The sequence below is a fragment of the Aquarana catesbeiana genome, linkage group LG03 (assembly GCF_042186555.1).
Source record: "Aquarana catesbeiana isolate 2022-GZ linkage group LG03, ASM4218655v1, whole genome shotgun sequence".
NCBI classification, from domain to species: Eukaryota; Metazoa; Chordata; class Amphibia; order Anura; family Ranidae; genus Aquarana; species Aquarana catesbeiana.
This window is the reverse complement of record NC_133326.1, coordinates 211,812,579-211,884,667: the sequence shown is the minus strand read 5'-3', so window position 1 is coordinate 211,884,667 and position 72,089 is coordinate 211,812,579. Positions and strand designations below refer to the sequence as shown.

Here is a 72,089-nt window from a genome sequence, read left to right as displayed (position 1 = left end):
TTGAGATACAGGCTCTAATCCACTCTGGGGCTGTAGGCCTGTTCATTGATGCTGCCTTTGTATCGAAGCACTCGATTCCGCTGCAGCTGCGTGACACTCCACTTGCCATTGAGGCTCTTGACGGGAGACCTCTACAGCCTGCCTATGTGACTCATGAGACTGTTCCGTTGTCCATGGCCGTAGGGGCCCTTCACCATGAGATAATCCAATTCCAAGTTATTTCTTCACCTAAGTTTCCACTGGTTATTGGTTATCCATGGTTACGGAGGCATAACCCTTCTTTTGATTGGCTCCGTGCTGAGGTTCTTTCCTGGTTGCCACAGTGCAGTGAGAGATGCTTCCAGAAGGTAGCCAAGGTCCTGTGCACCTCTTCACTCTCCTCCCTGCCGGAGGAGTACCACGATTTTAGCGATGTCTTTGACAAAGGTCAAGCTGGTACTTTGCCTCCACACCGGTTGTATGATTGCGCAATTGACCTTCAACCTGGTGCCATACCCCCTCGTGGCCGGGTTTACCCTTTGTCGGTGTTGGAGGATAAGGCCATGAAGGAGTGTGTTGCAGACGCACCTTCTTGAGGTTTCATCCGCAAATCCTCGTCTCCTGCTGGTGCTGGTTTCTTTTTTGTGAAGAAGAAGAGCGGTGAACTGAGACCTTGTATCGATTATAGGGGTCTCAATCGTTTCACGATTAAGAATGCCTATCCCATTCCATTGATTACGGAGTTATTTGACCACCTCAAGGGAGCAACAGTTTTCCCGAAGCTTGATATGAGAGGGGCATACAATCTCATCAGGATTAAGGAGGGCGACGAGTGGAAAACTGCGTTTAATACCAGATCAGGACATTATGAGTATCTTGTAATGCCTTTTGGCCTTTGTATCGCTTCAGCAGTTTTCCAGGAGTTCACTATGTCCTTGGAGATTTGTTGCAGTTATGTGTGGTGGTTTATCTCAACGATATCCTCATATTTTCCAAGTCCCTGGAGAGCCACCACACTGTCATAAACCAGATGTGACTAGAACTGTGTGACTGCGACAGAGTGAACCAGACATAAATAGGTGAAAGTGAGTTTATTAAGGTAAATGCATATACATGTGAACACACCACCAATACAGAGTGAACAAACTAAACAACCAAACAGTGATAATAAACCAACCAGCATATGTAGCAAAAGGGAGTACCAGAATCATAGTCAAGCCAGGCCAGGGTCATAAACAGGAGATCAGTAGATGGGGGTCCAGGAGTAAACAGACAGGGAACAAGATGGAAGGGATCAGGCTGCAGGGCAAAGATCCAGGGATACAGGGACAGATATAACAGGTTCAGTAACAGGCTGCAGGTCAGGGCACAAGGGTCCGGAGGAACGCTCTTGGGTCTCATCTTCAGACATACATGCCCCTGTCCTCCGTGATTTCCATAGTCGTTTTCCCCTCAAGCCCAGTGGTCCTCCGAGGGGGAGGGGTTGTTGAGGAGGGGGTACTGTCAGGGCTGGGCTCAGCCCTTCCTTCTCTGAGCTGGCCCCCACAGCTGTCGGCTAATTGCCAGCTCCTTTCTCTCCACAGTGACTCAGCTGTTGATGATCTGCTCGTCAGTCCTGGCTACTTAAAGCCGAAAGCAGAATTCAAGGCACTATTGTGAGCAAACTCCACCCATGGTAAGAGGTCTGACCATTTGTTATGATGGTCAGAAATATAGCAACGTAGGAATTGCTCCAAGGACTGATTGGCTTGTTCTGTGTCCCCATAAGACTGCGGGTGATACGCAGAGGAGAAAGCAAGCTGAATTCCCAACTGTGCACAAAAGGCTTGCCAGAACCGGGACACAAACTGACTACCCCGTCCAAGACAATCACTCTGGGTAGCCCATGTAAGTGAAAGATCTCCCGAGCAAAAATGGAAGCCAGTTCCTTAGAAGCGGGCAACTTCTTAAGTGGAATACAAAGGGACATTTTCGAGAACCGGTCAACCACCATAAGTATAACTGAGTTGCCCTGGGAGTTGGGTAACTCCACAATGAAATCCATAGACAGGTCGGTCCAGGGCCTCTCTCCATTAGGAAAGGGTTGTAGGAGGCCCACTGGAAGGTGTTTTGGAGTCTTACTCTGAGCACACACAGAACAGGCAGCTACGAAGGTGATTACATCACCACGTAGACTAGGCCACCAGAATTGTTGGGAAATGGTCCAAAAGAGTTGATTCTTTCCAGGGTGGCGAGCAGCCTTGGGAGAATGATAAGTCTGGAACACAGCAGTACGGAAACTCTCTGGGACAAAGCAGCGGTCACAAGGTTTCTCAGGAGCATGGACCTGAGCAGCAAGAATTTTGTCACCCAAAGGCGAAGTGAGACTGGTGCGAACCGTAGCCAGAATACGATCAGGAGGAATCACAGGCACCTGAACCGACTCCATCTTGGAAGTGGAGGAAAATTGTCGTGACAAAGCGTCAGCCCTTACATTGTTAGTACCGGGTAAGAATGAGACAATGTAATTGAAACTAGACAAGAAAAGAGCTCATTGTGCCCTCCTGGGTGTCAGGGCTGGCTCAGCCCTTCCTTCTCTGAGCTGGCCGCTCAGCTGTCATCTAATTGCCAGCTCTCTTCTCTCTCCACAGTTAACCAGCTGTTGTGGATCTGCTCGTCAGTCCCGCCTACTTAAAGACTTCCAGCTCACTTCCTTCCTGCCTTCGCCTTGGTCACATCACAAGAAACCATCTCCTGTGTTCCTGTTTATAGATAATAATCAGTGCAGCGCTGGACAAGAGCAAAGTGAATAATAATAATAATAATAATATTACCAAAAATTAAATAACGACAATGAAGTGATGATGTCGGTACTATAAACAATCCATAATATTAAGAAACCATCAATGTGTAAATATTCATCTATAACAGTTCATTGTAATAGAGGAATGGTGAAAAAAGAAGAAAATCAGTCCAAACTAGTTGAAAAAAAGTCCAAAGATATATTAGTGCAAAATCAATCCAACGATGTGATCAACAGTGACATCCACCACCAGAGAGCAATAAAGGCTTACCAAAAAGCCTGCGACCGCCCTTATTCAGGGGGGTCAAAACAGGCTTAGTAGATCAACGTTGGTGTCTTGTTGAAACCACAATCGAAGTCCTGTTGATCGCTCTCCGCATTAACTTCCCCTCAGCAGCAGGTGATACCCAGGGAAGATGAGATGGTTCCAGGAAGGACCATATGGCCAGTGTCCACACAAGGAAAAACCATAAAAAGAGAGAAGGGGACTCCAGTAGTGCAGATAACCAGGAACGTTTTAATAAAAATTAAATTAAAAATACATTGCACCAGTTTATACATAAAGTGCATGTAAATTGCAAATAAAATGCATAAAAAATGACAGATGCACTGCAATACATCAAATATACGTGCACAAGATAAAGTGATGTATGCAGAGAGATGCCTATAGGCACCAGCAGTGAGACTGTCACAACCAGCGAGACAGAAAACTTCACCGCCGTTTAAATTAAAATCGCGCATGCATCAGGGGTACCCTGATGACGTCAGTTGTGACGAAACGGCCGTAGGGTCACAACGTGAACTCGCTTCGCGCATGCGCGATTTTAATTTAAACGGCGGTGAAGTTTTCTGTCTCGCTGGTTGTGACAGTCTCACTGCTGGTGCCTATAGGCATCTCTCTGCATACATCACTTTATCTTGTGCACGTATATTTGATGTATTGCAGTGCATCTGTCATTTTTTATGCATTTTATTTGCAATTTACATGCACTTTATGTATAAACTGGTGCAATGTATTTTTAATTTAATTTTTATTAAAACGTTCCTGGTTATCTGCACTACTGGAGTCCCCTTCTCTCTTTTTATGGTTTTTCCTTGTGTGGACACTGGCCATATGGTCCTTCCTGGAACCATCTCATCTTCCCTGGGTATCACCTGCTGCTGAGGGGAAGTTAATGCGGAGAGCGATCAACAGGACTTCGATTGTGGTTTCAACAAGACACCAACGTTGATCTACTAAGCCTGTTTTGACCCCCTTGAATAAGGGCGGTCGCAGGCTTTTTGGTAAGCCTTTATTGCTCTCTGGTGGTGGATGTCACTGTTGATCACATCGTTGGATTGATTTTGCACTAATATATCTTTGGACTTTTTTTCAACTAGTTTGGACTGATTTTCTTCTTTTTTCACCATTCCTCTATTACAATGAACTGTTATAGATGAATATTTACACATTGATGGTTTCTTAATATTATGGATTGTTTATAGTACCGACATCATCACTTCATTGTCGTTGTTTAATTTTTGGTATTATTATTATTATTATTATTATTCACTTTGCTCTTGTCCAGCGCTGCACTGATTATTATCTACAACTAGTCTTGCCTTATATCGGGGTTATAGTGTTCAGCAGCAGGACCCAACTCACGTTCTTTTTCACTATTGATTAATTTTGCACTGAGCGCAGGTTTTTTATTTTATTTTGTTCCTGTTTATAGACTGGCTTGCTGACATCCCTTCTGGCTGCTTATCCTGCTTGCTGTTCCTCTACTTGGATCCCTGACTTCTGGCCTGGCTGATTACCCGATCTGGGTACTGAACTCTGGCTTGGCTGACTAACCGATCCGGTTACTGGATTCTGGCTATGCTTGACTACGCTTACTCTATTTACCTTTCTATTTTTATTAATAAACAAGTGTGATTTAACTGTACTTCTGTCTCGGTCTGGTTCATGGTTTCTGACACTGGGAGAGAGGTGTTTAGCCTCAGACAAGAATGTGAGATTCTTATGGTCAGTAAGAATGAGAACCGGCACAGTGGTACCTTTGAGGAGATTCTTTCAGGGCTAAAATGATCGCAGGTGACGATTTCTTGGAAAAGTAGCCACAAGAATGCATAGCGCTCTAAGAGGTAGGACGTTGAGACAGACGGGCGCCAACTCCAGTCTCAGAAGCATCAACCTCAAGGATAAAAGGTAACGTAGGATCAGGATGTGCCAGCACAGGAGCAAAAACAAAGGCAGCCTTAAGACTCTCAAAGGCCTTAATGGACTTCAGAGACCAACTCTGTGGGTTACCGACCTTTCTGGTCATATCAATCAGGGGCTTGACCAGAGACGAGAAGTTACGAATAAACTTTCGATAATAGTTGGCAAAGCCAAGAAAACGCTGAAGATGACGTAAACCCACAGGTTGGGGCCACTGTAGGACTGCTGAAAGTTTCTCTGGGTCCATCGAAAAACCAGCAGTGGAAATTACATAACCCAGGAATTTAACCTGTTCACAATGGAACTCTCACTTCTCCAATTCACAATAGAGATTGTTCTCTCTTAGTTTCTGAAGCCCACGGCAGACATCTGTGTGGTGGCTCTCCAGGGACTTGGAAAATATGAAGATATTGTCAAGATAAACCACCACACATAACTGCAATGTCATGAGGGCCACGTACCTGATGTGAGACTGAAGTAGTGAGGAGGCCTCCATTGTAACTCGGGTCCTTAAAGCCTCTGGAGATGGAGACAGAGACTTAGTGGGGATATCAAGTGGCAGGGGTGCCAAGGGTGCAGAGCACCATGCAAGCTTTAGTCTGGGATCCGAGCCGAGGTCAAGTCCAGTTGGGCAATGAAGCATAAAAGGGTTAATCAGAAGAAGAATGGTTGAGGTACAAGCCAGGGCTAGTTCCAATCTGGCAGCTGAGTACAAAAGGGGCAAAGAAGTAGAATGGTTAAGGTACAAATCCGAGGTCAAAGGCAAGCAGCGATCAAGAGTAGTCAAACAGGTTTCCAGGTCACAACAGGTTCAGACAGATCACACACTAGCACAGGAACAAGAGGGGACTGAAGATAATCCAGCAATGTGGCAGTGTCTGGGCTGGGCTTATATAGGGAAGTTTGAGGTCACTTCCTGTGCGCCTCCTGGGGATTTTCCCGCCTTTTCCCATCAGGTTGATGTTACTTCCTGTGCGCCTCCTGGGTATTTTTACGCCTTTTTCCATCAGGTTGAGGTCACTTCCTGTGCACGTCCTGGGCATTTTCCTGCCCTTTTTCATCAAGTCTTCTGTGCAGCTGCGGGTTGGCGCCCTGAGGCTTCTTTGGCGTATGCTCAGTTGGCATGGATTTCCTCTTGCGGCAACGCGCCATTGGTGCATGCGTAGTAAGCCCTGGACTCTTACAAAACCGTTGCTCCCTTGAGGCGGTCACATAACTCCGTAATCAACGGAATTGGATAGGCATTCTTAATTGTGAAACGATTGAGACCCCTATAATTAATACAAGATCTCAGTTCACTACTCTTCTTCTTCACAAAGAAGAAACCAGCACCAGCAGGAGACGAGGATTTGCGGATGAAACCTCGAGAAAGTGCGTCTGAAACATACTCCTCCATGGCCTTATCCTATAAGACTGACAAAGGGTAAACCCGGCCATGAGGGGATATGGCACCAGGTTGAAGGTCAATTGCGCAATCATACGGCCGGTGTGGAGGCAAACTACCAGCTTGACCTTTGTCAAAGACATCACTAAAATCGCGGTACTCCTCCGGCAGGGAGGAGAGTGAAGAGGTACACAGGACCTTGGCTACCTTCTGGAAGCATGTCTCACTGCATTGTGGTGACCAGGAGAGAACCTGAGCACGGAGCCAATCAGAAGAGGGGTTGTGCCTCTGTAACCAAGGATAACCAATAACCAGCGAAAACTTAGGTGAGGAAATAACTTGGAATTGGATTATCTCATGGTGAAGATCCCCTTCGGCCATGGACAACGGAACCGTCTCATGAGTCACATGGGCAGGCTGTAGAGGTCTCCAGTCAAGAACCTCAATGGCAAGTGGAGTATCACGCAGCTGGAGTGGAATCGAGTGCTTAGATAAAAAGACAGCATCAATGAACAGGCCTGCAGCCCCAGAGTCAATTAGAGCCTGTATCTCAACGGAGGACTCAGCCCAAGAAAGGGTGACCGAAACCAGGGGCTTATGCTTCTGGATAACTGGGGATGAAACATCGCCACCTAAGGTCTGTCCATGACAGGACCTCAAGGTTCGGGCGTTCACTGGACAGGTAGGACAAGACTTCAAAAGTGACCTGCCTGGCCACAATAAAGGCACAATCTCTCCCTCCTCCTAAAGGTTCTCTCATCCGCAGAGAGACGTGTGAAACCCAAGTACATGGGTTTACCTTCACTGACCAGCTTGGTACCAGGAGGCATGGAAGGTGAGGGAGGCACGGGTGGGACTGCAAAGCTCGGAGACAAACAAACAGGAGGCTTTCGCAAGCGTTCCTTAAAAGAGAGTCTTTCTCTGAGTCTGGAGTCAATGAGGATGGCAAACATGATCAACTTCTCCAGCTCAGTGGGTATATCTCGGGCTGCTATCTCATCCTTGATGGTATCCGAGAGACCATGAGAAAAAGCAGCCACTAGGGATTATTGTTCTATGCAACCTCTGCTGCCAGAGTACGGAAATCAATGGCATAGTCAGCAACAGTTTTCATACATTGTTCGATGGACATGAGGCACTTGGCAGTAGAAGCGGAGTGTGCGGGAACGTCAAATACCCTTTTAAACGAAGCCACAAACTCAGGGTAGCTCAAGATAACAGGTTTTTGTGTCTCCCATAGAGGGTTTCCCCAGGCCAAAGCAAAGATATCACAAAACCTACTTTGCTTCTGTCCGTGGAAAACGCCTGGGGCAGCATTTCAAAGTATATCTCAACCTGGTTGACAAACCCTCTGCATTGGACTGGATCACCCCCAAATCGCTGGGGAAGCAGAGCGGAACCAGGCATCCCTCTTATAGAGGTAATACTTGGGGCGGGTGCCTGCACAGAGACTGGAGCAGCAGCAGGGTCGGCCTGCAACATAGGTTTTACCGGGGAGGTCACAGTGGGAGATTCCAGGTGAGCCATGCGACTCAGGAGCGTTTGTAACGCCATGGCAAACTGATCCATGCGGTGATCCAGTTAATCCAATCTGGAAAAAATATCACCAACAAGTGGATTGACTGCATCTTCTGAATTCATGGCCTTCGCCTACTGTCAGAAACCATAAAATCAGGCTGAGACAGAAGTACAGTTAAATCACACTTGTTTAATAATAAAAGTAAAAAGAACAAATGTAGTCAAAACTTAGCCAAAGTTCAGTAACCGGAATGGATAGTCAGCCAAGTCAGAAGTCAGGGATAAATCTAGTGGAACAGCAAGCAGGATCTGGAGCCAGAAGGAATGTCAGCAAAGCAAGTCTTGAACAGGATAGCAGGAGTTAGTTTCTGTGATGTTGACCAAGGCGAAGGCAGAGATCCTCTGGACTGGATGGCTTAAGTAGGCAGGACTGATGAGCAGGATATCATGAACAGCTGAGTAACCGTGGAGAGATAGGAGCTGGCAATTAGCCGACAGCTGAGCGGCCAGCTCAGAGAAGGAAGGGCTGAGCACAGCCCTGACAACCCTGTGAGTTTTGTTTTGAACCAGTTGACCATGGTCGCCATTTCTGAAAGTTCTCAGGATACTATAATCCAACCATTTTTCCTAGGGGATAGTGTATATGTATGTTGCGGCAAGGAATGTTATGCATGGATACCGGTTGGTACCCTTGGGTGGTGTTATTTGGTCTCATTGATTCCAGTGATGGGAATCATAGGGGATGAAAAAGGAAAGCACCAACATCTTTTGAAAGCTAGCGCATACCCCAGGCACCACCTTAAAACACATAGAGAAATGAGAGCTATTTCTTAAAAAGGATCAGGCATGGGTATGGTTTCCCTCATGGACAGGATGGGGAACAGAAATAATGAAAAGATTGAATAACTACTCCAAAATTATGGATGACATTATGGAAAAGAATTTTGTAGCCATCAAACTGTTAAGTATTGAACAAAGGGCTATTTGTAAACAACTAGATATGCACAAAGTAGCTACCAAATCCATAAGTGCTGCTCTGACTGGACTGTGAAGTAACACTATGAGTGCTGCACATGGATTCATAATACCAGTATCGAAGTTCTGAATTATTATGATATAATTGATAAACACCGAAAGAAGGTGTCAAACCTCCAAGCTGAAGCCAGAGATATTGCCAAAGATGGGTGGAACCCCTTTAAGGGACTAGGAAGTTTTGGTGGTTTTTTGGTTCCATTTTCTCTTGGTTCCGACAGGCAGGAATTTTAATGTGCCTGGTTTTTATCCTTGTTATATATATATATATATATATATATATATATATATATATATATATATATATATATTGTAACATCGGGGGTTCATTTAGCTTAAAGGTAGAGCTTACCAGTGAGCCGAGTCCACGCCAGATATGCAGTTTTAAGGGCTTGTAGGCCCACTTTTATTAAAGAAAGAAAATGTCCGATAACATAAGAGTTGCCCACACAGGGGTTTCAGCTTTCCACAGCAACAATGTAAGTTCAATCAAAAATACCAAGCCACCTGGCTCTCTTTAGCAGCACTGCTGCTCAGACTTTTGCTTCAGCCCTCTCGGCTCTATAACAGAGTTCCTGTACACATGCTTCAGCCCTCTCGGCTCTATAACAGATTTCCTGTACACATGCTTCAGCCCTCTCGGCTCTATAACAGATTTCCTGTACACCCAGTACCTCAGCACTCTTTTCCAGCCCACAGGCTTGGGCCCTCTGTCTACTCTGACAGACCTGTGCAGACATGCACACTTCTCCCTTGCTTGCCTGGACTCCTCGGGAGGGTGGAGCCCAGAACTATGGTCAGGTGTCTACAAATAGCCCAACACACACCTGACCAGTCAATCTGCTGGTGGATCTCAAAACCTGGAGAAAGCTGCAAAAGCAGTTTTCTCCAGTCCACATTTATGCTCTGAAGCCTTGCCTCAAGCAAATGTGCATACCCTATTTCCACTTTAACCCCATTTTTATAGCGACAGGGACTCTCACTATTACATATCCCCCCCCTTTGTTTCGATCCGGAGGGAGGAACACCAGCACCCGTCATGGTTGGGACACCTCTGCGCTGGCTGTCAGCCACGTAGGCCCAACCTTTTTTTCGGGTGCGCTTCCAGGTACGTCCCACCCTGGATCTTAACAGGGTCCTACATTTCCCTATACTCAGCCTATTCCCTCTGTCCTTGGGGTTCCTGAGCTCACATTTCTTTTCTGTTGGCCCCCTGCCTTTCCTGCTACTTCCTTCCAACTCAGTTTCCTGATTCTGTAGAGAACCTCCTCCAGACACTACGCCTGATGAGTAACCACCTTTTCCCTCACTGGTACCCGTTTTCCCCATCACAATAGGTCTCTTGGGTTTACCAACTCTTTTGCCTCCCCGCTTCAAGTTTCCTGGTTTCCCAAAACCTCTCTCAGCATTACTGTTCTGAGACTGTAGGGGGCCTATTTTTATGGTGTTTTTAACGGGACTTCTCCTCTTATTTCTGGTACCTGACTCAGCAGTCACTAATTGTTTACCAGGTTTACCTGTACCTTTGGACACCACATTATAATGTACCATTAACACATTACTTGATTCATCACTGACAGACATTTTCAAACCAACATTACACCTCTCAATGTTGCACATGTCACCAATGCCTTTTTTTTCAGCATTTGCTAGGGCAGAGTCTGCAGAGGGCACACATACCGGAGGGCCGCCATCACCCACAGGAACCTCACAGGATGTCACCTCCCCTGGGTTCACCCACTCTGCAGACAGCTGTCCTACCACTTGACCTTTAATACCACCTGGATTTCTATCCAAAACCCGAACAGGCGAGCTCTCGTCTGATCCGCGTACCAACCTTATTGCACTTTTTACCCATTTCCCTGTCTCAGGGACCATATCAGGTTTGTCACATAAACCTATTATTGGACTGGTGACCCCAGTCTCTTTAACCACCTCTGTCTGAGCCCCGGTCAGGATTTCTGCTGTTTTCTGGTCCATGCTCGGCCCTTCCATCTCACGTGGTTTTTCCACCGGTGCAGTATACGCGCCCTTCACCGACAACTGACCAGCACCACCCTGGACCATAACCGCAGAAATGCTTCCCATCGGGCTGTTAGGAGGTGAAACCTCAGACATTGACTCATTGGCTGAGACTTGAGAAGTTGCAATTGTCAAACCAACATCCTCCCAGCTGGAGGTAACCACAGCCTGGTGCTCACCCAGAGCGCTGCCAGGTGCTGGACTCATACCCAACTTCTCAGGTTCAGCATCAGTGAACGGCTCCAGAACATTACCAGTGACAACGTCACTTTGACACTCCATGACAACCTCAGTTTTGTGCATAAAAACCTCATCTATCAGGGAGATAAGATTTTTACTCCAACTATCCCAATCCATTGTTTGTGCGCTCCATTCACCTGTACTCCTCAGAACCGATCCATCCGCCCAAGGGGACACATAACAGATGGGCTCAGGCTCATTACACAAATCATTGTGAATCATGTCAGACTGTGGTAATACATGTTTTAACACAGAAGGTTGCAATATACCATATTCACCACCTTGCTCGGCTGGTGCTTCATAAACCTCACACACCTTTGCATTTTTCACAGGTTGTGTTAACCCACCATTTACCTGCACATTTTTAGTACTAGCAGTTTGCACTAACACATTACCATTACACGGTACAGTTCCACACTGTCCCACCAGAGTGACATCGCAGTTGTCCAGGGCAACCTCCGGCTCCAATAAATGAAGTTCCCTGGAGATGTCTAGGGACAACTGTGATGTCTTACTACCAGTTGCTATGGGCAATGGCCCATTTTTGACTACAGCTTTTGCTCTGCAAGAACCTGGGGGTTTCCCAACAGCAATACATTTTCCATAATCATCAACATTGACAGCATTTGTACCTCTTGCAGGCTGTCCTAGCCCACCGCCAACTTGAGACTGGCAGACATTAGACACATCACTATTTTCCTCTTGAGATGCACACACAGGTGCAGGTTTGACTTTAACCCCTGCCTCCCCACTGCACAGGGTACTGCACAGGGACAAGTCACCCTCAAGAACACATTCAGTGGCCCCACTAACTGGGGTCACTCCCACATCATCAGGGACAGTCTTGTAACCAGTCCTTTTATACCGGAAATCAACAGTTCCAGCCACCATTTCATTAAAGACAGTCTTACCCACCGCAGTAGTTGGGGTCACCATCTTCATTTGAGTACGTTGTCTTATGAACCAATCCTCTGCTGCACTTTTACTGGCCAACTCCCCCTGGTGGCCACGGGATGAAACTACAGCAGGCATCTCCCACTGTTTAGCACCACCTGCCGACACAACAGGAAACTCCTTCTTGTTGCTAGGGGTGACTGCAAACATATTTTCACAGGAATCTGGGCCCGCAGATAAAGACCTTTTCTCAGCAATATTATCTCCAGCTGAATTCCAGAACCCAGGACAAGAAAACATGCCACGCCCCAGCTGGCCACATTCCAGGCATGGTACTGGACGACTTTTTCCCAGAGCGCTTCTCTCCTGGCGATTCCCAGCTGGCTGGAACGCACAAGCCTCGTTGCGGGGACGCTGAGCCAAATCTCCTCTGCAGCTTCTCCTGTCCGGCACCACTTTCACTCTCGTCGCCATGGGAGATCGCGCTCTCCCAGCAGAACTTTGCTGGCTCTCTCCAACATGATGTATCGGCTTCTCCTGAAGCCACTTGCCACGATCCTGGTTAGACATACCCCATGGTACACAGACAGCCCGACTGGCTTCCTCTCTGTTGTTACGGGCAACCACTCTTGGTCTCAGCCTTTGATCAGCCTCTCTCTTTGTAAATAGCATGGGCTTCTCTCTGCTGGATCCTGACACGTTGACATTTTTCACAATAGCTACTGTTTTAACTGCAGCAGCGTTACCAGGGGCAACAACACCCCTCTTCCAGTTATGGACATCCAGCCGCTCTCCCCTTACACTGAGGGTTGGCTTTCTTTCCTCTGTAGCTTTGTCCAGCGCTGCCAGGTGCCGCTTGCACCAGTCCACAGCCGATTCAAACACTGGTGGACTTTCCATATTCGCAGTCACTCCACTGCACTTTTGCGGCCTCCAGCAAAAAATGAAGCACTGTCACTTTAGAGCAAGTTGCTTTTCACTTCATGCAAGCTTTCCTCACCTGCACAGTGCACACACAGATTGTGCTGTCTCATGCACACAAAAACAGTTCATAGCAGAGAAAAAAAAAATTTGACTTTTCATTCACAGGTACACCACCTGCAACACGCAATGCCTTTTGCCTGGCTGCACTTCCACACACAGCCAATAGTTCCTGACTTGAACTCACTGTGGAGCAAGGACCCGGATTCCACCGTCTTCTGCCCGCATCCAACAACCACTTGTAACATCGGGGGTTCATTTAGCTTAAAGGTAGAGCTTACCAGTGAGCCGAGTCCACGCCAGATATGCAGTTTTAAGGGCTTGTAGGCCCACTTTTATTAAAGAAAGAAAATGTCCGATAACATAAGAGTTGCCCACACAGGGGTTTCAGCTTTCCACAGCAACAATGTAAGTTCAATCAAAAATACCAAGCCACCTGGCTCTCTTTAGCAGCACTGCTGCTCAGACTTTTGCTTCAGCCCTCTCGGCTCTATAACAGAGTTCCTGTACACATGCTTCAGCCCTCTCGGCTCTATAACAGATTTCCTGTACACATGCTTCAGCCCTCTCGGCTCTATAACAGATTTCCTGTACACCCAGTACCTCAGCACTCTTTTCCAGCCCACAGGCTTGGGCCCTCTGTCTACTCTGACAGACCTGTGCAGACATGCACACTTCTCCCTTGCTTGCCTGGACTCCTCGGGAGGGTGGAGCCCAGAACTATGGTCAGGTGTCTACAAATAGCCCAACACACACCTGACCAGTCAATCTGCTGGTGGATCTCAAAACCTGGAGAAAGCTGCAAAAGCAGTTTTCTCCAGTCCACATTTATGCTCTGAAGCCTTGCCTCAAGCAAATGTGCATACCCTATTTCCACTTTAACCCCATTTTTATAGCGACAGGGACTCTCACTATTACAATATATATATATATATATATGTGTGTATATATATATATATATATATATATATATATATATATATGTGTGTGTGTATATATATATATATATATATATATATATATATATATATATATTTATATTTATTGTTCAAGCTTATTAATGTATCTCTAATTATACAATGCAACGAAAGTATCCCACACAGAGAATATTAAGTGATCATGGTCAAATCACTTTGTGATTTAAGAGGGGATTGAAGGATGAGAAAGTGTTAACATTAATAAAACTTTAAAATAGCTAACAGAGGAATATCTTTATTTTAGGGTCTTGTTTGTCACCATGACCACAGGATAGATAAGGTCTGGTAAGAACTGGTTTTGAAATGATGTCTTCAGACAAAGTCAGAACGTCAGCATTAAATATTTTAAATTATGTTTTTAGATAATATCAACCGTCAGCTAAAATACTAGTTTACACTATGTCTGAGATACTATATGTTTGTATAGGAATTATGCCTCATGTGATTAACTCTGTCCTCCCTCCCTCCTTTTCTTTGTGCAATATTCTTTGTCCATAATTTGTATAAAGGTAGAACCCTTAACATTAAAAGCAAGCATTCATTGAACAAATCTCTTGTGTGCATTGAATGCTTCCAGAGCTCTGAAAGAATTCTCACTGATTGTTTGGGTCTAAGCAGATTTAACCCCTTACACACCACACCTACTGTCTCAGCCTCACTAATAATAACCACAAGTTCATGCTTGAAATTAGCAATGGGATCACCATTCAACTATGTATCCAAATCAGACAACTGGGGCCTTGTCATGGTAATCCTTCATATTTGGGCGGCACAGTGGTGTAGTGGATAGCACTTTCGCCTAGCAGTAAGAAGGGTTGCTGGTTCAAATCCCAACCACGACACTACCTGCCTGGAGTTTGCATGTTCTCCCTGTGCCTGCGTGGGTTTCCTCCGGGTACTCCGGTTTCCTCCCACACTCCAAAGACATGCAGGTAGGTTAATTGGATCCTGTCTAAATTGTCCCTAGTATATATGAATGTGAGTTAGGGACCTTAGATTGTAAGCTCCTTGAGGGTAGGGACTGATGTGAATGTACAATGTATATGTAAAGCGCTGCGTAAATTGATGGCGCTATATAAGTACCTGAAATAAATAAATAAAAAATATTTACACTTTTTTTTCCTAGTTTCCCTCTTCTCATCTAAATATTTTAATTGTCCGCATTTCTGCTTCTATTCTGTGGATTTCCTTGCCTCCTAATTTTCTATGTCACCTGAAAAGGTATCATCAGTTTCTTCTTTCTATCCTGCACTCTAGAGTATGATTCTGTAGAAATGCTGGTAAACCCAATGATTCCCCTTCCATATCAAAAAAGCTTACTCTCTTATTGGTATTGGTTGGAAGGTTAGAGTTGGACTGTAAATTAGAACCCTTGAAAGATTTATAGTGCATCATCATCTCGTGTAACTATTCCTCTTTCAGCTGAATACTTTTAATTATCCTGTTTGTTCTTTATAAATTTTGATCTCTTAGTGTGTGTAACATTAAGACTTGTCGTGACTTTTCATTCATTGCCAAGAAACATTCAGTCCCTCTCATCAATTCTCTCCAATGGTTCGTATAGATCTTTTGGTCTGGGATCGAAATTGTGACACTATTAATGAATAATCTTGCTTTCAATTTAGTGAATATTCACAGTAAAAGTGGGCACAAATGTGATCTTGGCAGTGTTTCAATGCTATCCTCCTAAAATATAGAAATAATAGGAATCAACAGTAATTCATTTCATTACCCCAAACCAGGGCTTTTTTTCAGCGAGAACGGGGGGCGCAGTTCTGGTACTTCCAGCACTGAATGTATGTAATGGCCAGAGGTGCTGGGTGTGCTGGAGGGTCTATTGATGCTGGCTGCTGGGGGATCTATTGTTCCTGGAGGCAGAGGTCTATTGGCAGAGGTCTATTATTGTTGTGGGTTGGGGATCTTTTGTTGCTAGAGGGGGGACTTATGTTGCTGGTAGGGTAAGTTGTAGCTGGGGGCTTCTACTGTTGAGGGGTCTATTGTTGCTGTCTGTTGGGGGATCTATTTTTGTTGGAGGGCATTTATTTTTGTGTGGTTGTCAGGACTGGGCTCAGTCCTTCCTTCTCTGAGCTGGCCGCTTAGTTGTTGGCTAATTGCCAGCTCCCATCTCTCTCCACAGTTACCCAGCTGTTGTTGATTCTGCTCGTCAGTCCTGCCTTCTTAAAGTCGTCCAGCTCACTTGATCTCTGCCTTCGCCTTTGTCAACATCACAGAGACTTTCTCCTGCGTTCCTGTTGAAGACTTGCTTGGCTGATGTTCCTTCTGGCTCCTGATCCTGCTTGCTGTACTACTAGGTTTATCTCTGGCTCTCTGACATTTGCTTGGCTGACTACCCAATTCGGTTACTGAATTCTGGCTTGTTTTGATTACGCTTATTCTGTTTACATTATTATTATTATACAAGTGTGATTTAACTTTACTTCTGTCTTGGTCTGATTCATGGTTCCTGATAGTAGGCGAAGGCCATGAATTCAGAAGATACAGTCAATCCACTTGTTGTTAATATTTTTTCCAGATTGGATGAGCAAGATCACCGCATGGATCATTTTGCCTTAGCGTTACAAACGCAGGCTGAATTGCAGGCCATCCCTGCTGCTACACCAGTCTCTGTGCAGGCACCCACCTCTATAATGCCCCGTACACACGATCGGACATTGATCGGACATTCCGACAACAAAATCCATGGATTTTTTCCGACGGATGTTGGCTCAAACTTGTTTTGTGTACACACGGTCGCACAAAGTTGTCGGAATTTCCGATCGCCAAGAACGCGGTGACGTACACCACGTACGACGAGACTAGAAAAGGCCAGTTCAGAACCAAGCGCAGCACCCTTTGGGCTCCTTTTGCTAATCTCGTATTAGTAAAAGTTTGGTGAGAGACGATTCGCGCTTTTTCAGACTCGTGGTTTTCACTCGTTTTCTGCTGTTCAGTTTGTGCTTGTGGGTTTGTATCTGCTCTTCAGTGCGTGCAGCGAGGACGATTGACTTGTCATTGTGTTCTTGTTCGTTCGTTACTGTTTTTCAGGTCGCTCTTCACAGGCCTTGCTGTTCTTCAGTGCGTTCTGTTACTTCGTTCTGAGCAGCCGACCGTTTTCTAGCCATGTTGCGTATACGTACTCCTCGTAGAGTTCGTGCTGTGCGGGGGCTTGGTGTTGGGGTCCTGACCTTGACACAAGTCCAGTCCATGAACAGGGTGGGGAGGAGTTCATGGACCAAGAATTGGTTGCTCCAGCGTGACCAGTTCTGTCATATGCCTTTGCTCCGTGAGATCCGTGAGAATAATCCTGGTGATTTCAGGAACTTTCTCTGGATGACGGACCCTGTATTTCACCATCTGTTGGCTTTGCTGACCCCCTATATCAGCAGGCAGGATACCTGCATGAGGCAAGCCATCACTCCGGAGCAGAGGCTAGTCGCCACCCTGCGGTACTTGGCGACGGGGAGAAGCCTGCAGGACTTGAAGTTCTCGACAGTCATCTCCCCCCAGGCTCTGGGGATCATTATCCCAGAGACCTGTTCTGCCATCATCCATGTCCTGCAGAAGGAGTATATTAAGGTAAGATTTTTATCCTTTAATATCACATTTTATTGTATTTAATGTTTGATAATGTATTGTACAGTATTTCTTTCCTCATTCCCTAATTACCATGATTGGAATATGCTGTGAATGTCCCCTTTGTCCTCATGCATGCTTGATATTTTTGTAATTATTTTTGTTGTCCTTCATACATATTTGCCTTCACTTACCTCCCCAGCATGGTCTCCTGGCCCTATATTCACCTCATGTAGTCACTTAACAATGTATTTTATCAGCTCCATAGTAGTGTTTTACCCCAAACACCCCTAAAATGTTTTGAAATGTGATTTGTGCTTTAAATTCAGGCAGAGTGCCAGAGGCTTTTTTTGGGGGGTTCCCAAATCATTTGGAACCCTCCCTCCCCCCAACTGCTAAGTCAGCTGATAACAAATCTCTATCTATCCTCAATCATCTATCTGCTGACTTTACCAAACCCATACACACTAGACATGTGCATTCGTTTTCGTCCGAATGCATTTTCGCCCGAATTTCAGGTATTTTCGTTATCGTTTTAACAAACGATAACGAAAGTGCAGAATCCGAGAAACGAAAGATCCGACATAAACAAATGCTTCATTTTCGTTTTCGTTGCTACAACAGTTCGATATAGATAGGAGATTCGACATGATGATGACAATAACAATCTGTGTCCATCAAACCTGTGGTGGAATGTGGCTAACCTTAACTCTATTAGTTCAAGATTATTCTACATAGAGAGAAAAGATTTGACATAGAGAGAAAAGATTCGACGTGGGGAGAAAAGATTCGACGTAGGGGAGGTAAAGATTCGACGTAGGGAGAAAAGATAAACAAAAATAATGATGATGATGAATGTTATTGGCTGATTGTAACCAAACAGGAGGAGCAGTAAAATAGCTAGAACTAAGTACACACATACTTTGGCTTATGGTGTCTGTTGAAAGTTCTAAGAAGATTTGATGGAGCAGGTAAACTATATGGCGTCGTACAGTTTAGCAGCTCCGTCAAATCTTCTTTGAACATTCGACAGACACCATAAGCCTTCAATGACAGATTCAACCTTAATTTGGATTTTCGGACGAATGCAATTTTTAACGAAAAACAAAATAAATAAAAACGAATTTCGGGAGTAACTAAATAAATTTATTTTTCGGACGAAAACGAAATTCCGAAACGAAATATTTCAGTGTGCACACGTCTAATACACACTATACCCATCTCTTTTGTGCTCAGATGTATGGATGAATTCCCCAAAGCATGTAGTGCAAGGGCCTGCCTGTATACTTTCAAATGGTACTGGTTAAAGTTTTTGTATCCTATCATTACCTTGATAGGTAATAGCAGAATGTCCAAATGTGTACAGTGTGTATTTATATCTTTGTATTATGACACTTCTTACCTGTCCAGTGGGCTGCCAATAGTGTAACTAAGGAGGGGCTGTTCAAAGTAATACCCATTATTTAGGCATTCATCTCTCAATGAAATGGAGAGGGTTACCTGTCCAAGAGTCCCCCCCCCTATAATGTTAGAAATGGCCCATGAGAGGGGGGGGGGGAATATGATCGGTGTACCTTATATTTTGGTCTTTAAAAATTCCCATAAATAAATGTTATCTTGATGTTGGCCAAGAATGTTTGTGTCTAATCTGCTTTCCATGTTTATGTGCAAAAAGACTAATGTTTTTTTTTTTTACTCCACAGTTTCCTTCCACGCCACAGGAATGGCAGACTGTGGCCTCCCACTTTGCCCAGCGGAGGGACTTTCCTAACTGCGGAGGGGCAATTGATGGGAAACAGGTCCACATCGTCCCACCACCCAACTCGGGGTCGTAGTATTATAATTATAAGGGGTTCAATAGTCTTGTGATGTTGGCGGTGGTGTCGGCTACTTATGAATTTCTGTATGTGGACGTGGGGAAGAATGGCCGGATGTCTGATGGTGGAGTCATCGCCCAGACGGAGTTCTACAGGCGTCTCCAGAATGGCAGCTTGGACTTGCCACCTCCAGAAGACAATGTGGAAGGACTCCCATTCGTCTTCGTTGCGGATGAAGCCTTTGCACTGGGGGACCATCTTATGCGGCCATTCCCGATGAGGACCCTCACCCCGGACCAAAGGGTTTTTAATTACCGGCTGGCCAGAGCCAGAAGAGTGGTGGAGAACACCTTTGGAATCATGGCCAGCTGGTTCTGCCTATTTCTTACACCCATACATATGGCGGAGTATAAACCGAATCATATTATCCTGGCGTGCTGTGTTCTACACAACTTTTTACGGAAACATTCTGCCAACTATGCTAGCTCAGTTGGGCCTGAGGCCGGAATTCCGAATGAACCAACCCTGACGGCGCTTGAAAGTGGCCATCCTGGCTTGCCCTCCCTGAGTGCCCATGATGTCCGGCTAAGATACCTTGAATTCTTTGCGGGTAGGGGGGCTATCAATATGCCAGACAATGTGTGAAACCTTTTTCAAATAAAAAAAAATAAGCAAATCTTTGGTGACATTTACTGCTTGTGTTTGTTTTAGATGACCCTGACAGAAATGTGTTGAGTCCTGAAAATGGCGTGATTGGGTAACCTTACAAAGCACTGTTGGGTGTTATTTACTAAAGGCAAAGACACTTTGCACTACAAGTGCAGTTGAAACTGCACTTGTAGTGCAAAGTGGAATTGCCCTTAGGAAATAACCCCCATTGTCACAGAAAGCAGCAATTAGAGCACCACAAAAGTGTTGTAGCGTTGAGACAATAATCCACACATTCTTTATTAACAATCTTTTTAATACCTGCACAATCACATGTGCATTTAGAAAAGGTTTTTAGAACAAACCAACATGTTTGTTGTATAACAATTGTTGGGGTTGCATTAGAAAAAGTACAAATGTCCATTTAAGATAAAACAGGCATGTTTAAAACCAACAAGAAAGACACAAATCTTGAACTTACAAAGTTCACATTTGGTAGAACTTGAAGGCAATATCAGACATGAGTATTTACAAACTGGGTTTGATATTGCGTTCAGATAGGGTGAAGTCACCCCTGGAAAAGCCAAATTTTGAAGATGCACACAAATAGCCAAATGTCAACATGTGCTAGCTGCCATCACGGGGGATCAAGGGACGTGTTTTGGGGGAGCAACCCCTTCCTCACAGCTACTTTATTATGGAGGAAGGGGTTGCACCCCCAAAACGCCTCCATTGATCTCCTGTGATGGCAGATAGCACATGTTGACACACTGTGTGCCTCTTCAAAATTTGGCTTTTCTACTATTTGACAAAAAATGTTAAAATTGTAGCACACCAAAAAACAAAGGGATTTGGAGGGGTTTTAAACTCTCCCCAAAACATCAATGGTGTTCTTATTTTTTTGAAGAACATCATTGATGTTTTTCTTGATGTTTTCCAAGTCCCTATTACACCCCATGATCTCCCCAATCAGGATCTGTGCACTTTCCGAGGTGAAAGGATCTGGATCCACAACATCATGATCACCTAAAAAGATAGAAACCAAAAAAAAACATGTATTATAAATATGCCGGCATCCATCTCTTACCTGAGCCTGTGGTCGCAGACACTCACCTGTTGTGGTGCTAATTTCCACCACGTCTTCCTCCTCCTGCTCTTCTTGTCTTGGTTGAATTTTCCCTTCTTCCAGAGGTGGGGGGTCTCTGGTCTCCTCGGATGAGGGGTGTCCTCCGAGTCTTTTCTCCCCTGTGTAAAAAAAAATGGTATACTTAGCACACAGATATTTGAGGGAAGAACTATAAATATGAAACATTGCTTTGAAGTGGGGTACAATTGTCTATTTTGGCAGAGTTCCAAGATGTAGAATTTTTAGTGTCCTTTGTCAAGCTTCAATACTTTACCTGTTTTGTACAAGCTTCACAGATGGAGACACCCCTATAGTATACACTGGAGCACCTGTGTGGGCCCCCTAATAAAAAGGGTGTTCTTGTGTCCCACACTATTGCTCCAGCGTCCAGATGTCTAAACAGCTGCTGAGTGTCCTCTCCTTACACAGAATCTAGTTTGCATTTCATTCTAGTAACAAACCCATCTACACAACCAAATTATTTTCAGACAAGTAGGCCCTAAAAAATGTGGGCAAATGCATATGGCCAAAACAATGGTGTTTTATAGGCCGAAAGAAAAATGTTTGATACGAAGGAACAATGTGCCCATGAACATGAAAGTTGACATTTTAAACTGGATAACAGTTAAGAAAAGCACATGGAGCAGCGCGAACGTAATAAACACAAAAAGAATAGGAACACAGCACAACTACTTACTTTTTTGCAGCACTCTCCGGATCTTTCTGTACTGCTCGTGCTCTCTTAATTTGAGGTCCGACCACCGCTTCCTGAGCTGATCTTTCGTTTGACGTACCCCGAAATTCCGGTGCAGACTTTTGACCACTTTCGCCATTATCTTCATTATGTCGACCATCTCCAACATCTCCCCAAAGCACATATTTGATGCCTTATATCGTCTCCTTCTGGATCGGGACGTTTCTGCCTCCGGGCTTTCCTCCTCCTCCTCCTCGTTGGTGTAAATATCAGACACCTGCTCTGACTCCGCCATGTGCTCTTCCCCACTGCGCTGAACGAGAAGGGGCGGGGAATAGACTAGAAAGAATGTTAGGGGCGGGCGGAGTTTCGCGCATGCGCAGTGTCTATAAAGCGTAACACGCATGCGTAGTACGTACGATCTGTGAGCGGAGGAAGGAGTAACGGAGGCGCCGATCGTGATAACGAAGGTAAGATTTAACATTGGGCCTATACTGCTTCTAGATTGAGGCCTGTATTTGCACAAGTTTAGAAGACTTTAGGTTGACATTAGGGTTTGTCTTGTGTTGTGTCTTGCGGTGAAAATGGATATCTTGAAAGATGAGGACTTTATGGCAATCTTCATTGATATGTTCAGGGAGCTGCCCTGTCTGTGGCAGATAAACCACCCTGAATATAAGAACCAAACCAAGAGGAAGGCAGCGCTGGATAATTTGTTGGAATTTGTGAAGACGGTGATCACCACGGCAGACATCACCTATTTGAAGATCCTAATTGGTGGCCTGAGGAGCACTTATCTAAGGGAGCACAAGAAGGTCCAGGACTTCCAGAGATCAGGAGCTGCAGATGACATTTATGTCCCCAGGCTGTGGTACTATGACAGGCTGCATTTTCTGGCAGGTCAGACTGAACCCAGGCCAGCACTCTCCAGTCTTCCTTCCAGGCTTCCTTCCCCCCCAGCTGAGGCTTCTGAAGCCCAACCTGGGCCTTCCAGGCAGCAACATGTGGAGGAGCCCAGCTTGAGCCAGGTATAGCATTGGCTCTGGTTGTCCCATCAATGATGTTAACTAGATGTTAGTTTGGAGTACTAATGTCTGATTGTGATTGATGAAGCAAAAACTAAAACCATGTCCCTTTTTCATACACAGGGAAGTCTCAGCCAGGAGGTGGCCGGGCCAAGCAGGCTGCCTGATATCCAGGTCCCTCCCCTACACCTTCAAAGACAAAGTGTCAGGAAGATGAGTAACCTGTAGGAGGCTGCCGTAGGCCTCTTTTGAAAGCTACAGAGGCCCTGAGAAGCCCCCACAGTGTGGAGGAGGACTTTGCTGGCCTAACTGCCTGCAAAATGCTGCAGATGGAGGAGGGCCAACGACTCCTGTGTGAGTCCTTAATTTTGGAAGCTCTCAATAACATTTGTAATGATTTACATTTGTAACCTCACATATAGTCCTCCTCCTCCTCCAGGTCCTACTACTCCTCCCCCTCCTCCTCCTCCAGGTCCTACTACTCCTCCTCCTCCTCCTCCTCCAGGTCCTACTCCTCCTCCTGCCACATCTCCAACACCAGAGCCACAGCCGGGAAGGAAGCGTGGAAAGAAGACCAGAGAGTGATGACCCTGGGTCCAGTCTGGTCTGGCAAAAGATGCAGCCTCTTGTAGTACCACAGCCTGGGGACACAGATGTCATCTGCTGCTTTCCGGATCTCTGGGACTTCTGGACCAGACTGCACTCCCTTAGATATGGACTCCTCAGGCCACCAATTTTGCAGGAAAAGAATTGATGTCTGCCCTGAGTTTCCAAGGCTTCGCCAATTTCTGATGTTTCTCCAGCGTTGCCTCCCTCTTTGTTTGGTTCTGAGCCCTTAATAAAGGATATTTGTTTCAATTATACTCGCCTATGTGTGTTTTCCTTAAAAAAGGACAGTTTGTTTGTGAGGAGGCAGGTACATTTCAAAAATTCAATGTGAAATTAACAAGGGACACCAACACCAAGCAACCTTCTTGAGATTAAATAATACAAGATAACAATGGTGTTGTGGTAACTTGACACACAAAACACACACAAAAATATTATGGAGTAAAACTAAAAATAAAATAAAACAAAGATTAGCCTTGAAAAAAATAACTAAATAAATAAAACAACAAAAAAGAAATTTTATCAGATGTGACAAATCAAAATATATTGAGGGAATGACGATAAATAATAAAGAAAGAAGTTTGTGAGAAATCTGTGTGAATATGAGCAGCAAAACGACTTCATTCTTCTCACATTATAAAGAAGAAGAGAGTGCGCTGTATTAAACCATTTTTTACATTGCAGCGTGATGAAAGTGCTGTATCCATTGCGAACGCTAATTTTACCAGACTGAGCTGTTCCGTCTCGGAATTTCTTCTGAGCATGCGTGGCACTTTGTGCGTCGGAACTGGCCACACACGGTCGGAATTGACGCGATCGGATTTTGTTGTCGGAAAATTTTATAGCCTGCTCTCAAACTTTGGGTGTTGGAAAATCCGATGGAAAATGTCCGATGGAGCCCACACACGGTCGGAATGTCCGACAACATGCTCCGATTGAACATTTTCCATCGGAAAATCCCACCGTGAGTACGGGGCATAAGAGGTATGTCTGGTTCCGCTCCGCTTCCCCAGCAATTTGGGGGCGATCCAGTTCAATGCAGAGGGTTTCTCAACCAGGTTGAGGTTTACTTTGAGATGTTGCCCCAGGCGTTTCCCACAGACAGAAGCAAAGTAGGTTTCATGATATCTTTGCTTTCTGAGAGAGCCTTGGCCTGAGCAAACCCTCTATGGAAGATGCAAAAACCTGTTGTCTTGAGTTACCCTGACTTTGTGGCCTCCTTTAAAAGGGTATTTAATGTTCCCGCACGCTCCACTTCTGCTGCCAAGTGCCTCATGTCCATCAAACAGAGTACGAGAACTGTTGCCGACTACGCCATTGAATTCCGTACTCTGGCAGCAGAGGTTGCTTGGAACAATGAGGCCCTCGTGGCTGCTTTTCTCTTGGATTCCATTAAGGATGAGATAGCAGCCTGAGATATACCCACTGAGCTGGAGAGGTTGATCACATTTGCCATCCTCATTGACTCCAGACTCAAAGAAAGACTCTTTTTTAAGGAGTGCTTGTGGAAGCCTCCTGTACGTTTGCCTCCGAGCTTTGAAGTCTCACCTGTGCCTCCCTCACCTCCCATGCTTCCTGGCACCGAGTCGGTCAGTGAAGATGAACCCATGCACTTGGGCTTCACATGTCTCTCTGCGGATGAGAGAGCCTTTAGGAGGAATGAGAGATTGTGCCTTTATTGTGGCCAGGCAGGTCACTTTTTGAAGTCTTGTTCTACCCGTCCAGGGAACGCCCGAATCTTGAGGTCCTGGCATGGACAGTCCTTAGGTGGTGTTGTTTCATCCCCAGTTATCCAGAAGGATAAGCCCCTGGTTTCAGTCACCCTTTCTTGGGCTGAGTTGTCCATCGAGATACAGGCTCTAATCGACTCCGGGGGCTGCAGGCCTGTTCATTGAAGCTGCCTTTGTATCGCAGCACTCAATTCCGCTGCAAGCTGCGTGACACTCCACTTGCCATTGAGGCTCTTGATGGGAGACCTCTACAGCCTGCCCATGTGACTCATGAGACGGTTCCGTTGTCCATGGCCTTAGGGGCTCTTCACCATGACATAATCCAGTTCCAATTTCCTCACCTAGGTTTCCGCTGGTTATTGGTTATCCTTGGTTACAGAGGCACAGCCCCTCTTTTGATTGGCTCCAAGCTGAGGTTCTCTCCTGGTCGCCACAATGCAGTGAGACATGCTTCCAGAAGGTAACCAAGGTCCTGTGCACCTCTTCACTCTCCTCCCTGCCGGAGGAGTAATGCGATTTTAGTGATGTCTTTGACAAAGGTCAAGCCGGTAGTTTGCCTCCACACCGGCCTTACAATTGTGCAATTGACCTTCAAGCTGGTGCCATACCCCTTTGTGGCCGGGTTTACCGTTTGCCAGTCTTGGAGGATAAGACCATGGAGGAGTATGTTGCAGACGCACTTTCTCGAGCTTTCATCCGCAAATCCTCGTCTCCTGCTGGTGCTGGTTTCTTCTTTGTGAAGAAGAAGAGTGCTGAACTGAGACCTTGTATTGATTATAGGGGTCTCAATCGATTCACAATTAAGAATGCCTACCCGATTCCGTTGATTACAGTGTTATTTGACCGCCTCAAGGGAACAACGTTTTTCACGAAGCTTAATTTGAGAGGGGCATACAATCTTAAGCGGATTAAGGAGGGCGACAAGTGGAAAACTGCGTTTAATACCAGAACAGTCCATTATGAGTACTTCGTAATGCCTTTTGGCCTTTGTAATGCCCTGGCAGTTTTCCAGGAATTTATTAACGATGTCCTCCGAGATTTTTTGCAGTTATGTGTCAATGTCACATTATCTCAATGATATCCTCATATTTTCCAAGTCCCTGGAGAGCCACCACATAGATGTCTGTCGTGTGCTTCAGAAACTAAGAGAAAACAATCTCTATTGTAAACTGGAGAAGTGCCAGTTCCATCGGGAACAGGTTAAATTCCTGGGCTATGTTATTTCCACTGCTGGTTTTTCAATGGACCCAGAGAAACTTTCGGCAGTCCCACAGTGGCCCCGACCCATGGGTTTACGTCCTCTGCAGCGTTTCCTGGGCTTTGCCAACTATTATTGGAAGTTTATTTGTAACTTCTCGTCTCTGGTCAAGCCCCTGACTGTTATGACCAGAAAGGACGGTAACCCACAGAGTTGGTCTCCGGAGTTCATTAAGGCCTTTGAGAGTCTCAAGGCTGCCTTTGTTTCTGCTCCTGTGTTGGCACATCCTGATCCTACGTTGCCTTTTATCCTAGAAGTTGATGCTTCTGAGACTGGAGTTGGCGCCCTTCTGTCTCAACGTCCTAACTCTGAGTGCGCTATGCATCCGTGTGGCTACATTTCCAAGAAATTGTAACCTGCAGAGTGCAATTACCAGATTGGTGACAGAGAGCTGTTGGTAATCATTTTAGCCCTGAAAGAATGGAGACATCTCCTTGAAGGTACCACTGTGCTGGTTTTCATTCTTACTGACCATAAGAATCTCACATTCTTGTCTGAGGCTAAGCGCCTCTCTCCCAGAAGGGTGCGATGGGCTCTTTTCTTGTCGAGTTTTAATTATATTGTCCCATTCTTACCCGGTACTAAGAATGTAAGGGCTGACGCCTTATCACGACAATTTTCCTCCACTTCCAAGTTGGAGTTGGTTCCGGTTCCTGTGATTCCTCCTGATCGTATCCTGGCTACGGTTCGCACCAGTCTTACTTTTCCTTTGGGTGACAAAATTCTTGCTGCTCAGGTCCATGCTCCTCCTGAGAAACCTTGTGACCGCTGCTTTGTCCCAGAGAGTCTCCGCACTGCCGTGCTCCAGACTTACCATTCTCCCAAGGCAGCTGGCCACCCTGAGAAGAATCAACTCGTTTGGGCCATTTCCCAACAATTCTGGTGGCCTAGTCAACTGCCTTTGTAGCTGTCTGTTCTGTGTGTGCTCAGAGTAAGACTCCACAACACCTTCCAGTGGGCCTCCTGCAACCCATCCCCAATGGAGAGAAGCCCTGGACCCACCTGTCTATGGATTTAATTGTGGAGTTACCCAATTCCCAAGGCAACACTGTTATCCTTATGGTGGTTGACCGGTTCTCAAAGATGTGTCATTGTATTCCACTTAAGAAGCTGCCCACTTCTAAGGAACTGGCTTCCATTTTTGCTCGGGAGATCTTTCGCTTACATGGACTACCCAAGGTGATTGTCTCGGACAGGGGTAGTCAATTTGTCTCCTGGTTCTGGCGAGCCTTGTGTGCACAGTTGGGAATTCAGCTTGCTTTCTCCTCTGCATATCTCCCGCATTCTAATGGGCCGCAGAACGAGTCAATCAGTCCTTGGAGCAATTCTTACATTTCTATATTTCTGACCATCATAACAACTGGTCAGACCCATTGCCATGGGCAGAGTTTGCTCACAACAGTGCCTTGAATTCTGCTTCCTGATTGTCCCCGTTTATGGCGAATTATGGCTTCCAACCTTCCATGTTGCCTGACTCGTTTGTTCCGCAGAGTATTCCTGCGTTAGAGGAGCATCTCCGTGGTCTTTGTTCCACTTGAGCACAAGTTCAGGAGGCTTTGCAACATGCTAACGATAGGTGCAGACTCCATGCTGACCGCAGATGCCTGCCTGCACCTTCCTACCAGGTTGGGAACAGTGTCTGGCTGTCGTCTCACAACCTCCGACTTCATGTTCCTTCTTTGAAGTTCGCACCTCGTTTTATTAGGCCTTTCCGTATCCTTCGCAGGATTAACCCAGTGGCTTACGCCTTGGACCTTCCTCCTAGTATGCGCATCTCAAATGTGTTTCATGTCTCCTTATTGAAACCTTTGGTCTGCAATCGCTTTACCACCTCGGTGCACGTCCTCACCCTATACAGGTGAGAACCGTGAGGAGTATGTGTCGGGGAAATGGCCGTGTTGTGGGCAATCCTGCCAGTAACTGCCATGGTTGCGCCAGATGAATTTCCGTGTGCTTGCATGCACGCAGATGCGCGACAGCCAGGACACTGCAGTCTGTGCGCGTCGGCGCATGCGCCGGTGCACGCGCACGTGCGAGCACACCGTGACAATTGTAGGCTCACCCCCCAGTCTATTTAAACCTGCCACTCACACTTGCAGTTTGCTGGATTATCAACTGCTTCCTGTGTTCCTGTGCCTTGTATACCCTGAAGACCTCTGCTTGGCTTGACCTGTGATCCTGTCTATCTCTTCACTCTGACCTTGGCTTAGCCGACTACTCTTCGATCCTCTGCCCTCTGTGTTTGACCCGGCTTGTTCCTGTACTCCTCTCGGACTGTCTCCTGTATATGACCCCTGGCCTGGCTGCGGACCCTGTTCCTGTTTTACCCTGCTGTTCCTTACTCAAAACTTCTCTTCGCATGGCTGCCCACACTGCTACCCAGCACACTCCAGCCATCTACTGCCAACCAGCCAGCCTACAGCAGTTCCGGCAACCCGTGCACCTTTGGGCACCGCATCCCCTGTATCACTCCCAGGGGAGCGCTGCACTCAGCTGCAAGAGACGCCCTCTCAGCAAACCGGCCTCACACCAGAGACTTGACAGTATGAAGTACAATTCATTGTTGACTCCCGTAGGTTCCGTGGGCGCATACAGTACCTGGTGCATTGGAAGGGGTACGGTCCAGAGGAACGCTCTTGGGTCTCATCCTCGGACATACATGCCCCTGCCCTCCTCCGTGATTTCCATAGACGTTTTCCCCTCAAGCCCGGTGGTCCTCCGAGGGGGAGGGGTCGTTGAGGAGGGGGTACTGTCAGTGCTGGGCTCAGCTCTTCCTTCTCTGAGCTGGCCGCTCAGCTGTCGGCTAATTGCCAGCTCCCATCTCTCTTCACAGTTACCCAGCTGTTGTTGATTCTGCTGCTTGTCAGTCCTGCCTACTTAAAGTCGGTCCAGCTCACTTGATCTCTGCCTTCACCTTGCTCAACATCACAGAGACTTTCTCCTGCATTCCCGTTGAAGACTTGCTCGGCTGACTTTCCTTTTGATTCCTGATTCTGCTTGCTGTACTACTACGTTTATCTCTGGCTCTCTGACATTTGCTGGGCCGACTACCCGTTCCGGTTACTGAACTCTGGCTTGTTTTGATTACGCTTATTCTGTTTACCTTATAATTATTATTATTAAACAAGTGTGATTTAACTTTACTTCTGTCTCGGTCTGATTCATGGTTCCTGATAGTGGTAGTCTGTTGCTGGGGAGGTCTATTGTTGCTGGTGGGGGAACTATTGTTGGTTGGGCTTATATTGCTAGGGGATCAATTGTTGCTTGAAGGGATCTACTGTTGAGGGAATGGCCTAGTGTTGCTGGCTGCAGGAGAGTCTATTAATGCTGTTCGGATGCTGGGAAATAAGTTGTTGCTGTGGGGATCTATGGTTGTAGAGGTTAATTGTTGCTGGGGGAGTCTGTTGTTGCTGGAAAGGGTCTATTGCTGCTGGCAGGGGATCTACTTTACTATTTTTCTTGTTATTATTAACAAATTTCATGCAAATTACTTATCACCACAAAATGATACTTGGTTCTGTATTCTCTAATAGGGGTGGTACTCGGAGGTGTGTAAGGAGTGGAGACAAGAAGTGACTCAGAAGGGTGAGTTCTTGCACCTATTCTCTGAGAAAAAAACCCTGCCCCAAACAATCCTAATATATTATCAATGGCATGAAATACATTGAATAATGTACCGCAGGCATTATAAAGGATCCTCAATATCTAGAAAAGACACTAGAAGGCAAATAGAAGTACAAATACAAAGCAGCATCTTATTGCCATCCAACATATTAGAACTAATAAAATCACCAATGTGGTGAAACATATTATCATTAGGTATATGTCTAATGAATCTCTAAAGTAAAAATTATTGAGACAATTGAAAACCCCATAGTGGAAACCCCTCTCTGGGTAGGGATTGTTTCTCTTTGTTCAGTAGAAAGGAGGTCTATTGGATTTTTCATTGAACGTTCGAATTCCTACAGGGTTGAATTCTTAATGGAATATTACGCACGGTATAAGCCCCCCTCCCCCCCCTAAAAAACACCATCTTTTTTGTTCCCTTCCTACTCTTTTGTCTCTTTTTTAGTCCACCACCTAATCCTATTCCCATCCTCATCCTCATTTTTTTCCCTTCCGTTACCTCCTGATCTTCTTCCTTTCTTCTGGCTAGAACAATTGCAGACCCAGCTTAACAAAGGCAAAGAAGGAGGCTTTCTGTTTACTCCCTCTGACTGTTCTCTACGCCTGTCAGTTTTTCAGGCAGACCTCATCGGACCATCCATAGCTCTGTATGGAGCAGCGGATGTCAGCGGACATGTGTCCTGGTGGATTTCTGAAAATGCAGTTACCAGGTACCAATTTGTGTTTTTCGGATGCTTAATCCTTGATTTTTTATGTCCTTTTTTCAGTTTAGCCAGCCATTCTATACTCTGTAGTGTGTTTAATCATTGTGGTGAGCTTTATTTATCATTATTGCTGTTTTTACAAATATACAACCATTGGGAATATTATAGTAAACCATTGTACTTGTAGATTAATTTTAGTGTTCTCTTTATGATATTCATGCATGTCACAATGTTCCTGAGTGTTTTTTGCAATTGGGGATAATTAGGAACACCCATAATCATTAACATCAAGGTCAATATACATGCCATATACCAGAGATGTCAAGATTTAACCCATTAGTCTTCAGATACAGGACAGCGGGTAATTGTTCCAGTGCAGCTGTTTTCCTTTTTTTAAATATAGTTTATGCTGTATTCTGACTTTTTTAAAAGAATGTCTGTATAGGCCAAAAATTTTATAAAAGGTTAACAGGGAACATTACATTCTATAAACAATACAAATGTACATTGTGAACATGACATGTAGGCTACACGTACACTGCTGCTGGTAAATGGATGTTTAGGAGCAGTTGGGAGTTTTTTTAAGCTGCTCCTGAACTCTCCTCTATGTTATCTTATCAGCACATGTACACAGAGTCCTTTATAGTAGTTTCTAGGCAGCTGAGTTTAGAAGCATTTTTTGGAAAGCAAAAAAATGCATTCAGGATGATGTTCAGAGGTATTTGAAATGCCAAATGCCTGTAACAGCTTGTAAACGTGCGTAAACGCTGTAACTCGCGTTTAGTTGTGTTTCGTTTACAGGAGTTTTTAATGGAGATACATTTTTGACTGTCTGAAAAAAAAAAAAACGCTCCTAAAAGCAAACGCCGCATGTAAACGTTTTTAAACGTCGGTTACTATCTGTGAAGTTAAATCGTTCAGGAGAAGTTTCAAAATGTGTCATGTACTGTACATTAAACCTAGGATTGCACCGATACCACTTTTTTAAGACCGAGTACAAGTACCGATACTATTTTTCAAGTACTCCCCAATACCGATTACGGATACTTTTTTTTAATGTCATGTGACAGTGGCACTAATATGCAGCACTGATGACGCATGGACTGTGTCAGTAGTTTTTTATTTTTATTTTATATTTTTTACAATGTTATTTTTTTCAATTAATTTTTAAAAAATTTTTTTTACAATGCTTTCTTTTTTTTAGTGGGGGGGGGGGGAGTGGACGGTGTCAGTGTGTTTTTTTATTTTATTTTTTATTATTTTTACAATTTAACTTTTAAAATATTTATTTATTACAATTCTTTATTTTGTTTTTTTATCAGCCCTATTGGGGGACTTTGGTGAGATATCAGGGGTCTTAACAGACCCCTGACATCTCCCATTTGAGACAGGGAAAGGGACTGAGGACACAGATTCCCCAGTCCCTTTCTCTGCAGCCTCAGTTGCACTGGAGATGAATGGACAGGAGACAGAGGCTCCTCTCCATTCAAAAAAACGGAAGCATCGTAAACACAGTTTACGATGACTCTGTTCATTCGGAAAAGGAAGGAGCCGGTAAATTACCAATTTACCGGCTCCTTCCTCCGCTCTCCATCCTGACAGATTGAGGACAAAGGGGGCGGAGGAGCACAGAGGGAGACCAGAGCGGAGCACGGAGGGGGACCGGAGCAGAGCATGGAGGGGGACCGGAGGAGCCTGGAGAGCCTGGAAGAGGACACAGAGGAGGAATTGAGCAGGATACAGGGACAGTCAGGGATGATCGGTGCGGCGGTGGGGGGAGTTAAAAGCCCCCTGTATAGATTTCAATAAAGCAGCTGAAAACCGCGGCAGGGAGAGGAGAAGCGGCTGTCAGCTGCTTTATTGAAATCTATACAGGGGGGTCGGTGCTTGTAACTCCCCCCACCGATCACCCCTGACTGCCCAGGTATCGAGTCAAGCATTTGCCCAAGTACAAGTACTTGAGCAAATGCTCGGTATCGGTACCGATACCAGTACTGGTATTGTGCAACCCTAATTAAGCCTAAACCAAGAGATCATAAAGAATTAGTTAAACCACAAATATAGATACATATGAGATTGCACAATTTTGGGTACTTATGAGGTTCCACAATTTTAGGTAATTAAAACAAATTAAAGACTTTGAGCAGTCCAGTTGCAATACATTACAAACAAATGGCAGCAACCCCAACCTATACAGGTATTGTATTTGCAACAAGGAGCACATGGAAGGGCAATGCATGTCAAAAAACAATAATGAAAAATTCCCAGCTCACTTATCAACCAGTCTGCAACAAAATGAATTTTCCTGTCTAATATTTTACATTAAAGCCAAGGGGTTTAGTTTGGACATGTTTGCAAATATATGTGCAAGCTGCATGGCCACATCATGACACCCCAGTGTACTGCAGTCTCAACATTTTGAGAGTCTCCAAACTTGGAGCACATATAATAATGGATAGATTGAGAGCAGGTATGCCCGGTTTGTTGCGGGCTGGTTGGTAAGTGAGCTGGGAATTTTTCTGTTGTTTTTTGTGGTGGGACGGACACTTGTGCCAATCCCGTACGCAGGAACAGTTTACCATGTGCTGTCAGCCGTGGCAACCACGGCGGGCAACCGCACACATAGATTACAAATACGTCCAGCATTCTGCTATTACTGGACGTCCCTACCTGGATTACAAATATGTCCAGTGTTCTGCTGACGCTGGACATTCTGAACTTTTGCTTCAAATTCCTGCTTGTTACAGTAAAGTGTGCCTGGAACTGTTTACTGTTGCCCGGGGTGATCGGGGTAAGCCTGCGGGTGCCTGCGGGTGGGACTGTGCTAAGAACGTTTCTTTCGGTGAGACTTGGGTTATTAACTTTGTTGTCGCTGCCGGCAACCACCGGAGAAGTCAGCGACCGTCTGCTTTCAGTTGTTTGGGCACAGTCGGTGCTGAGCATTATACCTGGACAAGTCCTGCTAGTCGCAGCATTCCTACAAACTCCAGTCCATCCAACAAGGGGTTACAGCAGCATGTGCAGGAAGGGGTCTGCCTATCAGTTTTACAGATGCCAGCTTGTCTGGAAGCAAGGGGGCGGTGCCATGCCTTAGAGGAGAAGACACCACGAGGCAGCGGAGCAAGATGGCGGAGGGTGGTTGCATACTCTCAGCGCTGACCTGGTTGCCTGATGTGCAGGAGGGGACACTGGTCGACATCAGTGTTCGGTTGGACCATCCTGGGGGATTCATCCTCAGGGTAAATTGGTGGCATTGAGCGGTTGTGCCTGTTATGTCGAGACTTTCCTGGATACCAACGGCAGTAGTCAGTGCCTGGGTCTGGTGCGGTCATTGTGGCAAACTGCTCACCCGGCTTGCATCCAGTCAGAAGGAGCCACAGTACTACAGCGTGGACTTGCACTCAGGACTGTGATGCGTGCAGCCGCGGAAATCCTGGAAGGGTGGAGTGGGCCTGGAAAGGCAGGGTAGAGTCTGAGCCTGATGGCTCCCCTGTGAACATCAGCCACCTAGGGGAAGAGGAGCCTGTCGTGGCTTGCAGCCTGGTCGGGGACCTGGTAACTGTAAGTACTGCCCAGCAGGAACCAGAAACTGTCCCTGAAATGTCGGCCGCTACTATATTCCCTGCTATCCCAGTCCAGAAGGAGCCAGTGCTGGAGGGGGGTACGCACTCAGGTGAGCTGGACGGGGAGTGAGAGGGCAGAGCCATAGATTGGGGTTCTTCCAGACTGTTAGTGAAGTGGGGGGCAGGCCTCCTTAAATACCCAGGGTCAGCCCAGCTCGGGAGGAGTTGTTGGGTGGAAGAGCTGGAGTGAGAGAGTATGGAGGCTGTCAGGGCCTTTGACGGAGCTCCCCAGTCTGGGGAGTGGGGGGTGACCTTGGGCCTGGGCTCAGGTGCAGTCGGGATCACCTTCAGGAACGCATGAAGAGGTCTTGGACCGGAGGCACAATAGAGAGCAAAGAGAGGACAACAGAAGAGAGCACTACTAAGAGACTCCAGGGAGGAAAACTGGTTGCAGCCAAGAGGGCTGGTGAGTGAGGCATAGTCGAGAGTACTGGGGAGGCATGCCTGAGAGGACTGGGAGCATGCAGTCTGTGATGGGGGCACAACCAGAAGAGTGGACTGTGGTAAAGGGGGCAGTGTAGAGAGGCAGCTGCAGCTAGGAGGGCTGACAGGGGCTGAAGAGGGCTTACTGGGCTCAGTAGCCACGTGTAGGACAGCTAACACCAGAGACTTTTTGTTTGCTACACTATAGATTGCCAAAGACCTGACTGAGCCAGTGTCGGGCCTATCCACTTTGTGCTAGCTGTGCCTAAAGATTAGAGAGGAAGCGATGTGCTGGAGGAGAAAGACCTGAAGAATAGAGAGGAAGTGATGTACAGGAGGAGAAATGGGGAGTATATACTGGATTGTATATAGTTGTCTCAAGCATGTTCTACCAATTATATTGGGCATCCCATCTTTCCCTTACCCCATCCAAGTTCAATCCCCTTAATAAAACAACAAAAAAACAAAGCAGGTGGACTGGTCTATGTCTCTGAGTGTTTTGAGAGGTGAATGTCGGGCTGGGTAGGGTGACAGACAGTCCAAAATTTCAGCAGCCCCTACGAGGGTACCGCTGCATTAGCAACTTAGAATAATCAAAAATAAAGATAATTTTTCCTATCTGAACCTCTATGTTTTACAGCTAAGAATATAGAAAGCATGAGACCATAATAACAGTAACAGGCTTATCTAGTGAAACAGGAATAGAAAGAAGCATATTAGTCTTCTGCGTAAGAGCTCACAATCTGACATTTATTGCTGAGCTAAAGGAAATGTATTGGCTTTCTACAGAGGTGATCAGAGGGGGAGGCTGTAAAATCTAGCAGAGGCAAGGGACCATGACTGATGGCACAGCAGAGCAGTTGCATCCAAGAAAATACTCTGCAGGGAGAAATGACATTTTGGACTTACAGGGTGACAGAAGGATCTCCATTGTGGCTGGACATCCACATAGAAGTCACCCCACTGGTGTGTGGGTGCTTCCTGAATATCCCCAAGATGAGGAGGAAAAAGTGCAGCGTTTTGTGTCACAGCAAACTGTAGCAGGAGAGTTGCAAGAACATGATGACATCCTCTTTCAATCCTTGGTTATCCCCAAATACAGTTTTCCACACAGAAAGAGGTACACACGACGTAGGATGGCTCTATTAAAGCTCTTGCTCATGGCCTTCAGTTTCGTCTTTTGGATTGCAGGTCTAGCTATGCTCATAGTGGGAATATGGGCAAAAATCTCATTGGAGCAATATTTGGTTTTGTCCACCAACAGTTATCCAAACACACCACTCATTTTATTGGTGAGTGGGGCTGCTGTACTGCTTTGGGGCTTTCTTGGCTGCTTCAGTGCCGCAGTAGAGAAAAGGTGTCTTCTACGCACCTATGGGCTTTTCCAGCTGGCAGTGCTTTTGGCTGGGCTTGCTGCTGGACTCTCTGGCTTGTTCTATCGCAGGTAATCTCCTATTTTATCACTCACTCCTTTTCAATAGTATATAAAGACATGTATGCAGCTGATTTTTCATGGTTCACATCACTGTACAGCACTTTATATATATATATATATATATATATATATATATATATATATATATATTTTATTTTGCAGAAGCTTTTATTAATATGATGAATTATACTCTTACTTCACGTATGTTCATGAGAGGGAACATTTTTTTTTACACTGTCATTCAAGATGTGACTTTAAGAACAAAGTGGTAGACGTACAGGCGCACAGATTTTAAATATGAATTTCTTGAATATTTTATGATAGATAGATAGATAGATAGATAGATAGATAGATAGATAGATAGATAGATAGATAGATAGATAGATAGATAGATAGATAGATAGATCTGATCCTCGGACAAACAACAAAATACACAGTTGAAATGCACATGTAAGAGCTACTTGCCAAAGAATTGTATTGCTGTTCATTTAGTCTTGGAATTTACATGACCTGCCAGACAACAGAGTCAAGGTGATGACCTGACTACTGCAGTTAAGGAACACAGGTCATCTCCCTACCCCCAGTCTGCGATTGGACAGTGAAGGAAAAATAGGTGGTTGAACTCTCCCGATCACCCAGCAGTATGTTTGCATGGCCAACAGCCATGTTATTACACACTGCCCATGGCCATAGTGTGGCGCTGCAAAAATTCTACCAAAAATTGCATTTGGCAGGCAGTAGGCTGCCAAACTTGACCAATTCTAGTGAATGGGACCATGCCACAGCTGTCCTTCAAGCATATGTAATGCGTGCGGTTTCAGTGCAGTACTGCAGGCTTTTATAGATTAAGATGTCACCTCCTCACCTGCTGTCAAATGCCTCCGAAAAAGGATGGGGGTAAAGTATTGTGTTGCCCTAACCACTTGACCTCCGGAAGATATACCCCCTTCATGACCAGGACATTTTTTTGCGATACGAGTGAAAGAGCGTACCAGCCCCTAGTCTAACACCGATTAATGAATGAAATAAAAATTAACAAAGTATCGTTATACACTCACATAGTGTTGATATAAAAACGCATCTTTATAGGCTGTGATAGCTCTCCTGTCTTCTCGCTGGTTGATGGAGCAGCATAGCCAACCTATCCACACTCAACTGGTTTAACCCCTTCCTTTGAGACATCCAGATACTGATTTGATTGATTTTTTGATTTTTTTATATCACATATATATATATATATATTCTTTCAATCACAACAACATTTGCGGAACTTTTATTATGACTTTAACATCCATCTTGTCATCAGTTTAATTGCTCTCATTGATTTTTGGTGTTATGTTGTCGTGTCGTGCGATGCTGTACCCAAATAAAATTTATGTCCTTTTTTTTCCCCACAAAAAGAGCTTTCTTTGGTGGTATTTGATCATTTTGTGCTATAAACAAAAAAGACTGACAAAAAAAAAATATATATATATATATATATATATATATATATATATATATATATATATATTTTTTACTTTCTGCTATAAAACACATCCAATTAAAAAAGTGTAAAAAATCAAATTTCTTCATCAATTTAGGCCAATATGTATTCTGCTACATATTTTTGGTTAACAAAAACACAATAAGCGTATATTGATTGGTTTGTGCAAAAGTTATAGCGTCTACAAACTAAGGGATATATATTTCTTTTATTTATTTATTTTTTTACTAGTAATGGCAGCACTCAGTGACTTATAGTGGAACTGCGGTGGACAAATTGGACACTAACTGACACTTTTTGGGGACCAGTGACACTAATACAGTGATCAGTGCTAAAAAATATGTCACTGTACTAATGACACTGGCTGGGAAGGACTTAACATCAGGGGCAATCAAAGGGTTAAAAGTGTTCCTAGCCAGTATTTGTGTACTGTGTGAAAGGTGTTTTTACTAAGGAAAGGCATTGATCTGTGTCCCTGTTTTGCAGGAACACAGGATCAATGCCTTCCCCACTGACAGAAGGGCCTTGTTTACATAGGCAGATTGCCATTCTGCCTGTGTACTGAACAATCAGTGGGTGCTGGCGGTATGTGATCACAGCGGGAGTGGGCTGTCAGAGGCACACCCCAGACCCGGAAGTGTCAGATCATGTACTAGGTACGTGATCTGGTGCAGAGAGGTGGGCGGTTGTGAGGTGGGCTGTCGTGAGCTGGTTAATGTAAATAAAGGTGGCAGTCATCATCAGACAAGACAGCATGCAAGTTCTGGAAAAATGGAGCTATGGAAATACATTCAGCCCCACTGCCAATGACATCACCCCCAAAACCTTCATACACTGCTTGATTAATGCACCCACATTCATTTAGGACACCAAGAGACAGCACTCTGCACTTAAGTTCACAGAGTACTAAATACCAATTGTGTGTGATATCTAAGGGCTGGTTCACACAGAAACGGACAAATTCTGAAACGATTTACCTCTCTGGCAGCTGTCCGTTCCCAACTGAGGTAGGGTAGTGATTTAGCGCATCACACACAGCTCCTTTTTTTCTTGTACACACTTTATTTGAAGTGCGATGAACTGCACTGCTGTACAGTGCCATGAGATTCTGTACAGTGTGCTGCGATAAAATGCAGCATGTTTGCAGCTTATAGCAGCATGCTGCAGCACAGCTCTGTACTGCGTTGCAGTATGAATGGAACACACAGTATGCAATTGGAAAAAATACACTTTAATAAATAAAAAAACAAAACAGTAAAGTTAGCCCAATTTTTTTCATATAATGTGAAAAATGAGGTTACGCCGAGTAAATAGATATCTATCTGTCATGCTTTAAAATTGCGCAAGCTTGTGGAATGGGGACAAACTACGGCACTTAAAAATCTCCACAGGCAACGCTTTAAATTTTTTTTGCAGGTTTTCTGTTTAGAGTTACAGAGGTGGTCTTGCACTAGAAATATTCTTTCGCTCTTAAGAACGCGGCGATACCTCACATGTGTGGTTTGAACACCGTTTACATGACTCAAGTAGCAGGTGCATTTACAATGAGCTGCGCCAGTCCAAACTGCAGTTTTAGGGAGCTGCAGCCCACTTTTATTGAATAAAAGAAAGTTCACTTATACATATTATATATATATATCAGTTGCCCACGCAGGGGTTTCCACCACATAACATGAATTAATGAAAATACCAAGCCACCTAGCTTACGTGTTGGCAGCACGGCTGCTCCTCTCACCAGTCCTTTGACTGTGTCATTCAGCTCTCTCAGAACATTCAGAAGGCTCTCTAGCCTTCAGTTGCAGTGCCCTGCTGCGTGGCCCACCTCTGGCCTAGGGATTGGGGTTCTCCTGACACCCCTGATAGGAGCTGATAAATCCTGGAGACCTGCCGGCTTGTGGTTGGGTCCTCTGACCCCTTGATGAGACCTCTTTCCTGTGGCTTCTGGCTGGGGCCCCCTGACCCCGGGTGAGACCTTCTGTCTCCCACACTGGGAGCGGTTCCAAACTGGAAGCTGTCTCCAAAAATGAGAGCTTTGAGAAATTCTCAGACCTGACTATATAATGACCCTGCACACCTGTGTAGTGAGCCAGGTTGCAGGCCTCTAGCAAAACCTGGACCCAGGATTCAATGTTCTGCTTTAGAACTACAGAACCTGGAGAGATGCTAGTTCGGAACCTTGCATTAATCCTTAACCGCTTGCCGACCAACTGCCGCCATTTTACTGCGGCAGGTTGTCATGATCCCGCGAACCGTCGTAGCTATATGTCGGCTCGAGGACACAGCGGGGGTGCCGATGCTCGTGGCCGATGGTCGCAATGACTGCCGCCCATGAGCGATCTCGAGCACGAGAGACAGAACAGGAACGAGTGTGTGTAAACACACACTTCCCTGTTCTGTTCTGAGAGGAGTGACAGATTGTGTGTTCCTATTAGCTAGTCACTTCCTCCAGTCAGTCCCTTCTCCCTTCAGTTAGAAACACGTAGCAGGGAACACATTTAACCCCTTGATCGCCCCCTAGTGTTAACCCCTTCCCTGTCAGTGACATTTTTACCGTAATCCAAGGGTCTTCAAACTACGGCCCTCCAGTTTTTCAAGAACTGCAATTCCCATCATGCCTAGCCATGTCTGTGAATGTCAGAGTTTTACAATGCCTCATGGGATGTGTAGTTCCGCAACAGCTGGAGAGCCGTAGTTTGAAGATTCCTGCCGTAATCAGTGCATTTTTATAGCACTGATCGCTGTATAAATGCCAATGGTCCCAAAAATGTGTCAAAAGTGTCCGATGTGTCCGCCATAACGTCGCAGTCCTGATAAAAATCGCAGATCGCGCCATTACTAGTAAAAAAAAAAAAATAGTAATAAAAATGCCATAAATCTATCCCTTATTTTGTAGACACTATAACTTTTGCGCAAACCAGTCAATATATGCTTATTGTGATTTTTATTCCCAAAAATATGTAGAAGAATACATAGCAAAAAGTACAAAATATTGTTTTTTTTCAAAATTGTCGCTCTTTTTTTGTTTATAGCTCAAAAAATAAAAACTGCAGAGCATTTAAATACCACCAAAAGAAAGCTCTATTTGTGGGAAAAAAAGGACGTCAATTTTGTTTGGGTGCAGCGGCGCACGACCGCGCAATTGTCAGTTAAAGCGATGCAGTGCTGATTCGCAAAAAATGGCCCGGTCATTCAGCAGCCAAATCTTCCGGGGCTGAAGTGGTTAATGAGACTCCTGGGTCACTTTTTTCCTATAAACTCATAGCGACAGAGCCTCTCTCTGTCACACCCTATTACAAGGAATGTAAACATCCCTTGTAATAGAAATAAGCATGACAGGTCCTCTTTATTGAGAGATCTGGAGTCAAAAAGACCCCAGATCTCTCATTTACCCTTAAAAGCAAAAAAAGAAAAAAAAAAATGACACTTTGATTTAATAAAAAATATCCCTTTAAGCCCGAGAGGCGGAAGTGACGTCAGATGTCGCTCCGGTCCTCCAAAGGCATAGACACGAGTGGGGGCTAACTTGTCCTCACTCAACTGCCTGCCCAGGTATCAGAGGGATCGTATTGTCTCTGGGCTTACCAACAGCTCTGGTAAGCTCTGAGACGACCGGTAAGTGCCGAGAAAGGGGCACCTCTCCCACCACCTATAAAATTGTTCTTGCGGCAAATCTGCCGCTGGGACCACTTTTATCTTAAAGTCGGCCGCCTGACTCAAAGGAAGATACTGGGGTTATGGCAGCTGGCTTTAACAACAAAGTAATGACGTACATTTACATTTAGGCGGTCGGCAATTGGCTAGGGGTTCGTGGCTAGGGGTTAACTTAAATAAAAATACATTTAGGGAGTGCATTCTGATTGAAATGTGTTCCTGTATGGCAGCATAAACTCCTATCCTGCAGGTACTTTAAAAAAAAAATGTAATAATAATTATGATCATCTCTAATAATCCATATACTATATCTGTGTTATTTATAGACAAAGATTTGTCTTGCAGTTGGAATATAGGCACCATATACTCCAAATCTGTTTGGTTGTCCTCACTTCCACCATCTTATATTTACAGTCTGTCACTAGCATTCTAGAGGCTGTCAACAAACAAGACAAGCTTACTTTTTTATCATTTATTTTGCACAGCAATGATAAAGCAATGTTACTATATCGAACTGCTCACAGTTTTCCTTTCCAATTGTCATATTCCTGGTGCAAATTAATCAAAATATCTGTGCAGAGCAAGTTAATTAAGGATATGTCAATCATGTTTCTTTGTCCTTGGAGAATCAGAAGAGATATGTTCCACAGGTACAAGTAAGATAGCTAGACCATGGAAATGTTTTCATCTTTTTTTAACATTGTTAGCAGAATTGGACAGTTTAAGGTATACAAATAATTAAAGTAGAGGGAGAACAGGTGTGGGACTTTAAACAAGGCACATGGGAACAAAGGTATGAGTTGAGTAGAATTTGCATTTTAATGATAAAAAGAGTTTAAACAGAAGGTCATACAGTACATCATTGAGCATAAAAGATGGTACATAAATAGTTTTGCAAATTGATACAGTACATAATTAGGCACATAGCTCTACATATGTTGGCACTTGGCTCTCAAGTATTAGAAATTAAAAAGTATAATCAAAACTAAAGCATCACAATTAGCAGATATAAACCAATGGGTACATATTGATAGGAACGTATCAAAAGTAACAAATAAAAAACCAATGGGTGCAAATTAATGGGAACATTATATGCGTATGGGTTCATGTGGTGTACACCTAACGGTAGATAGAAGCTCTACGTCGTAACGTCGTTTCGGGGCCTTATAGCCACTCATCAGGAGCGATACCGAGGTGGTACCTATGGATTGGGGAAATAGCGGTAATGAAAAGTGAAAGAATGCAAAAAAGAAAGAAAGAAAAAGAAATGTAGGATATGAATATCATACTGTAGGTAGTAGAAATGGACTCACAGTGATGCCTGCGTGGAAGTGATGCAGCTTCGGGACAGGGCATCTACGGTTGGCGTGGCGCCCTGGGCTGCATCACTTCCACGCAGGCATCACTGTGAGTCCATTTCTACTACCTACAGTATGATATTCATATCCTACATTTCTTTTTCTTTCTTTCTTTTTTGCATTCTTTCACTTTTCATTACCGCTATTTCCCCAATCCATAGGTACCACCTCGGTATCGCTCCTGATGAGTGGCTATAAGGCCCCGAAACGACGTTACGAAGTAGAGCTTCTATCTACCGTTAGGTGTACACCACATGAACCCATACGCATATAATGTTCCCATTAATTTGCACCCATTGGTTTTTTATTTGTTACTTTTGATACGTTCCTATCAATATGTACCCATTGGTTTATATCTGCTAATTGTGATGCTTTAGTTTTGATTATACTTTTTAATTTCTAATACTTGAGAGCCAAGTGCCAACATATGTAGAGCTATGTGCCTAATTATGTACTGTATCAATTTGCAAAACTATTTATGTACCATCTTTTATGCTCAATGATGTACTGTATGACCTTCTGTTTAAACTCTTTTTATCATTAAAATGCAAATTCTACTCAACTCATACCTTTGTTCCCATGTGCCTTGTTTAAAGTCCCACACCTGTTCTCCCTCTACTTTACTATACAATTGGGATGGAGGAGGGGCGTCGAACGGCCCCTATATCCTCATGCAAAGTCCCACCCGGTTGCTTTCACTCTTTTCATACAAATAATTAAAATTAAGATTTTTTTACACTCCATTCGCTGTTAGGTTAGAAATATTCATATAGATCTTTATGGTTCCATGTAAAATACTAAGATGTCTAAGATCTTTTTGATGATGTTCTGTCCAGGGCATTTGACATTTTTAGAAAGGCTTATGAGTTATGGTAGATGTTATCACACTGCCAGATTATCAGCCAAACTGTCAGGACGCTCTTGCAAATATTATCCCTTCTGTAAATAATATTTTTTTATTAAACTTTTTATTATGGAGAATAGGAGAAGTGGGAAGACATAAATGTGGTTGGGAATATACTAGACACCCAAGTTGCCAGGAACAGAAGCAAAACCTATGAACAGCAGCTCTGGATTCCTCCTCTAACTGAAATATCAATGTGGGTTGACTAACCCTGGAATTTTCTGTATACTGGAGCTGTTTTCTATTGTCTCTTGTACATAGTACCCAGAGATAATGCTTCTAAAATAGATTGTATATGCCTGTGGCAAATCAGTGTCTTTTGGCTGGATGACTGTATAGTTATAAGTAACTGCCAACAAGTTATGCCCACTACCTATATCAAGAGTCCTCAAATTTGGAAGACTTATAGGCTACCCTCAGAAAGTCCTGTATGACTACAATAGGCATAATCAGAAACAATGCAACAGCGCATGTACTTACTGATAAATCTGCACCATTGAAGACTGAAGGGGCATACTACTCATAATCACTAGTAGATAATTACAGAGATTGGGTTGTCAAAAAATGTGAATACAAGACGTTTTTACTTCCGTAAAGAGAATGCTACGCACTAAATAGAAGATACTTGAATTAGTACCATTTACTCTGATTAGGAGTTATCCCAGTTCCTGCACAAAGATTAAGCTATCAAAGGAAACTTGGTCTTGACATCCCTTTATCTGAAGGTAAAGCTTGGTACACACGGGCCGAATATCGGCCGAATATCGGCCGGTATCATCCAGTTCAACAAAAATCGTCTAACATTTGGCCCATGTGTACAACAGCCTGTCATATTTTATCAAATAGTGGTTGTTTATCCCTTTAGACACTCACCATCATTTCGTGAAGCGTAATCCAGGTCAGCTTACACTTCAGCAAGCCTGAGATCCACCACCAGACTTTTCTACGCAGTGGCTACTGCGATTTTGGCCGCCAAAAAAATAAACTAAATCAGAGTTTGTGTGTGTCCCGGCATCTTTGATGATTATTGACCATGGTGACAGAATAAACTAATGAATAAACCCGTATCCAGAAGCACCTGACCTTAAAACAAGTCCACCAAATGTAAAGGGTTGTCCCCACTTGAAAACAACCCCAGGAAATAGAAGGTCAGGTACTAAGTAACATCTAGTGTATACTCTGTACCCTGCTTCCACCAAGGATATATTCATAACGCCCTTTTATATACGAGTGCTCCTGGCCTGCCAATCCTCCAGCTCACAGGCTATGTTCAGGTCCCCTTCCCATGCAATCTGATAAAACAATTTAGACGAGGGGGTGACAAATAATCTGTACAACTTTGAGATGCATCTAGGCTGGAGAGTCTCTTGTATACACCTATTTTAAAACATTGAGCACACAGTTAGATCAGAGCTCATCTTCTGTAATGAAAGGATTTGCTGCAAGCGAAAACTCTCAGGAGGCATCTGCTCGATTTTACTTAATATAACAGATGCCAAAATCCTGACAAGGCCCTGGCCACATGTCATATAACTTAGTTAATTCAGGTTTCACCCAAAGTTCTTGCAGGGATTTTGTCCATGGTGTACTGAGCTATCTCGCTAAGTAATTGGATATGTGAGTGCATTTGGAAATATCCTACCTTTTTTCCTGTTGTTGATCAAGCAGCAACTAAATACAACCATCCCACTTTATCAAAGCAGGTTACATGTCACTATAAGTAACTTGGATTGTAATTCATATGTCTATTACCAAGTACAAGTATATTCTTATGTTGGGAGGTTCACACACATCTCCCCTTATTGGTTGGCCACTCTGCCTACTAGCCAGTAAAGTAGAACTCTGACTCACTGTTCCATGTGGTTATTAACACTTTCAGACCAGAAGCCAGTTGACACTGCAGCCCCACACATTGACCGAAAAATCACGTTCCCTCCTCAGCCGGTGGTCAGGTCTGTTCCTACTTGTCCCAGCAATGGACTCCATAGCATTTTGAGCAAGTAAAGCTAAGCATGTCCTAAACTCCACCAGCCTTCTCGTGTCTTCACTTAACACTGTAATCTTTGATTTACACTCTCAATTTTTTGTTGATTCTGTCTCTTGAGCTCAAAGGGAAACCACCATACTTCAAGGCCTTGAAAAATGTGACCCCAGGCTAGGTCCCTAGGCAAACCAACATGGAAGCCAAGCTGCCATGTGGAGAGTATGAAGTACACTGGTTCCTGCACTACCAGGGTACCTGTCACCCGCCACTGGCACCCACTTCCACTGCTGGCTGGCTGCTACTCCTTCTCCACACCTCTACCCCACCACCTTAAAGGTTGACTGTGATGAACACTTAAAGCGGAACTTCAATCATTTTTCTAACTTTCAACTATTAAATCTTCTGCCCTTGTTGTTTTAACTTTGGATAGTAAAACATTTTTTTGCTGCCAGTAAATACCTTATACAGCCCACTTCCTGTTTCTTGTCTGGTAAAAAGACTAGGCTTATGACATCATTAGGGATGAGCCGAACACCCCCCGGTTCGGTTCGCACCAGAACCCGCGAACGGACCGAAAGTTCGCACGAACGTTAGAACCCCATTGACGTCTATGGGACTCGAACGTTCGAAATCAAAAGTGCTCATTTTAAAGGCTAATTTGCATGGTATTGTCCTAAAAAGGGTTTGGGGACCCGGGTCCTACCCCAGGGGACATGTATCAATGCAAAAAAAACTTTTAAAAACGGCCGTTTTTTCGGGAGCAGTGATTTTAATGATGCTTAAAGTAAAAAAAAAAAAGTGAAATATTCCTTTAAATATCGTACCTGGGGGGTGTCTATAGTATGCCTGTAAAGTGACGCGTGTTTCCCATGTTTAGAACAGTCCCTGCACCAAATGTCATTTTTAAAGGAAAAAATCTCATTTAAAACTGCTTGCGGGTTTAATGTCATGTCGGGTCATGGCAATATGGATGAAAATCAGTGAGACAAACGGCATGGGTACCCCCCCAGTCCATTACCAGGCCCTTTGGGTCTTGTATGGATATTAAGGGGAACCCCGCACCCAAATTAAAATAAGGAAAGGTGTGGGGCCACCAGGCCCTATATACTCTGAACAGCAGTATACAGGCGGTGCAAACAAGACAGGGACTGTAGGTTTGTTGTTAAGTAGAATCTGTTTGTAATTTTGAACATTTTTAACGTGTTTAGCTCCAGCCAAAAAATCTTTTCTAAGCTTTTTGGAAAACATAGGGAAGGGTTATCACCCCTGTGACATTTGTTTTGCTGTCTTTCCTCCTCTTCAGAAGATTTCACCTCACTTTTTTGTCCCAATGAAAAATGTTTTTTGAAAATTTGGGTTTTTTTGTGGAACAAGGATTGGAAAGCATCAGTGGAAAGGAGAAATTGTTTTCCCATATTAACTCTTACAGGAGAGAATTTCCCTTCCTAGGGGTAGATTTCATCTCACTTCCTGTTGTCTCCTTCCGTTTGCAAGTAGGAGTCGTTTGTAAGTTAGATGTTTGAAAGTAGGGTCCTGCCCTATATACTCAGCAGAAATTTGGGCCTTAGGTGTTGCTGTGGCCACAACACTGTAAGCCCTCACAGGGCCCTGCTGTGAAATATTAGATCAAGAATTGTAATTACATGCCCCTGTTGAACAGGAGCTGAAAAATTAGGCCTTAGGCACTGGTGCTGGTGCCACAACACTGCAACCCCTCACAGACACTCTAGTTGGAACGCAGGAACGAGCCCTGCTGCAAATTATTGCTTCAAAAATTGTAATTACACGCCCCTGTTAGACAGGGGCAGAAAAATTGGGCCTTAGGCACTGGTGCTGGTGCCACAACACTGCAACCCCTCACAGACACTCTAGTTGGAACGCAGGAACGAGCCCTGCTGCAAAGTATTGCATCAAAAATTGTAATTACACGCCCCTGTTAGACAGGGGCAGAAAAATTGGGCCTTAGGCACTGGTGCTGGTGCCACAACACTGCAACCCCTCACAGACACTCTAGTTGGAACGCAGGAACGAGCCCTGCTGCAAAGTATTGCATCAAAAATTGTAATTACACGCCCCTGTTAGACAGGGGCAGAAAAATTGGGCCTTAGGCACTGGTGCTGGTGCCACAACACTGCAACCCCTCACAGACACTCTAGTTGGAACGCAGGAACGAGCCCTGCTGCAAAGTATTGCATCAAAAATTGTAATTACACGCCCCTGTTAGACAGGGGCAGAAAAATTGGGCCTTAGGCACTGGTGCTGGTGCCACAACACTGCAACCCCTCACAGACACTCTAGTTGGAACGCAGGAACGAGCCCTGCTGCAAAGTATTGCATCAAAAATTGTAATTACACGCCCCTGTTAGACAGGGGCAGAAAAATTGGGCCCTAGGCACTGGTGCTGGTGCCACAACACTGCAACCCCTCACAGACACTCTAGTTGGAATGCAGGAACGAGCCCTGCTGCAAAGTATTACATCAAAAATTGTAATTACACGCCCCTGTTAAACAGGGGCTGAAAAATTGTGCCTTAGGCACTGGTGGTGGCGCCCAGAACCAAAAATGTTCTTACAAGCTATCAGCGTGATGATTGAGGAGGAAGAGGATAATTACTCAGGGATAGTCACTCAGCATCAGCATAGGCAGTCTTTGAAGGGATCTGAGATTTCAAAAAAAATTATTCGGTTACATCAGCATCAGGTGCTTGGTAGCTGGTGGTGATCCAAGACTCATTCATTTTTATGAAGGTCAGCCGATCGACCGAGTCGGTGGACAGACGCACCCTGTGATCGGTTACCACGCCTCCAGCAGCACTGAATGTGCGTTCCGAAAGAACGCTGGATGCAGGACAGGCCAGTAGCTCAATTGCATACTGTGCAAGCTCTGGCCAGTGATCCATCCTCAAGACCCAGTAACCCAGAGGATTTTCGGTGGGAAAGGTGTCCAAGTCTGATCTTGCCCCTAGGTATTCCTGCACCATGTAAAACAGACGCTGGCGATGGTTGCTGGAACCGATCATACCTTGGGGCTGCGGACCAAAAAATTGTCTGAACGCATCGGTCAGACGGCCACCTTCTCCACCGCTCCTTCTTTGACTGACCGAAGCCTCAGCAACACGTTGTCCAGAAACAGGAGTTTGTAACCTCCCAGTCTCTGGGAACGCGTTGCACAGACCTTTCTGCAAGGCCTCCCGAAGATGTTTCATCCTCTGCTCCCTCTGCGATGGCAAGATAAGGTCCGCAACCTTACCCTTGTAACGTGGATCAAGGAGGGTTGCCAGCCAGTATTGGTCCTTCTCCTTGATACCACGAATACAAGGATCCTTACGCAGGCTTTGCAGGATCAGGGAGGCCATGCAGCGTAGGTTTGCTGAGGCATTCGGTCCGGAGTCCTCTGGGTCACTAAGAACGACATGGTCCGCAGCCACCTCCTCCCAGCCACGTACAAGTCCATGTGTTTCTTGGGACTGATCCCTTAAAGACTGCTGCTGATGCTGAGTGCCAGGCTCCACCTCCATACTGACACAATCTTCCTCCTCCTCCTCTTCCTCCTCGTCCTCTTCCTGTGTGATCGGCGGGCACGCAGGAACACTGTCTGGATAAAGGGGGCCTTGAGAGCTAAGGAAGTCCTCCTCTTCCTGCCTCTGTTCTGCCTCAAGTGCCCTGTCCATTATTCCACGCAGCGTGTGCTCCAACAGGTGGACAAGGGGGACAGTGTCACTGATGCATGCACTGTCACTGCTCACCATCCTCGTGGCCTCCTCGAATGGTGACAGGACAGTGCATGCATCCCTGATCATGGCCCACTGGCGTGGGGAAAAAAAACCAAGCTCCCCTGACCCTGTCCTGGTGCCATAGTCGCACAGGTACTCATTGATGGCCCTCTGCTGCGTGTGCAGCCGCTGCAGCATGGCCAACGTTGAGTTCCACCTGGTGGGCATGTCACAGATTAGGCGGTTCTTGGGCAGGTTAAACTCCTTTTGGAGGTTCGTCAGCCGAGCACTGGCATTATATGACCGGCGCAAATGCACACAGACTTTCCTGGCCTGCCTCAGGACATCCTGTAAGCCCGGGTACCTGCCCAAGAACCGCTGCACCACCAAGTTAAGGACGTGAGCCAAACAGGGCACATGGGTCATTTGTCCCTGTCGGAGGGCAGAGAGGAGGTTGGTGCCATTGTCGCAAACCACCATTCCTGCCTTAAGTTGGCGTGGCGTCAACCACCTCTGAACCTGCCCCTGCAGAGCTGACAGAACCTCTGCCCCAGTGTGGCTCCTGTCCCCCAAGCACACCAGCTCAAGCACCGCATGGCATCTTTTGGCCTGCGTACTTGCGTAGCCCCTTGAACGCCTACGGAGCACCGCTGGTTCCGAGGAAGAGGCCATGGAGGAAGAAGAAGAGGAGGGGGTGGAGGAGAGAGGTGTGTCACAATCAGCATTTTGGAGGCGTGGTGGCGGAACAACCTCCAACACTACTGCACCTTGTCCTGCATCCTTCCCAGCTGCCAGCAGAGTCACCCAATGCGCCGTGAAACTTAGGTAACGTCCCTGTCCATGCCTGCTGGACCATGAGTCAGCGGTAATATGCACCTTACCGCTGACCGCCCTGTCCAGCGAGGCATGGACATTGCCTTCCACATGCCGGTAGAGAGCCGGAATCGCCTTCCGTGAGAAAAAGTGGCGTTTGGGTACCTGCCACTGAGGAACCGCACATTCCACAAACTCACGGAAGGGGGCAGAGTCTACCAACTGAAAAGGCAGCAGTTGAAGTGCTAGCAATTTTGCCAAGCTAGCATTCAACCGCTGGGCATGTGGATGGCTGGGAGCAAACTTCTTTCGGCGGTGCAGCAGCTGGGGCAGGGAAATTTGCCTGGTACAATCTGACGTCGGTGTACCAAAAGCAGATTGCCCACAAGTACTTGGCTGTGACACACCTAATTCTACACCTTCATTCCTCTCACTGCAGGTCTCAGAGAGGACTGAAGGTCTAGTGGGGTTGGAAATCTCAGCTGATGAGGAGCAAGGAGAGATCCTCTTTGTTCTTTGGTGTGGGTCTTTTAGATACGCTTGCCAACGAACTGCATGGCAGGTCAACATATGTCTGGTCAAGCATGTGGTACCCAAGCGGGAGATGTTTTGGCCACGCGAGATACGCTTGAGACATATGTTGCAAATAGCAGCGGTGCGATCTGATGCACTCATCTCAAAAAAGGCCCACACCAAAGAACTTTTTGAATAACGCGCAGAGACTGCAGCGCCCTGCACATGTGGAGCTTTGGGGTGTGATGCAGTCAATGTGCTGCCCTTAGGCTGGCCCCTGGAGGGCATCCTGCCTCGTTGGTGATGTGCTGCCGCCTCCTCCTCCTCCTCCTCCTCCTCCTCCTCTCTCCTATCAGGCACCCACGTTGAGTCAGTGACCTCATCATCCCCTCCCTCCTCATCACTGGAGCAAACCTGGCAGTATGCTGCAGCAGGGGGAGCATGACTGCCAGATTGCTGTCCTTCTTGGGCACCCCCTCTGTCCGTGCTCATGTTACTGCCTTCATCGAGCACAGTATCGTCATCAGAGCCTTCCAAACGCTGGGCATCCTCCTGGAGCATGTACCCAACACTGTGGTCAAACAGTTCGAGGGAATCCTCATGAGGACATGGTGGAGCTAGGGAAGGAGTCACTGATGACATTGAGCTGAGGGAAGAGGCCGCTGCTTTGCCAGACAAAGCACCCTGGGCATGGGTGAGAGAGGATGAGGAGGATGAGGACGGCTTGGTCATCCACTCGACCAAGTCTTCCGCATGTTGCGGCTCAACACGGCCAGCTGCCGAAAAAAAGGCCAAGCGTGTCCCATGGCCACGTGCTGATGAGGATGCACCGTCTCCACGACCAGCACTAGACACAGAGCCTGCTTGCCCTCTCTTATTGGCTTGTGACTGTCTGCCTCTCCTTCTTGGCCTTCCAGACATACTAATGGCCTGTAGCTGCACTAAGCTGGGATAGAACACCTGTAATTTTCTTCAAGTAGCTTTATATACTGTAACCAGACAAGCCTGCCTGTCAGTAGGAAGATAACAGGAACGGATCTAGCTGAACACTGTGAGCAGGACGCACTGTACTAAATGTAAATAGTCTAGCTGCCTGACCGTGGTACTAATAGGATCAAATAGAACACCTGTAATTTTCTTCAGGTAGCTTTATATACTGTAACCAGACAAGCCTGCCTGTCAGTAGGAAGATAACAGGAACGGATCTAGCTGTACACTGTGAGCAGGACGCACTGTACTAAATGTAAATAGTCTAGCTGCCTGACCGTGGTACTAATAGGATCAAATAGAACACCTGTAATTTTCTTCAGGTAGCTTTATATACTGTAACCAGACAAGCCTGCCTGTCAGTAGGAAGATAACAGGAACGGATCTAGCTGAACACTGTGAGCAGGACGCACTGTACTAAATGTAAATAGTCTAGCTGCCTGACCGTGGTACTAATAGGATCAAATAGAACACCTGTAATTTTCTTCAGGTAGCTTTATATACTGTAACCAGACAAGCCTGCCTGTCAGTAGGAAGATAACAGGAACGGATCTAGCTGTACACTGTGAGCAGGACGCACTGTACTAAATGTAAATAGTCTAGCTGCCTGACCGTGGTACTAATAGGATCAAATAGAACACCTGTAATTTTCTTCAGGTAGCTTTATATACTGTAACCAGACAAGCCTGCCTGTCAGTAGGAAGATAACAGGAACGGATCTAGCTGAACACTGTGAGCAGGACGCACTGTACTAAATGTAAATAGTCTAGCTGCCTGACCGTGGTACTAATAGGATCAAATAGAACACCTGTAATTTTCTTCAGGTAGCTTTATATACTGTAACCAGACAAGCCTGCCTGTCAGTAGGAATTTAACAGGAACGGATCTAGCTGAACACTGTGAGCAGGACGCACTGCACTAAATGTAAATAGTCTAGAAGATAACAGGAACGGATCTAGCTGAACACTGTGAGCAGGACGCACTGCACTAAATGTAAATAGTCTAGAAGATAACAGGAACGGATCTAGCTGAACACTGTGAGCAGGACGCACTGCACTAAATGTAAATAGCAGGAACGGATCTAGCTGAACACTGTGAGCAGGACGCACTGCACTAAATGTAAATAGTCTAGAAGATAACAGGAACGGATCTAGCTGAACACTGTGAGCAGGACGCACTGCACTAAATGTAAATAGTCTAGAAGATAACAGGAACGGATCTAGCTGAACACTGTGAGCAGGACGCACTGCACTAAATGTAAATAGCAGGAACGGATCTAGCTGAACACTGCGAGCAGGACGCACTGCACTAAATGTAAATAGTCTAGAAGATAACAGGAACGGATCTAGCTGAACACTGTGAGCAGGACGCACTGCACTAAATGTAAATAGTCTAGAAGATAACAGGAACGGATCTAGCTGAACACTGTGAGCAGGACGCACTGCACTAAATGTAAATAGCAGGAACGGATCTAGCTGAACACTGTGAGCAGGACGCACTGCACTAAATGTAAATAGTCTAGAAGATAACAGGAACGGATCTAGCTGAACACTGTGAGCAGGACGCACTGCACTAAATGTAAATAGCAGGAACGGCTCTAGCTGAACACTGTGAGCAGGACGCACTGCACTAAATGTAAATAGCAGGAACGGATCTAGCTGAACACTGTGAGCAGGACGCACTGCACTAAATGTAAATAGCAGGAACGGATCTAGCTGAACACTGTGAGCAGGACGCACTGCACTAAATGTAAATAGCAGGAACGGATCTAGCTGAACACTGTGAGCAGGACGCACTGCACTAAATGTAAATAGCAGGAACGGATCTAGCTGAACACTGTGAGCAGGACGCACTGCACTAAATGTAAATAGCAGGAACGGATCTAGCTGAACACTGTGAGCAGGACGCACTGCACTAAATGTAAATAGCAGGAACAGATCTAGCTGAACACTGTGAGCAGGACGCACTGCACTAAATGTAAATAGCAGGAACGGATCTAGCTGAACACTGTGAGCAGGACGCACTGCACTAAATGTAAATTGCAGGAACGGATCTAGCTGAACACTGTGAGCAGGACGCACTGCACTAAATGTAAATAGTCTAGAAGATAACAGGAACGGATCTAGCTGAACACTGTGAGCAGGACGCACTGCACTAAATGTAAATAGCAGGAACGGATCTAGCTGAACACTGTGAGCAGGACGCACTGCATTAAATGTAAATAGTCTAGATAGAAGATAACAGGAACGGATCTAGCTAAACTGAATACAGTGTATATATATATATGCAACACCTGGGATGCATATATATACACAATACACTGTAAGTGCAGCTAACTGACTGACTGTTCTGCCTAATCTATCTAACTTAAATCAAATGACACTGTCTCTCTCTCTCTCTATCTCTCAGCACACCGGAACACACACTACACAGGGCCGCCGTGCAGGCGGCCTTATATAGTGTGGGGTGTGTACTAAATCCCCTGAGCCATAATTGGCCAAAGCCACCCTGGCTTTGGCCAATTACAGCTCTCTCTACTGACGGCGCTGTGATTGGCCAAGCATGCGGGTCATAGTGCATGCTTGGCCAATCATCAGCCAGCAATGCACTGCGATGCCGCAGTGAATTATGGGCCGTGACGCGCCACACGAATTTAGCGCGAACGGCCCATAACGTTCGCAATTCGGCGAACGATCGAACAGCCGATGTTCGAGTCGAACACGAAGCTCATCCCTAGACATCATGCACAGCTCTCTCTCTCACTCTCGTGAGAGTTTGCCAGGAAGGGAGGGGGGATGAGTCATAAGAGGGTGCCTCTGTGTGTCTGTGTAAATCCAGGAAGTGAACAGGCAGCAGCTTCAGCTGCCCACAGTTAAAATGGATGCAGCCAGACTTGTGGAGGGAGATTTCTGCAGCGTATTTGGCAAGTACAGAGTCACAGTATATGTAAAATAATATGGAAAGTGGGTGGAGGGAAGCTTCAGAATGGCAAAGATATTTTTATTACAAATTATGTGAGCAGACTGCAGTTCCTCTTTAAACACTCCTAACCATAAGGGTTAACTTTGTTACACTTGTAATTGTCTCTCCTTAACCTGGAGGGTTAATATGGCTTCACTCCCAATGTTAAGTTCTTTCTATGCACTATAGTTAGAGCTTATTCTCACAGTTCATTTACTTCTTCCCAGTAAAATGACTCAGATACTTCTCTTAGTAAAGTCCTTTTAATTTGTAAACTTGTCATGAACATTTTTACATGCACAGAAGAATCAGTACATAATCCTCTTTATATACATGCAATCACATTAATTGTAATTGGTTGCAATCTTTGACTGTGATATTTGGCTGGACTAGTTTAGTTACACTGTCCCTGTGGTACTTAAAGACAATGGTGCATAAATGGATAGTGCCACTAGGAATGAGCCGAACACCCCCCCCCAGTTCGGTTCGCACCAGAACCCTTGAACGGACCGACAATTCGCACGAACGTTAGAACCCCGTTGAAGTCTATGGGACTCGAACGTTCGAAATCAAAAGTGCTTATTTTAAAGGCTAATTTGCATGGTATTGTCCTAAAAAGGGTTTGGGGACCTGGGTCCTGCCCCAGGGAACATGTATCAATGCAAAAAAAAGTTTTAAAAAGGGCCGTTTTTTCGGGAGCAGTGATTTTAATGATGCTTAAAGTGAAAAAAAAAAAGTGAAATATTCCTTTAAATATCGTACCTGGGGGGTGTCTATAGTATGCCTGTAAAGTGGCGCGTGTTTCCCGTGCTTAGAACAGTCCCTGCACAAAATGACATTTTTAAAGGAATAAAAGTCATTTAAAACTGCTTACGGCTTTAATGTAATGTCTGGTCCCAGTAATATGGATGAAAATCAGTGAGACAAATGGCATGGGTACCCCCCCCCAGTCCATTATCAGGCCCTTTGGGTCGTGTATGGATATTAAGGGGAACCCCGCACCCAAATTAAAAAAAGGAAAGGCGTGGGACCCCAGGCCCTCTGAATAGCAGTATACAGGTGGTGCAAACAAGACAGGGACTGTAGGTTTGTTGTTAAGTTGAATCTGTTTGTAATTTTGAGCTGGTACATTTTTAAAGTGTAGCTCCAGCCAAAAAAATCTATTTTTAAGCTTTTTGAAAAACATAGGGAAGAGTTATCAACCCTGTGACATTTGTTTTGCTGTCTGTGCACCTCTTCAGAAGATTTTACCTCACTTTCTGTCCCAATGACAAATATTTTTTGACAATTTGGGGTTTTTAGTGAAACAATTATTGGTGATAAAGCATCAGTGGATAGAAGACACGTTTTTCCCATATTAACTCTTATAGGAGAGAATTTCCCTTCCTAGGGGTAGATTTCATCTCACTTCCTGTTGTCTCCTTCCGTTTGCAAGTAGGAGTCCTTTGTAAGTTGAATGTTTGAAAGTAGGAGCCTGCCCTATATACTCGGCAGAAATTGGGGCCTTAGGTGTTGGTGTTGCCACAACACTGTAAGCCCTCACAGTTACTCTTAGTGGGCGCAGGAACGGGCTCTGCTGTGAAATATTAGATCAAAAATTGTAATTACATGCCCCTGTTGAACAGGGGCAGAAAAATTGGGCCTTTGGTGGTGGTGGTGCTGGTGCCACAACACTGTAAGTCCTCACAGTTACTCTTGGTGGGCACAGAAACGGGCCCTGCTGTGAAATATTAGATCAAGAATTGTAATTACACGCACCTGTTGAACAGGGGCATAAAAATTGGGCCTTTGGTGGTGGTGGTGTTGCCACAACACTGTAAGTCCTCACAGTTACCCTTGGTGGGAGCTGGAACGGGCCCTGCTGTGAAATATTAGATCAAGAATTGTAATTACATGCACCTGTTGAACAGGGGCAGAAAAATTGGGCCTTTGGTGGTGGTGGTGCTGGTGCCACAACACTGTAAGTCCTCACAGTTACTCTTGGTGGGCACAGAAACGGGCCCTGCTGTGAAATATTAGATCAAGAATTGTAATTACATGCACCTGTTGAACAGGGGCATAAAAATTGGGCCTTAGGCACTGGTGCCACAACACTGCAACCCCTCACAGATACTCTAGTTGGAGTGCAGGAATGAGCCCTCCTGTAAAATATTGCATCAAAAATTGTAATTACACTCCCCTGCTAAACAGGGGCTGAAAAATTGGGCCTTAGGCACTGGTGCTGGTGCCACAACACTGCAACCCCTCACAGATACTTTAGTTGGAGCGCAGGAACAAGCCCTGCTGCAAAGTATTGCATCAAAAATTGTAATTACATGCCCCTGCTAAACAGGGGCTGAAAAATTGGGCCTTAGGCACTGGTGCCACAACACTGCAACCCCTCACAGATACTCTAGTTGGAGCGCAGGAATGAGCCCTCCTGTAAAATATTGCATCAAAAATTGTAATTACACGCCCCTGCTAAACAGGGGCTGAAAAATTGGGCCTTAGGCACTGGTGCTTGTGCCACAACACTGCAACCCCTCACAGATACTCTAGTTGGAGTGCAGGAACAAGCCCTGCTGCAAAGTATTGCATCAAAAATTGTAATTACACTCCCCTGTTAAACAGGGGCTGAAAAATTGGGCCTTAGGCATTGGTGCTGGTGCCACAACACTGCAACCACTCACAAATACTCTAGTTGAGTGCAGCAACGAACCCTCCTTGCAAAATATTGCATCAAAAATTGTAATTACACGCCCTTGTTAAACAGGGGCTGAAAAATTGGGCCTTAGGCACTGGTGCCACAACACTGCAACCCCTCACAAATACTCTAGTTGAGTGCAGCAACGAACCCTCCTTGCAAAATATTGCACCAAAAATTGTAATTACACGCCCCTGTTAAACAGGGGCTGAAAAATTGGGCCTTAGCCACTGGTGGTGGCGCCCAGAACCAAAAATATTCTTACAAGCTATCAGCATGATCATTGAGGAGGAAGAGGATAGTCACTCAGCATAACAGGATAGTCACTCAGCATCAGCATAGGCAGTCTTGAAGGGATCTGACATTTCAGAAAAAATTATTCGGTTACATCAGGTGCTTGGTAGCTGGTGGTGATCCAAGATTGATTAATTTTTATGAAGGTCAGTCGATCGACCGAGTCGGTGGACAGGCGCACCGTGATCGGTTACAGAACCTCCAGCAGCACTTAATGTGCGTTCCAAAAGAACGCTGGATGCAGGACAGGCCAGTAGCTCAATTGCACACTGTGCAAGCTCTGGCCAGTGATCCATCCTCAAGACCCAGTAACCCAGAGGATTTTCGGTGGGAAAGGTGTCCAGCTTGCCCCTAGGTATTCCTGCACCATGTAAAACAGACGCTGGCGCTGGTTGCTGGAACCGATCATACCTTGGGGCTGCGGAATTGTCTGAACGCATCGGTCAGATGGCCACCTTCTCCACCGCTCCTTCTTTGACTGACCGAAGCCTCAGCAACAAGTTGTCCAGGAACAGGAGTTTGTAACCTCCCAGTCTCTGGGAACGCATTGCACAGAGCTTTCTGCAAGGCCTCCTAAAAGATGTTTCATCCCCTGCTCTCTCTGCGACGGCAAGATAAGGTCCGCAACCTTACCCTTGCAACGTGGATCAAGGAGGGTTGCCAGCCAGTATTGATCCCTCTCCTTGATACCACGAATACGAGAAACCTTCCGCAGACTTTGCAGGATCAGGGAGGCCATGCAGCGTAGGTTTACTGAGGCATTTGGTCCGGAGTCCTCTGGGTCACTAAGGACGACATGATCCACAGCCACCTCCTCCCAGCCACGTACAAGTCCATGGGTTTCTTGGATCTGTAAATGATCCCTTAAAGACTGCTGCTGATGCTGAGTGCCAGGCTCCACCTCCATGCTGACACAATCCTCCTCTTCCTCCTCCTCCTCCTCCTCCTCCTCTTCCTGTGTGATCGGCAGGCACGCAGTAACATTGTCTGGATAAAGGGGGCCTTGAGAGCTAAGGAAGTCCTCCTCTTCCTGCCTCTGTTCTGCCTCAAGTGCCCTGTCCATTATTCCACGCAGCGTGTGCTCCAACAACTGGACAAGTGGGACAGTGTCACTGATGCATGCACTGTCACTGCTCACCATCCTCGTGGCCTCCTCAAATAGTGACAGGACAGTGCATGCATCCCTGATCATGCCCACTGGCGTGGGGAAAAAAACAAGCTCCCCTGACCCTGTCCTGGTGCCATAGTCTCACAGGTACTCATTGATGGCCCTCTGCTGCGTGTGCAGCCGCTGCAGCATGGCCAAGGTTGAGTTCCACCTGGTGGGCATGTCACAGATTAGGCGGTTCTTGGGCAGGTTAAATTCCTTTTTGGAGGTCAGCCAGCCGAGCACTGTTATTATATGACCGGCGGAAATGCACACAGACTTTCCTGGCCTGCCTCAGGACATCCTGTAAGCCCAGGTACCTGCCCAAGAACTGCTGCACTACCAAGTTAGGGACATGAGCCAAACAGGGCACATGGGTCATTTGTCCCTGTCGGAGGGCGGAAAGGAGGTTGGTGCCATTGTCGCAAACCACCATTCCTGCCTTAAGTTGGTGTGGCGTCAACCACCTCTGAACCTGCCCCTGCAGAGCTGACAGAACCTCTGCCCCAGTGTGGCTCCTGTCCCCCAACTTGTAGCTTTAGCTGAGCACTGTGCAGAGGTCGCACTACACTAACTTGTAGCTTTAGCTGAACACTGTGCAGAGGTCGCACTACACTAACTTGTAGCTTTAGCTGAACACTGTGCCGAGGTCGCACTACACTAATGTGTAAATAATGTAGTTGCCTGCGGTAGTGATAGGATCAGAAAAACACCACCAATCTTCTACAGGTAGCTTTAGCTGAACACTGTGCAGAGGTCGCACTATACTAACATGTAGCTTTAGCTGAGCACTGTGCAGAGGTCGCACTACACTAACTTGTAGCTTTAGCTGAACACTGTGCCGAGGTCGCACTACACTAACTTGTAGCTTTAGCTGAACACTGTGCAGAGGTCGCACTACACTAACTTGTAGCTTTAGCTGAACACTGTGCCGAGGTCGCACTACACTAACTTGTAGCTTTAGCTGAACACTGTGCAGAGGTCGCACTACACTAACTTGTAGCTTTAGCTGAACACTGTGCCGAACTCGCACTACACTAACGTGTAAATAATGTAGCTGCCTATGGTAGTGATAGGATTAGAAAAACACCACCAATCTTCTACAGGTAGCTTTAGCTGAACACTGTGCCGAGGTCGCACTACACTAACGTGTAAATTATGTAGCTGCCTGCGGTAGTGATAGGATCAGAAAAACACCACCAATCTTCTACAGGTAGCTTTAGCTGAACACTGTGCAGAGGTCGCACTACACTAACTTGTAGCTTTAGCTGAACACTGTGCAGAGGTCGCACTACACTAACTTGTAATGAAAACTGTGCAGAGGTCGCACTACACTAACGTGTAAATAATGTAGCTGCCTGCAGTAGTGATAGGATCAGAAAAACACCACCAATCTTCTACAGGTAGCTTTAGCTGAACACTGTGCAGAGGTCGCACTACACTAACTTGTAGCTGTAGCTGAGCACTGTGCAGAGGTCGCACTACACTAACTTGTAGCTTTAGCTGAACACTGTGCAGAGGTCGCACTACACTAACTTGTAGCTTTAGCTGAACATTGTGCAGAGATCGCACTACACTAACTTGTAGCTTTCGCTGAACACTGTGCCGAGGTCGCACTACACTAACGTGTAAATAATGTAGCTGCCTGCGGTAGTGATAGGATCAGAAAAACACCACCAATCTTCTACAGGTAGCTTTAGCTGAACACTGTGCAGAGGTCGCACTACACTAACTTGTAGCTGTAGCTGAGCACTGTGCAGAGGTCGCACTACACTAACTTGTAGCTTTAGCTGAACACTGTGCAGAGGTCGCACTACACTAACTGGTAGCTTTAGCTAATCACTGTGCAGAGGTTGCACTACACTAACTTGTAGCTTTAGCTGAACACTGTGCAGAGGTCGCACTACACTAACTTGTAGCTTTAGCTGAACACTGTGCCGAGGTCGCACTACACTAACGTGTAAATAATGTAGCTGCCTGTGGTAGTGATAGGATCAGAAAAACACCACCGATCTTCTACAGGTAACTTTAGTTGAACACTGTGCAGAGGTCGCACTACAATAACTTGTAGCTTTACCTGAACACTGTGCAGAGGTCGCACTACACTAACTTGTATCTTTAGCTGAAAACTGTGCAGAGGTCGCACTTCACTAACTTGTAGCTTTAGCTGAACACTGTGCACTGTAAATACTGTAGCTGCCTGACTTTGGTACTAATAGGATCAGAAGAACACCAGCAATTTTCTTCAGGTAGCTGTAAATACTGTAACAACACCTGCCTGCCTGTCAGTAGGAAGATAATAACAGGAACGGATCTAGCTAAACTGAATACAGTGTATATATATATATATATACAACACCTGGGATGCATATATATATATACACAATACACTGTAAGTGCAGCTAACTGACTGACTGTCCTGCCTAATCTTTCTAGCTTAAATCAAATGACACTGTCTCTCTGTCTCTGTCTCTCAACGCTGGAACACACTACACAGGGCTGACGTGCAGGCGGCCTTATATAGTGTGGGGCGTGTTCTAAACCCCCTGAGCCATAATTGGCCAAAGCCACCCTGGCTTTGGCCAATTACAGCTCTCTTTACAGACGGTGCTGTGATTGGCCAAGCATGCGGGTCATAGTGCATGCTTGGCCAATCATCAGCCAGCAATGCACTGCGATGCCGCGGTGAATCATGGGCCGTGACGCGTCTCTCGAATTTGGAGCGAACGGCCCATATTGTTCGCAATTCGGCGAACGACCGAACAGACGATGTTTGAGTCGAACATAGGTTCGACTCGAACACGAAGCTCATCCCTAAGTGCCACCAATAACTCACGATGCAGTAGTCCATACCAACAAAGTCCATAACACGTGACCTCCCTAATAATGAGTCCCATAGGAGGGTGTTACAGCTGGATGAATAACTTCATGATGATACAGGTCCTCAGTGTCTGTTTCCCACACTGGACTCCCCACCACAAAGTTGGCTGCTCTGCATTTATGCCCTTCACAAGAAGAAGTGACAGACCTGCAGTGGAAGCTGTGTCACAATTTACCTGACCCCAACAGCATCAGCCAAAATATTAAAGGCACAGTACACATTTTACTGTAGTTATAGAGTAGCAGCAGTGTCATTCTAGGACAGGAAGCGTGTTCTACAGAACACTACAAGTTTACAGAACACATCCTCCTGTCTTCTTCTCTGCAACATGGGGAGGTAGGTGTTCTGCAGTCTACAGAGAGAACTTGGAACACTGTTAGCAGATAAATGTTAGCAGTGGCAGAGAGCACAGGAAATTATGAGTAGAGATCTGACAGGTCGACAGGTACACTATATTGCCAAAAGTATTATGTGCGTGTAGCACATAAACTTTAATGGCATTCCAGCCTTAGTCAATAGAGTTCAATATTGAGTTGACCCACCATTTGCAGCCATAACAGCTTCAACTCTTCTGGGAAGGCTGTCCACAAGGTTTAGGTGTGTGTCTATGGGAATGTTTGACCATTCTTCCAGAAGCACATTAAAGTTGTTGCAATTCCTCACTTCCTCCACCCCAAACTAGCTCATCCATGTTTTTATGGACCTTGCTTTGTGCACTGGACCAAATCATTTGGTGGAGGAGTGATTATGGTGTGGGGTTGTTTTTCAAGGGTTGGGCTTGGCCCCTTAGTTCCAGTGAAGGGAACTCTTAAGGCATCAGCATACCAAGACATTTTGGACTTTCATGCTCCCAACTTTGTGGAAACAGTTTGGGGATGGTCCCTTTCTGTTCCAACATGACTGCGAACCAGTGCACAAAGCAAGGTCCATAAAGACATGGATGAGCGAGTTTGGGGTGGAGGAACTTGACTGGCAGCAGTGGCTAAGCTTAGGAAAAGAGGGTGCTTTTAAATATCTGAGCAGGGATTTGAAATGTGCTTGAAAGGATGGAAAACATGGAGGAATTTTTATAAAGCGTGCTGAAAGGTGAACTAACTCTTTAAGAAAATGACTTGCACCATGATTACAAACAACTTTATGTTATGAACAGAACAGCACATGTGTGTATCACAACAAGAAGGGTCATTCGTTTTCGATGTCGTTTGCTAATACACAACCCAAATGAAAGTCTGTGTAGCCTGACAATAGGTCTGGAACAGGTCCTCTTTTCTTTTCCATCTATTCATGGACCTGCGTTCCATGCTTTCGGCTTAATACATACCTAAAACTTCTCAGAGATTAAATGTAGAAAATAATGGGCCAAAAGGATAAGGAACTAAGCATCAGAAGTCTTTAGAGTCTTGGCAGCAGTAAATAAACCAACATGGTTTGTTTCAAGTGTTAAGAGGACATTTATGTAGAGCAAACCCCAGCAAGGGCCGCTGATTTTGTCCCAGGTTCTTTCCCACAAGTGTAGCAGCAGCCAGGCAAACAGCAACATTCACTCTTCTGGCTCAGTAAACAGTCTAGCGGGGTTGCATTTTCTAGCATTTTTTCTAACATTTATTGCAGATGGGGCTTAGGTAAGCTGTGGGCTACTCTGAACACTGGCATACCGGGCATGCCTTAGTATTGGTGCACCAGGGGTTAACAGCAGCAACAGTCACTAGGATCCTTCGCTCGGGTCTGTACTCATAGTGTCTCCGGGTACTTGGATGCCTCCCTCCAGACTCAGGCAGACCTTCCAGACCAGATCCCCAGTGAAACCCCAATTTTTGTGTCAAAAGAATTTGCAGAAGGATAGGTCCCCCCCAGTTGTGTACAGCTGGCACCTCGTTGATCACAAGCAGAATCTTCAGCTGAGCTGCCTAGGAATGGGAACCTCTTCTCCTGGGAAAAGGCCAAAAGAACCCTGCTCTCTCAGGCTCCAAACTATTTATGCACACCCCCAGCCACCATTTGGGCACACATCCCCAGGGATCAGCTGAAGCCACATAAATATTCAGGCTGCTCATTTGACTCTTTCACCCACTACATTATGGAATCTTCCAGAAGACAGGGGGAAGCAATTAAACCTGCAGCCTGCAGAGCCCAAAGCAGCCCAAAGTAATCACAAGCTGTTCTACTGATTACAGGGCAGCCACAAGAACTAAATCTACCTATCCTAACTAGCAACCTATCTAGAAAGATAGGTCTATATTGTCTATAAACAGCAAGTGTTTGATACTGTTGAATTTTTTTCAAGTTGTATGTTTATGTAACTTAGAGTGTATGCAGATACCCCAGTGAAGATGCTTCCCATAATATAGATGCATGGTCTGCAAATTGTGGCCTGTGGGCCGGATGTGGCCTTTTTATTGCCTTTATCTGGCCCTTGGGGCACCATTCCATCCACTGACACCAATCATGGGACACTAATCCTCCCACTAACACCAATGATGTGGCACCATTACTCCCTTGAATACCAACAATGGGGCATTATTCCTCCCACTAAAACAAGGACGGGGCATTTTTACTCCCACTAGTCACAGTCTGGCCCCTGTAAAGCTGGACGGACAGTAAACTGGCCCTTTGTTTAGAAAGTTTAGAGACCTTTTTCTCTTCCCCTCATAAAGTATACTCCAGAATAGATCTCTTCCTGGTACCACATGACCAGCTACATCTCGTGGAAGGATCCACAATTGGTCAGATCACATGGTCAGACCATGCGCCAATCCACCTCACGTACAAACTTACTGAGAGACCCTCACCTAGGTCTCTCTTCTGGCGACTGAATGAGAGCCTGCTGCAGATTCCGGAGGTGCTGGGAGATGTGTCCAACGCTATAGAGGCATACTTCCAGGAAAACGATATCCAGGACTGCGACCCTGGTGTTTTATGGGAGGCTCACAAATGTGTGTTGAGGGGGGTGCTTATTAAACATGGGGCCACCATTAAAAAAGAGAGGAATGCACAGCTTGCCAGATTGCTCTCTGACCTCTCTACCCTAGAATCCCAACACAAACAGTTACCCACTCGAGACCTAGAGGTGAAGCTTGGGAACATACGAGCGCAAATTAATGACTTACTCCTCTATAAGGCAAAGGCTGCTTTGCAGTTCTGCCGCAAGATGTCTTACGAGTCGGGAGAGAAATGTGGTAAGCTGTTGGCTAGATCGGTGAAGGACATTAAAGCAACCTCGTATATTCCACAGATAACTTTACCAGACGGTAAGAGGGTCTCCATCCCGAAACAAATTGCAAAGGGTTTCGAGGCCTTCTACTCTGACCTATACAATCTCCCCTCCCCCCCCTCGAGTCTTGCGGATATTGACAAATACGTATCGGAAGCCCTAATTCCCTCACTGCCTGAAGAAACTAAGGACCTGTTAGATGAACCAATCACATTAGAAGAACTACAAATCGCAGTAAAATCCATGAAAATTGGTAAAGCACCAGGCCCAGATGGCTATACAGTCCAGTATTATAGGACTTTCCTACCGATTTTAGGCCCAAGACTTGTGACTTTTTTTAACACACTAGGAACAAATTCCAGCTTCCCCAATGAAACTCTCAAAGCTCATATCTCTTTAATCCACAAGGAGGGGAAAGACCCATCCTCATGCGGGAGCTATCATCCCATATCTCTTTTAAATGTCGATCTTAAAATATTCTCTAAAATTATAGCAACTAGATTAGTGACACACCTCGATTCCCTGATCCACCTAGATCAAGTGGGGTTCATCCCTTCTAGAGAAGCCAGGGACAATACCATTAAAGTCCTTAACCTCGTCCATGTAGCAAAGACTAAGAAAATCCCCAGCATTTTTGTTAGTACAGACGCGGAGAAGGCCTTCGATAGGGTGCATTGGAACTATATGTTCTCGGTACTCCGCCATGTCGGCCTAGGTGACAGAATGCTGAAATGGATTGGTAGCATTTACTCGACTCCTTCAGCACAAGTAAAGGTCAATGGTATACTCTCAAGTCCCTTTCCCATCAGGAATGGTACGAGACAGGGGTGCCCTCTGTCCCCCCTGCTCTTTGCCCTTTCCCTAGAACCCTTCCTTTGTAAGATCAGGTCACATCCGGACATAACAGGCCTTCAAGTAGGTAACACGCACTGCAAAATTTCAGCATATGCTGACGATCTTCTGTTCTCCCTAACAAACCCCAAAATCTCCCTCCCTAATCTAATGCGAGAGTTCAAAATCTATGGAGAAATCTCAAATCTGAAAATAAACTTCACTAAGTCTGAAGCAATGGGAGTTTCGGTCCCCCCTAATATTTTAACTGATCTCCAATCAAACTTTAAATTTAAATGGCCCTCATCAGCACTTAAATACTTAGGCACGTTTATCCCCCCAGATATAACGCAGACGTTTAAACTAAACTTCCCCCCACTGTTGACGAAGACCCGGGCATTGTTAGACAGATGGCACACAGGCTTCCATTCCTGGTTCGGGAGATGCAACCTGCTTAAAATGAGTATTCTACCGAAATTTATCTACCGATCCATATCCCACCCTCTTTTTTTAGGCAGACCCAAGCACTCTTCAGCAGATTCATCTGGGCACATAAAAGGCCGCGATTACGACGCTCACAGCTGACCCTACCCAAACATTGTAGGGGACTGGCAATGCCCGATATTCGCTCATACTATATGGCCTCACACCTAGGGCGTATACTCGATTGGAGAAGAAATAGCTCTTCCAAACTGTGGATAAAATTGGAACAATCTCAGTCGGGTGTACCGCTGGGGGGGGCGTTGTGGTGTGTTAGCGATCTCCCAAGTCCCCTGAAAAATCACCCTCTCATAGGTACCACCCTGAGGAAAAGCCACCAAACCACCTCCCACACAAATCTTACCTCAAAGATATCTCCCCTATTCCCCATTTTGGACAACCCAAAATTTGAACCAGGCATGGAAGCAGCGGATTTAACGTCCCTTAGAGAAACGGGAAGGGACTGTGCAATTAAGTTCGTCAGTGGGGGAAGGTGGTCAACATTGGAGGATCTTTGTAACCCAGCAGGTCCATACCGTCTAACCTTCTGGAAAGCATTACAATTACATCACTTTCTTCACTCACTTCCAGAACCACACAATTTTACTCGGGAATTAACGCCATTCGAAACACTCTGCTCTGAAGACACCCCGATGGCCCATATCTTATCACAAATGTACCTTTTACTGAATACACCAACGACGCAACCTCATCTGGCTTGTCTAGCCAGTTGGGAAAAAGATCTACACTGCACCTTTTCTCCCTCACAGAAGGCTCGGATCATTTCCCTCTCCCTCAAATCCTCGCTCTGCGCTAAAATACAAGAATCTAATTTTAAACTCCTCACTAGGTGGTACATGACACCCTCTAGACTAAGAAAATGTTACCCGGACTCCTCCGGGTTGTGCTGGCGGTGCGAAGAGGAGGAGGGAACTCTCTTCCTTGTCTTTTGGACATGCCCTAAGATACAGACCTTCTGGGACGAAGTTAGGCGAATTACACAAAAATTCACGGATTACGTGGTACCAGAGGATCCCGCGTTTTTCCTTCTCCACCTCTCCTCAGTGCCCATTAAGATATATAAAAAGTCACTGGTTCGACATCTTCTTAATGCAGCGAAGGGTTGCATCCCCATTTTTTGGAAGCAGACCCTCCCTCCTCCTATAAAATTCTGGCTTCAAAGAGTGGAGGAAATTAAGCGGATGGAGGATTTGATACTGACAGCGCAACATAAGCAAGAGATGTTTAAGCAGACTTGGGACAATTGGGAATATGTTTATATTTTCTGATGAGGGTCAACGTCTTTTGACCTGACTCGGTTGGCTGTGACCTTTTGGGCGGAAATAGTGAGGATACCCGTCCGCCGCCATGTCTTCCTCCCCCCCCCACCCCTCTTTATCTTCTTCCCTCTTCTCCTTGCGTACCTTCTGCCCCCCCCTACCCTTTTCCCACACATCTCTTTTCTTTCTTTTTCCTCTCTCATTTCTTCTTTCCTCTTTTTTCTACATCTCTTAACCACCTTATAGATACCTACGGTTTTTCCTTTTTTTTTCTTCTTAAGTAAAATGGAAAATCGGGTGGGGACCACCAGTAATAGATATTTTCGATACGAGATGAGGATTGCCATAGAATATACTTTGATGTTAGTTAATGCATATGTCTGTGAACTTTACGTGTACAAACCTGTACTCTTTTACACTGTATACCTTTTCTCCATGTATTACAACTGTAACACGTTTTTTTCTCAAATGTGACTGTCTGTATTGGTGTTTTTTTTTTTCCCGCCCATGTATGGAGTTTAATAAACTTTATAATTGAAAAAAAAAGAAAGTTTAGAGACCCCTGATATATATGAAAGGGGAAAACCTATTTATTATACTTGTTCAGCATGGGAATTTATTGCCGTTGGATGGAAAACGTATGCAGAAGTGTCTATGAATTGGCCATTTTTTGGCAAAGTTTTGGTGAAATATGATGAGAAAACATACATTTTAATCCTATGAGACTACTGAAAAGTTTTAAAATCAAGCCTGTTTAATTTTCTCTCTAATTTGTTTGATTGACGTATAATGTTACAGAAGAGAAACTTCTGACAAAGGTTGTCTCATGTTAATTTTTTCATGCCTTAACAGGGATATTGCAGAAGGTTTTCAGAGTGGCCTGAAGAACGCTGTTCTTTCCTATGCAGAAGACGAGGAAAAGGCTGATGCTCTGGATGCTATCCAAAAAAACCTACATTGCTGTGGTGTCCATAGTTATCATGACTGGTTTGAATCATCGTGGTCCTTGGAGCAACAGTATGATGACCTAAGACACAAAAACGGTTCAGTGCCTGGCAGCTGCTGCCAGACACGGAAAGCATGCCACAATATCCCTTTGCTTATTGAAGTGTCAGGAATCCACAGGGAAGGCTGTTTTAAGAAAGTCTGTGACTTTGTCAGCGACAACATGTTTCACATTGCCACTGTTGCTCTGGGGCTGGCATTAATACAAGTGATAGGCATTGTTTTATCATGTTTATTAGCGAACAATATACCGCTTCAGCTTCCAGAAACAGTTCCAACCTGATTTATGCCAATTTGGTTACCATATTCATTAATAATGGTGCAAACAGTCACCTTTCTGGAAATAAATACATTTTAAAAATGACTTTTTACAGTTTTTCTTGATAAGCTTGATAACTTCTAAAGCCTGTCTGATTTCTGATTTAAGTAGCAGGGCAGCTAGCTTGGACTTACAGTTTCACAGCAACTTCCATACCACATTAACAGGCATGCATTAAAGTGTTTGTAAATGTAATCCCCACATACTGTATACCCAGTGAAGGGACTATCCTCAGGTGATACGCAGAAAGCTGAAGTTACACTCTGCAAAGCTCAGTAAGAAGAGCTCTGAGAGCTGATTGGAGGGAAGAGACACACTCCCTTCACACAGCACACAGGAACTGACCTGAGGCTGTTAACCAGTTCCCACCCCGCCTATAGCAGATTGACGGCCAGGCGGCGGCTTTCCCGTTCTGAGTGGACATCATATGATGTTCTTTAGGCTGGATTCACACCATTGCGAATTGGATGCGGGAAAAAAGTAAAAAACATTTTTCTTTTTCAACATTTTTGGTCTTTTTTTTTTTAAATAAAAAACCCAGCAGTGATTAAATACCACCAAAAGAAAGCTCTATTTGTGTGAAGAAAATTATAAAAAATTTGTTTGGGTACAGTATAGCATGACCATGCAATTGTCAAAGTGCGACAGCGCCGAAAGCGGAAAAATGGCTTGGGCAGGAAGGGGGTGTAAGTGCCCTGTAGGCAAGTGGTTAAAGATTAACTGCAGTCTGCTCACATAATTTGTAAATTAAAACATCTTTGCCATGCTGAAGCTTCCCTCCAACCACTTTGCATATTATTTTATATACAGTGGGGACGGAAAGTATTCAGACCCCCTTAAATTTTTCACTCTTTGTTATATTGCAGCCATTTGCTAAAATCATTTAAGTTAATTTTTTTCCTCATTAATGTACACACAGCACCCCATATTGACAGAAAGACACTGAATTGTTGACATTTTTGCAGATTTATTAAAAAAGAAAAACTGAAATATCACATGGTCCTAAGTATTCAGACCCTTTGCTCAGTATTTTGTAGAAGCACCCTTTTGATCTAATACAGCCATGAGTCTTTTTGGGAAAGATGCAACAAGTTTTTCACACCTGGATTTGGGGATCCTCTGCCATTCCTCCTTGCAGATCCTCTCCAGTTCTGTCAGGTTGGATGGTAAACGTTGGTGGACAGCCATTTTTAGGTCTTTCCAGAGATGATCAATTGGGTTTAAGTCAGGGCTCTGGCTGGGCCATTCAAGAACAGTCACGGAGTTGTTATTTTAGCTGTGTGCTTAGGGTCATTGTCTTGTTGGAAGGTAAGCCTTCGGCCCAGTCTGAGGTCCTCAGCACTCTGGAGAAGATTTTCATCCAGGATATCCCTGTACTTGGCCGCATTCATCTTTCCCTCGATTGCAACCAGTCGTCCTGTCCCTGCAGCTGAAAAACACCCCCACAGCATGATGCTGCCACCACTATGCTTTACTGTTGGGACTGTATTGGACAGGTGATGAGCAGTGCCTAGTTTTCTCCACACATACGGCTTAGAATTAAAGCCAAAAAGTTCTATCTTGGTCTCATCAGACCAGAGAATCTTATTTCTCACCATCTTGGAGTCCTTCAGGTGTTTTTTTAGCAAACTCCATTGCGGGCTTTCATGTGTCTTGAACTGAGGAGAAGCTTCCGTCCGGCCACTCTGCCATAAAGCAATGACTGGTGGAGGGCTGCAGTGATGGTTGGCTTTCTACAACTTTCTCCCATCTCCCGACTGCATCTCTGGAGCTCAGCCACAGTGATCTTTGGGTTCTTCTTTACCTCTCTCACCAAGGCTCTTCTCCCCCGATAGCTCAGTTTGGCCAGACGGCCAGCTCTAGGAAGGGTTCTGGTCGTCCCAAACGTCTTCCATTTAAGGATTATGGAGGCCACTGTGCTCTTAGGAACCCTAAGTACAGCAGAATTTTTTTTGTAACCTTGGCCAGATCTGTGCCTTGCCACAATTCTGTCTCTGAGCTCTTCAGGCAGTTCCTTTGACTTCATGATTTTCATTTGCTCTGACATGCACTGTGAGCTGTAAGGTCTTATATAGACAGGTGTGTGGCTTTCCTAATCAAGTCCAATCAGTATAATCAAACACAGATGGACTCAAATGAAGGTGTAGAACCATCTCAAGGATGATCAGAAGAAATGGAGAGCACCTGAGTTAAATACATGAGTGTCACAGCAAAGGGTCTGAATACTTAGGACCATGTGATATTTCAGTTTTTCTTTTTTAATACATCTGCAAAAATGTCAGCAATTCTGTTTTTCTGCCAATATGGGGTGCTGGGTGTACATTAATGAGGAAAAAAATGAGCTTAAATGATTTTAGCAAATGGCTGTAATATAACAAAGAGTGAAAAATTTAAGGGGGTCTGAATACTTTCCGTCCCCACTGTATACTGTGATTCTGTACTTGCCAAATATGCTGCAGAAATCTCCATCCACTGAGTCTGGCTGCAGCCATTTTTACTGTGGGCAGCTGAAGCTGCTGACTGTTCACTTCCTGGATTTACACAGGCACACAGAGGCACACCTCCGGCTCTGCAGCTCTCATTGGCTCTCTTATGAGAGCCAAACTCTCACGAGAGTGAGAGAGAGAGAGCTGTGCATGATGTCATAAGTCTAGGCTTTTTACCAGACAAGAAACAGGAAGTGGGCTGTATAAGGTATTTACTGTCAGAAAAAAAATGTTTTACTATCTAAAGTTAAAACAACAAGGGCAGAAGATTTAATAGATGGAAAGATGAAAAAATGACTGAAGTTCTGCTTTAAGTACGTGTGTGTGTACTTGAGGAAGGGCACAATTAACTTGTAAAGTTGTCTTTTATGGTTGTCATTTTTGAATATTGCAGAAGTGGCCTAGGACAAACCGAAAATGTAATATACTGCAGCTCATTAAACATTAAATGTGGTGGCTGCATTAATTTTCTCCTTTTTTAGTCTTTTTTCCCTCTTTTTTCACCTGGTGTTCTGGCCAGTAATACACCTCCTATATTAGAGTGCCATCACTCTGGATGAATGAGCAGTGGGGGCACAGCGGACAGCAGCATTGTCAGTCTGGGTGGGGGGGGGGGGAGCGGATTTAGATACACTAACAAACTGAAGCCAAGCTTCAGCTCACACTTTATAAACAGGTACAGCAAACATTTTTTTTTCTTTTTGGGATAAAGGTTTTACATAATAAAATAAAAGCTGATTATTGTAAGCACCCCTGACAGTGTTAAATGGTTTGTCTCATCTCTATAAACGAATACATT

General features: G+C 45.2%; 1 protein-coding gene across 1 annotated transcript; it reads left to right on the top strand.

The window, feature by feature from the left end:
• Nucleotides 1–35,705: 35,705 nt before the first annotated feature.
• On the top strand, nucleotides 35,706–68,768 carry LOC141134503 (tetraspanin-7-like). Its single transcript, XM_073624022.1, has 2 exons — nucleotides 35,706–36,313; nucleotides 68,333–68,768. The coding sequence occupies exons 1-2, from the start codon at nucleotides 35,706–35,708 to the stop codon at nucleotides 68,766–68,768; spliced, it is 1,044 nt and encodes a 347-aa protein (XP_073480123.1).
• Nucleotides 68,769–72,089: the final 3,321 nt, after the last annotated feature.

What these genes read in the sequence shown, in the direction of transcription:
- LOC141134503 (XM_073624022.1), top strand. Translation starts at nt 35,706, where the DNA reads ATGACTGATGGCACAGCAGAGCAGTTGCATCCAAGAAAATACTCTGCA. An exon ending in TCTGGCTTGTTCTATCGCAG is followed by an intron (nt 36,314 to 68,332) that starts GTAATCTCCTAT and finishes ATGCCTTAACAG; the next exon opens with GGATATTGCAGAAGGTTTTC.